This window comes from Porites lutea, chromosome 9 (assembly GCF_958299795.1).
Source record: "Porites lutea chromosome 9, jaPorLute2.1, whole genome shotgun sequence".
NCBI classification, from domain to species: Eukaryota; Metazoa; Cnidaria; class Anthozoa; order Scleractinia; family Poritidae; genus Porites; species Porites lutea.
Window position 1 is genome coordinate 10469733 of NC_133209.1, and position 72089 is coordinate 10541821.

At 39.6% G+C, this 72089-nt stretch overlaps 4 protein-coding genes across 4 annotated transcripts in view; all 4 read left to right on the forward strand.

Moving 5' to 3' along the window:
- The first annotated feature begins 2855 nt into the window (after positions 1-2855).
- LOC140948404 (uncharacterized) lies at positions 2856-5779 on the forward strand. The gene is made up of 3 exons (XM_073397640.1): positions 2856-3004; positions 3845-4219; positions 5384-5779. The coding sequence occupies exons 1-3, from the start codon at positions 2935-2937 to the stop codon at positions 5776-5778; spliced, it is 840 nt and encodes a 279-aa protein (XP_073253741.1). The 5' UTR covers positions 2856-2934; the 3' UTR covers position 5779.
- Positions 5780-10931: 5152 nt separating this feature from the next.
- Positions 10932-19988, forward strand: LOC140948880 (uncharacterized). The gene is made up of 8 exons (XM_073398147.1): positions 10932-11066; positions 13591-13965; positions 14246-14515; positions 15641-15997; positions 16460-16660; positions 17751-17763; positions 18055-18103; positions 18651-19988. The coding sequence occupies exons 1-8, from the start codon at positions 10982-10984 to the stop codon at positions 19893-19895; spliced, it is 2595 nt and encodes an 864-aa protein (XP_073254248.1). The 5' UTR covers positions 10932-10981; the 3' UTR covers positions 19896-19988.
- A 1855-nt stretch (positions 19989-21843) lies between these two features.
- On the forward strand, positions 21844-33882 carry LOC140948881 (tyrosine kinase receptor Cad96Ca-like). The gene is made up of 6 exons (XM_073398148.1): positions 21844-21916; positions 22454-22594; positions 22803-22993; positions 23197-23319; positions 27325-27395; positions 33735-33882. The coding sequence occupies exons 1-6, from the start codon at positions 21844-21846 to the stop codon at positions 33781-33783; spliced, it is 648 nt and encodes a 215-aa protein (XP_073254249.1). The 3' UTR covers positions 33784-33882.
- Positions 33883-55939: 22057 nt separating this feature from the next.
- Positions 55940-72089, forward strand: part of LOC140948882 (uncharacterized) — a 19036-nt gene continuing 2886 nt past the window's right edge. The window contains exons 1-5 of the mRNA XM_073398149.1: positions 55940-55997; positions 59759-60136; positions 65090-65167; positions 69703-69840; positions 70613-70763. Of these exons, the coding sequence (XP_073254250.1) occupies positions 55940-55997; positions 59759-60136; positions 65090-65167; positions 69703-69840; positions 70613-70763 (803 nt within the window). The remainder of the gene's footprint in view (positions 55998-59758; positions 60137-65089; positions 65168-69702; positions 69841-70612; positions 70764-72089) is intronic.

The following is a 72089-nucleotide window of genomic DNA, read 5'->3' on the forward strand; positions in this document are numbered from 1 at the left end:
GAAAGGCGTCAGTGAAAGCTTTACCAATTGGATTACGAATAGGTTAGGGACATTTGGCTACTCCCACTATTGAATTCATAACGTCTAGTAGAAACATGCAAATATGGAAGTGATCTTATTACGTTTGAACAACAAGGGAATGGGTCGGTGGTGCAGTATTTTACACGTCCTACGCCTGCCGCTTGAAGTGACTGTAGACAGTCACAAGTGAATAACATCTTCAAGTTCTCCTTGTTTCCTTTCCATGATGTATTTTGTTTTTTATTATTATTATTATTATTATTATTATTATTATTATTATTATTATTATTTTGTCATCTCGTTTTTGTGTATTTATACACTTTTGTATTATTGTTAAACATCATGAATTAAACAGTATTGTATTGTATTAAGAACGTTGTCAGAATTCGTAGATCTTCTGTCGCAATCGAACTGTGAAAGGATACTTCATGCCTTTATTGGTCTTTATTACAATTCCAAAGTCGATTATTGTACCCCTATTTCTTTGGGCTTCCTCATATACATCATCGTTTGATTCATCATCATTCGTTCTTCGTGTTTGTGGAATTTTTATGGCACTAGAGAATGGAATCCGTAATTTATTTTTCCTGTCAGTTTTTTTTTTTCGCACATTTTGCTATTTTGTCCCTTCCTGTTAACCCTGGCAGGCTCAAACGAAAACGGCCAGTTTTACCACCTATACAATAACCTATTTAATCTAAAATTTGAAGCAGGTTCTTATTTTCTAAAATCAAGTAGCCTTCATGTATGTATTGAAGAAGGACTTCAAAATTCATGTGATCAGTAACAGCTTTAATTTTTCTTATTTTAGTCATTTTAAATAAAACGTTCTTATTTTGTTATGCAAATTTTAAATATTAAGTGCTGGGAGCCCGAATACCTCTAAATTCTCTTCGCTACAATGCATTTTTTCTTTGGAAAAAGAACCTAAATAGCCTAGATTTGCACCATTTACCATTCATGTACGAACTTCTTCTTTAAGGCCGATACACACGAGGGGTTTTGCTCCCGGAGCATGCTCCAGGGGCACGCTCCGGGAGCAAAGCTCCTCCGTGTGTACCAACGATTTCATGGGTATACTTCATCCTCGGGAGCAGAATTTCCACCCCGCAAAATACTCCACAATATTTAACCGGTTAAATACTTGGGAGCAAGCCCCCGGGGAAAATAACGCTTCCTCGTGTGAACTGACACGTGCAAAATGATCCTGGAGCATGCTCCGGGAGCAAAACCCCTCGTGTGTATCGGCCTTTAGTCTCCGCGAGGGAAATAGCAGTTTGGGATGGAGCACTGGATATCGGGTATCAGTCTGCTTCTTGTCAGGAATGAACGTCATGAGTACTCTGGTTATAAAGCTGTGTTATTAACTGACATGCTTCTTGAGGCAATAAAAACTGTCAAGTAAGGCAATGTTCACGCTTTACCCAGTGGTGGATCCAGACCTTCAGATTAGGCGGGGGGGGTGGGGGAGGGGGCAGGTCATCCAGACCCTGAGATGAGGAGGGGGGCGGCCTTAAAAAATTTTTTTCCGCCCATCGGGCCTCAGTTTAGTCCAAAAATAAGGGGAAGCCGGCCCCCAGGCCCCTCCCCTGGATCCGCCGCTGATACCGGAAAGCTTTTGGTATCAAGAAAGGCTTTTGGGTATAGTATGAACACTATCATGTGTGACTCTACACTTTAGAGATGACGGCGTGAAAAAGCTTTGTTCCGTTACAGAAATGGCGCTGAAATCACTGTTCTTATGTGTGAACAGAAGCCAGGTGTGCGGTTTTCGTGACGGCGCAAAAGCCTTTTCACTATATCCGTACTGACCGTACATCTCCATGTTCGTCAAGTAATGGCAGGAAGCCTAGTGAGGCAATACACTGAGGTCAACGGATCAAGCTCATTAAAAGAAGTAAACACAAGCTTTCAACGCCACCTTTTTTAACAAAAAAAAAAAAAACTTCCAGCGAAAGGAACAAAAGAAAAAAACTATGCTATTTAAGACTCTTTATCTAGAACACCTTTTTTAAATGCCGACTAAATCTATCTTAATCTGTAATATTCCCGCCAAAACAAATGGTTGGTTTCCAAGCCTTCTCGGGTCAACAGGAAGGGGTTTTTAATTGACGAAAGTGGAAAGTGACAAAATACCAGAAAAGGAAGTTGTAGGTCCGTTTCTCCAGTAACAAAGGAAAACGAACTACGAATTTCGTTTTCCAGTGCAATGCAAACACGAAACAAAAAAGGAAAGTCATATCCGTTTTCGCGCCGATATATACGAAAACGGAATGCGAATTAAGAACCTAGAGAGAAGAGCGCAGCATATTTCTGTTAAAGGAACTCTCAAACAGATTTGCTTTTCAACGCGATGTTCCACAGGGTTCATGCTTTACGCTTAGTTATACTAGCAAGCTGTTTGAGGTCCTTCGTTCGCACCTCCCTTCTGCGTATGCCTATGCTGATGACACGCAGTTACATATGTCATTCAGACTACCGTGTATTAGGCGCTTTATGAGCCATAGCGAGGCGAACGGATCGGCAGCCTTTTTGTGCGAAGCGCGAGACAAGCGCGAATCACGAGTCGAGGGAAGGAGAAATATATAGCGCGTTACCAGTCTGTTGTTCTAGCTCCTCCCACCTTCACTAAATAAACGTCGTCTTCTGGCAATTGGTTAAATGGTGACGCGTTGTTCTGGCGAGATTCTGGCACATAGACATTAATAGCAAAACAGCAAAGAGAAAAGCGACTTCAGGTTTCCCACTTGTTTCATCAAGTCGCTTTTCTCTTTGCTATTTTCGTTATTAATGTCTATATTTTAATCCGGATTACCTTATGCAGGCCCTAACAGGTAGCCCAAACATCACAAGACCAGCGATCAATTCCCCAACCTCCACAGACGTCTGATCTTGTCCTGATTGTCATCGAATATGCGTTTCTCTCCAACAAAAAGTTTCCTTTTTTGGTTCTTATTTGTAACAAAAGAGATTTTAATCTCAGGTAAGGAGACACTTTCCGCCTCAGTTTCCAGAACTTTTTCCTGCTTCGAATATCATTATTTGTTAACTGTGCATTGTTTATATTGTCTTTAAGCTAAACTTTTGTTCCTTTACGTTCCTATGTGATGCCAATTTGAAGGCTTAAAGGAATTATAGCACTAAGAAAATGAATTATTTATTCCTTAATTCAATTTTAACAAGACAAAAGGCTACAAGTTGTGTCAACGAATATGCATTTCTCTACAGCAAACTGCGCATGTTCTGGTACTGTCACAATGTGTGTTATTGAGCTCCACAGAATAGGAGTTAAATTTTGAGTCATAAATTTCTATATGTTTCCTCTCTTTTCCTTCAAACTTTAAAAGCCATTTGTTAACAAGTTTTCCTTTTTGAGGATAAAACTTGTCTCTCAGGTTGCCATCTGTATCGACACGCACATACTTCAGTAGAGACTTGAAAAATGTCGAAGGTTAACAAAAACAAAACAAACCAAAATATCTTGTGACTGAAGGCTATGTTTTCTGCTTTATATGCCACTGCAAAATATTTTACCATAATTATTATGCTCCATGATTATCAAAGCTCCACAATAGCAGTATGTTGTTTGCTGAGTTTTTAAGAAAAAGAAGAGATTTGTATTAAAACAAGGTCAACCCCATCCACCGCATCCACTCAAAGGCTAGGATGCTGAGCCCGCAACTGTAAAATCTATTTGACGGGAAGTTAATTTTACATTTCCGTTAAATCCTTATGGATTCTGAGAAATTAAGAAAAAAAAAAGAATCTCGGAATAACTATACAGGGGTCTCTTCACGTTTCAGTTGATCTCATTATTCAACAGGGGATGGTCAGCGATTTGTTTCTACACCAGATAAACCCACTAAGGTTTTCATAGGCGGCAACGTTTCTTTGGTTTGGCGTTACTATAAGCCTTCCCATCTTACTCTCATCAAGGTAGCATTTGGCTACTGGAAAAGCCCGGGCTACGTTTATCCTAGAATGATAGCAGTGAACGGAACAACCAACACTCCAACAGTGACGGCAGGTTACGAGTCAGCAATTATTTGGGCGGGAAACCTTACAAATTCCCTCGCAGCGTTTGTTTTGCATGATATTCAGCCAACAGACAGAACTGTGGATTTTGGAATACATTTGGAGTTTGGATATCGATATAACCCATTAAGAGACTCAGTGCAGGTTAAAGTCGAACAAAAACGTAAGTAAAATATTGCATGCTAGCCTGCAAATACAGCCGCCTCTCATCCCCGCCGCCGCTTGGGACTCGCGTTTCGGCGTTTTGCGAGAGAGTGAAAAAACGTCGCCAGCTACAGTGAGCGATGACAGGCGGCTAAAAAATCTCAGGTCATAGTTGTACGTTTATGCGTCCTTGACTCTCTTAAAACGCACGTTATTAATTGTTATTAACGGGCCATTACTATCCTTCAGACCGAAACAGAAGCAGCAACGATCGAAATGCGAAACCTCGGCTGTTAAAAACGAACCGGGCCATTCAGAGCGGATCACCTGCCTTTGAAGTGTAAATAGTCGACCTCATCGACTGATGACGACTAAGCAGTAGTAAGGCCAGCAGTAGACACGTCGAGATCTACATTAAAAGTGACTAAATGTTGCGGCCTATGCAAGCTAGCCTGTTCCAGGTGATCACATTATAGGGGCGGCGCAAAGGGAACAAAGGAATGTAAGCAGGAAAAAAAATAGGCATTGTCATGAGTAGCGAGTCGGCGTTTTTAACAAAAACAAAACTATTTCGAAATGTCATGGTTTGGTGATGCTACAGTAAGAGATGTAGGTAAACAAATCAATCATGAATACTGTCCCAGAAAAAGAGAAACGAGAGAGGTCGGCCATAAAAACCGAATGAACATTCTTAATGTTAAGAGGAACAAAATTTAGGTGTTTCTAGTACGTGACAAGCGTCGAGGAAGATATTCTGTGTTTTCACTCACGTGCCCAGCATCTATGCAAATTTATTGGAACAAAAGAAAGCGTTTACATAAGAAAAGAGTTCAACTGCCACAGGATTGGTTTGGGACACCATGGCCATGGTGGACATGGCCGCCGTTTTATTGTTTCGGGACACAAATATGGCCGCCATGACGTCATGTGAAAACACACAATAGCAATGCTAGTTGGTTTCTGCTTAAACCATTAGACTCCTCGTTCTCGTAACTGTTGACCTACAGAAAAATCGAACTGATAATCTAATAACTGTCAAGTATAGGCAATGGAAAACTGTAATAATCTATTTGTTAAATGCATAATGATTATAATTAGGACTGAGTGAGAATACGTCACTCACTGATTACACCTACTTTGATTTTTTTTTAAATTTAATTTACGTGCTCTGTGTATCAAACAGGTGATCGCCAGAGATTTATTTCTACGCCAGATAAACCAACTAAAGTCTTCATCGGCGGTAATGTTTCTTTGGTTTGGCGGTACTATAAACCTGCCCATCTTGCTCTCATCTACGTAGCTTTTGGCTACTGGAAAAGCCCGGGTTACGTTTATCCAAGAATGATCATCATTAATGGGACAACCAACATCCCCCAAGTGACGGCAGGTTATGAGACAGCAATAAGCTGGGCGGGAAACCCAGAAACCTCTCTCGCAGCGTTTGTTGTGTATAATATTCAGCCAACCGACGCAAGTGTGGTTTTTGGAATACATTTGGAGTTTGGTTATAAGTATAATCCACTTACGGACTTAGTGCAGATCAAAGTGGAGAAAGATGGTTGGTACAATACTGTATGACAATGCAAAATGCATGCACTTATATATAATCAATATTTATACTGAGTTACTACTAGATGTGGGTACAATAACGTAATACCACTAATAATAAGGGCAAGTCAAAATACAAACTAGTATACCCTCAGCTACACTACACACCAAAGAGCAAAGATAGTGTACAATAATGGCAATACCATTGGATATTTGTCCTGGATTTTGGCGTTTTCTGTTTACTATACAGTAGAATACAAAGGTGATAACAAAAACGCATTACTCTTGAGAGCGAAATGGACAAGATAAGGATCGATCGCCAATTAAACACTCTGTGTACAGTACTCAATCTTGAAGTTGTGGAAGTTCTCGTTTTATCACATAAGTAGTCTAAAGCCAACAATTTAGCCCAGGGGCTAAAGGGGCCATTACTAAGGTAGAATAATTTCACTCATGGACGTATATATTAGCCCTTTGCAACTTATCAGTTTTCTCAGTTATCCGTTAACTGGTACGGTATTGTAATCATTGAAACCTCAAATTCGTGGCTAAAACAAATGCTTTGATTATAGATCTTGAAAAAAACAGTATGGAGGACAAAAAGGGTAAGTTATAATATGACATTTTTAGCATTGCCACGCTGGGCAATGGAGCCTGCGCCCTGTTCGAAGCGCTTTCGTGAACAAATCTCATTTATTTCGTTTCGTTTGATTATCTTCAGGTAAAGCAATTAACAATTATTGGACGAGGTTGAGCAAAATATCGTGATTTGTCTGTGGCGAGCAGATCAATTATTTGCCAAAGCCGAAGGCTGAGACAAATTATTGATCTGCGAGACTCTGACAGGTCACGATATTTTGCGATAACCGAGTTCAGTAATCGTTTTATCATTCGATCACCTCGGGAAGCGAAGCGATCTGCCATTTTCACGCAAGAGCGATCGCAAGAAGGAGAAGAGCACGGTTTCCTTTACGCATATGTAGAATATTATTTGCAGCCAAACACAGTTGGACGGCATTGCGCATGAGCAGACCATTATTTGTAGGCAGTTATTTGCAGGTCACGTGTTGGGCTCTCGGCCAATGAAAAGAAAGAAAAATTTGCTTCGAATAATAAATTCATTTATCTGTAAGTTTTGAACTGCGTCGCTTTACTGCGGTGACGACCGGTTCCATTTGTCCACATGCAGCCTTAAGATTCAAAGGTCACTGTTCACTCTTCTTGCCTTCTTGTATGAGCACGCTCAGCAACGGCTCTAATGTGCGCGTACAACTAAAAGCTGGAGTTTCACTATTGTACATCAGATGACTAAAGGGTTTTAATGTAGTTTGGATATAACAAAAATGGTGACGATTGGAGTTTTTTGTGGTGATTCGTCCTGAATTAAGTTAGTGCATTTTAAGGAGACTGTTGTCACATTTATATTGGTCTCAGACCTGTCTTTGCGTTGTTTCAGTTTACCGTGCAAGTGACGGAAATGACGTGACCAACTCCACCAACGATCGTGGCGTTATATCCCGTAAAGTGTCACTTAACTGAACCCGACTCAGTAGTGAGATGCCAAGCGGCAGTGAAGCTGGGGAGCTCAGTTATTTCGTCGCAAATTTGAAATGACTATGACTCATGTTTCAATTTAAAATCATAATTGTCACCAAATTTCGTCGCAGCTCTCGGAAGACCTCACGGTATTGATTGGGATGACAAGATACAAAAAAGTTAACAATGGAAAAGGCCTAGATACAAATATCTCGAAAAATCGCCTAAATATGTTTCCGGAAATTCCCGATTTTTCCCCTAAATATCTCGAATTTTTTTCTTTAAATATCTCGAAAACGTTCTAATCATCTTAAACATCTAATATCTGGCTTTATTTTATAAATATTACAGTAAAAACACAAAAAAATAGCCGGTCATCTCAAAAGGCAACACAAATTTAAGCCATTTTGTTGAACTTATAAATGGAGAATGTTGCTTAATCTGATTACAACAGGCCCATATGTGGAGATTTGTTTGAATTTCTGTCACTGAAATGCCCATGCCATAAGCATTGAAGTAGCTTAATAGAAAAAACATGATTTCAGTCCTTTTTTCGTAACAAAATTCTAAATATCACAATTTTTTCCTAAATATCTTAAAATCTTCTAAATATATTTTAAAATATCCGGATGTTTGTATCTAGGGCTACAATGGAACCTAACCCCGGAAAACAAAAGAACTGCAATTCCAATAGAGTTCAAGTGAAATTAGGGGTTCAGAAGAGCTGCAAGACGACTGAACTGTGTGAGCACTAGCACATGCTTTGCATGTTCCATGATGGTCTGCTTCTCCTTTTACTGTATCAATTTGTTAGCCCTTGAATGAAATGTATAGATTGAGATATAGTCTCTTGAAACAAGCGAATTTCCGAAGAGCAAAAACAATTATATATTGTTATGCTTCTAAGAACAAGGGATATAATGATTTGAGAACATCAACGAAACAAAAAATGTTAATCAGTGAAAAAGACTGTTCTTATTGACGTGTGTTTTCTGACCTGACTGGTTTTCTTGTGTTAAATCATTAATTAATAACTCATTCATTTAATTTTAAAATTTGTTTCAGAAACCGTGACAGCTACTTCTGCATTTACACTTAATTTTACACATTACCGGGTACACTTTATTAAACACTAATATACAAAGCCCCACCCGAAAATAATCTACTGTGTGGCACGAAATTTTTGCGGGTTCTAATTTTGCGATTTTTGCGATTTTTTCAGCGATCCGCAAAAATAAGTTCCCGCAAATAAAAATTACCGCAAGCAGTTTTCCCACGAAAATTTACTCCAGAGTTAACATTCTCTTACTAGCTTGAATTCGCTACACAAAAATGCAGTATACTACGAAATCGTGTCTGTTGAATCACAACTTGTCTCTTTCATTCAGAAACAAAACGGTATACAATGAAAGACTGTTGTTTAAAATTAAAATATGTATTTCTATTGCGCATACTCAATAAAAACGAAAATATTATCAATGTTGGGCACTGGGTACTTTCTGAAAACTGAAAAAATTAATTCCCAGCAAGAAAAACAAATCTGTCCTAATCACTTAAATTAGTTCCCGCAAAACACAACAAATCGCCAATCCGCAAAAATAAACTGCCGCTGACATTTCGTGCCACACGGTGACTAGTCGAGACGAACAACAGAAAACAACATGCAAGTTTTAGACTCTTATTTTAATTAAATAATGTTTAATGACGGTATATTGTATTTCAAAGATATTTGGCAATAACTGGTCTTCTATGTTCAATACGCTCAATGAAAGGACATTGGTTATTTTGTTGAAAAACCTCCTTAGTATGAAAAGCAAATTTTCAGGAGGGGTATTTCAAAGTTTTGTACCGGAACTAGCGAAAGAGAGGAGTTGTTCGTTAACCCGTTGCCGTCAGCTAATTTTTAGGGGAAAACCGCATTTTGGACCAAGACAGGACGTTTTGGACCAAATCTTCCCTTTTGAACCGTTTTCTGGCTAGGTAGCAATGGAGTGGAATGGCTAAAGATTTCCAATACTAAAGACAAAAATTTTTGCTAATTGGATCTAATATATTTTAAGCAGCTTTTTTTGTTTTTCGCGCTTGCGCAAAAGGCAAAATTTGGATTTTGTCGAATCAATTTCGATCTTTATTCTTCTCTTCTTTTCCCTTTGGCTTTGTTTTTAGAGCTTGTACTTTTGGCTGGCTTTCTTTTCAAGAAAGGGACAAATTTAATTATAGTTCAAAGAGTAGTACTGTAGGTAAAAAAAAAGGAAGGGAAGGGAAGTTTTTTTCCCCAAATGTTATATGTTTTTTGTCTGTAACTCTGTTAGGATTGGTCAAAATGTGCTAAATGAGGTGCTGGTGGAAAGATCTATCCTCACTGATACTGCTAATTACAGTGCTATACCTAAATAGCTTAAATGGAAAGCTTAATGGGTCCAGGAAGGATAATATGCATAGGTTCATAAGGACCAAAAAAACAACCAAAGCGGACTTCAGAGTTAAGCCTTTGGGAATAAGTTGCAAGATTCCGCATTCTTGTCTTTGTTAGTTTTTTTTTTTTTTTACTCTTCTGTTTACCTAGGCGGTGTCCAAGGATTATTTTTTTTAGGTAATTATTGGTATTTTGATATCAGGGCGTTGCCCTGCATGGCTGACCATATCAGGACCTGGTCGCACTTGCACTTCTTGTTTAACGTAAAATATCCTCGCAGCTGTCTACACCGTACATGTACGTTATCACTGGCTTCCCAAACTCGGTACATAAATTACCGAAAGATTTTGTAGTTTTTCTCATTACGATTGATTTATAGACCTCGTATGAGACATTCAATATATTTTTCACAAAGTGAACTTTTAGTTTCAAATGTAGAAACATAATAAATAGTCATTTACCAGAAGTTGCCGCTTTGTTGTGCATTTTACCCCTTTGGACTCAAAGGCAGTATTTTATGGGTTTGGGGACTCGTTATTCGAATGCCTCAAAATACACTTTGTCCGAAGCCAAACACCCCCAACTCCCCCACCCCTCAATTTTTTTATTTCTTTCAACTCTTGGGAATATGCAGTCCTCCCAGTAGAATTTGAAAACAATAGTTAACGCAAATATTGGGGGCAAACAGAGTGCTTTAGAAATAATTTTGCTAAAAACAAATCAGCTAAACAAATGGCCTTTCCTGAGGGAGGGTTTTGACAGTTGCATTATTGTCAAGGAAGTTTTTAGAATATGAGAGAAATTTGAAGTCACTTTCGGAAACACCCTCAGCAACCAAAAGGGGAACACGGATGACAACCCGGAACAGCTCATAGTAAGTCATTAACAAGTGAGTAAAACTGTCCCAAACAGAAAGCAGAAAGAATATTACATATACTAGAGATTAGTTTAATTACGTTTGTCATTTTACAGATCGCCAGGATTTTCGTTGTGCTTCGAGGGTATTCCAGATTGTTTGGATTAGCAATCTTCCAAAATCTTCGACATGTGCATGAGATTATGCCGAAAATAGGCACTTGGTTGATATCCTTGCAAATGTAACACTGGCACAATTGGTATTAATACTTTTCTTAAAAAGGTCAAGTGAGATTTTTTTCAGTCGCCTTTCTAAAACGCCCTTATCACCTGACAGTATAATACTACCTGTTTTTCTAAGAACTGCAGAGAGGCAGTTGACAAAAGCACTCCGAGTAAAGGTGCAACAAATCCCTTTATTTGTTAATGGTATCGAAGAATATGCACGTTTCTGCCGGGCGAGATATTTTCCTTCTATTTCTCCTTTTAACTAAGGAGCTTTTAACTTCAGGTAGGTCATGCTTCCTCTATAACCACTGCTCTACTATTGCTAAAAACATGGCTAATTAGCCAAGTTTATCTTATGGTGTAGGGTTTCATTATTGTCTTCTCGTCTGATCGAAATCTCTGTAAATTAGGTAGGATAGGGAATGTTACGGCCGCATATCTCGTCAAATTGTTTACTGTTTAGTTCTTTGTTTAGTTTTGCCCATTCCTGTCACATTCTTTTCAGCTGTCGCAATAGAGTACCAAAGTGTTACGTCATAGAAAATTAAATTTGCGAAATTATGGGATTTGTAGCATATTCTGAAAGAACAACATTCAAGAGGCCTGCTGGCCAAAAACCAACACTGTGGGGCAAATTGTTTCTGAGATATTAGCCAAGTTATGCTTTGATGACTCCATACAAGTCCTTCTAAATTTGACTTGAGTCTAAACGTTTAGACACAAGTCCGGCAAATTTAGGAGTTGTAAAATGTCCATTTATCAGTTGTTTAAAGTATTTCGGAAAGGAAAACGGAGCGAATATCCAAAAGCTTCTTATTACAATTCGTCGGTCTTCCAGTTTTGACGAAATTTCGCCAAGAGGACACCGAAATTTCCGGTTTGACTCAGCGAAAGTTCGTGGGTACCACAACGAAAATTCGTTGCGAATTTTCATCGAATTCTCACAAGAAAAAGGGACCGTGAATTCGAAAGTTCCGGCTTTCATTTCTTTTGCACGATACTGTATACACGTTTCAATTGAAATTGCTTCGGTGAAGAATGATGCATGATCCATGTTTGATAGCCCACGGGTGCGTTATGGGAGCAATTTTAGTAAATTACATGCCCACGACGAGCCTAGAAATCTAGGCAGTAAACGCCAGTGACCCTTTCCAGTGCTACGTCAGCAGAACGTTAATATAAAGCATTTCAAAACACTGAAATCTAAAGGTCTTTAGCAGTTGCCGCTTTTTAAGACGACAGTGATTTAAGTTTAAATTTGCCCAACCATTTGCGCCTTCTCAAAGGTTATCAACACCTGCCAACAAGTTTTTTAAAAGGTACATGGTCTCCATAATTCCAATGAACACTTCCCGCTACAAAAGGGACCATACTGCACTGAAGTCTATGAAACATGGATCATACATCATGGATCATGTTTCACGGGAGCAACCTTGATTGAAATAGGTATATATAAAGAAAGAAACCCACGAGACAAGGATGCCACTGAAGAGATCTTGTGGCATGGATAATGTGATGCTCGATTTTCTGCAACGATTTGTCCCTGGAAAGTACGGCCAACAAAATCAACCAAATAGGCACTTAATGTAAAGGAAAAGAGGCCAATGAAATCATAATATGTTGGACTAAAGCTAATCTATTTTGTATTCGATGCCTTTTAATCGTGTAGAGATTGCATTTTTATTTATACCTTTCGAACTATTTAGGCCAACCTCGTTCCACAGTCCTCCCCTACTCGGCGAAAAGACCCTGGGAACGAGGTTGCTATTGAGGCTGGAACGAGAGAAAATGTTACTGCACATGCCAGAAGTTGACCTCTGACCCGAATTTCACACAAGAGAATCTGTAAAGAGCGGAACGAACTCTTTAATGTATAGATTTAGCCAGGGCTAAAAGCGACGCTCTGGTTAATACACTTAAAAACAAAAAATCAAATCGTGTAATGCTGAACAGCGACGGCAATAACAACGGCATCAAAATTAATAGATCCAATTAGCAAATAGAACAATTTGCACGTTTCTAGCCGTTGTTTCAGGCACGACTACAATGCCGTTTTGCGCGACTAAAACGTGAAACTTCCCTAGTTACACATTAATATTATGGAAGAATTTTCGTATGTGCTCGCCAAAAATTTTGTTGCTTTTGTTCCTGTTTGCTTATATTTTTTCACTGCCGCTCATTTTCACCTTGCTGACCGCTCCTTGCTGACCACTACCGTTTCTTATTTTCTCACCGCCGCTATGAAATTTTCATGTCTTTCTTCCAACGAAACTGGCTCCGTTGTTTTCAATCACTCGCACGAGCCCTTTCTCTGTTACTCACGTGAGTGTATTTTAAAAAATATCGCCGAAAAAGACTCGACTTTGTTGTTGACCATGCGATTTCTTGCCAAATAAACCTAGAGTTACATATGGGTTGCCATACCTGTTGATTAAGTTATTTTTATTGGTGTGCCTGTGGTGCGGACAGGCAGGCGGTCGGGCGGACGGTCGCGTGACTACCAAAATTTCTCCGATGCATTGGTAACCAAATCTTTTTACCAATGGTGCTCAGCTGCGCGCGCTTCGTGGAAGCGCGCGCGATCAAGAGCTACGCTATTAAGTCTCCAGGCGGCTGAGCGAGCAAACAAAATCGCGAGAAGTCTTTGTGCCGTAAGCCAACTAATATAAAGATAAGACAAATGAAAAAAATAATGTCGCTACAATGTGATAGTTTTTTTAAGAATAAACAGATGATGTTCGTGCGTGTACATAATTGGTACTGTCCCTTCAGGGCTGTTTTAACTTTTTCTATTTTCTATCCAACAGCCGATCGTCAGAGATTTATTTCTACACCAGATAAGCCGACTAAGGCTTTCATCGGCAGCAACGTTTCTTTGGTTTGGCGTTACTATCAGCCAGCCCATATTAGTCTCATCAAAGTTGTATTTGGCTACTGGAAAAGCCCAGGCTACGTTTTTCCTAGAGTGATGACCATTAATGGCACAACCAACATTCCCGAAGTGATGACAGGTTATAAATATGACATAAGTTGGGCGGGAAACCTGACAGATTACCTTGCAGCGTTCGTTGTGTGTAATATTCAACCAGTCAACGTAAGATTGGAATTTGGGATACATTTAGAGTTCGGATACAGGCATAACCCGCTAAGGGACTCAGTGCGGATTAAGGTCGAGAAAAAACGTGAGTAATGATGACTTTAAGATCGGACAGTTCATTGTCTGACAATTATTTGACCTCAGTGTCACCTTGTATGCTTTAGAAATACAAAAGAAAAATAAATGATCCATTTCATACATCATTAACAAAACTCTCTCGTTATACCAGGGTTTCCAAATAAATTGCATTGTTAATCTCAGAGTCGGAAGCATTGTGAAATTTGAGGGCACAGGCATTTTAATTTTTTCATGGTAATTATGATATCAGTATCTGTTTGCTTTGTTTCCTTTTCTTTTTTCTTAAGCCGTTGCTGACTTCCCAAGAATCATGAACATTACTAAACCACCTCTCCTAAAACTAGGAACTAATCTAACTCTCAGTTGTGTTGCCAATGGGTTATCTCTACTGAATGTCACATGGCACAGGGGTGGAAAGGTCATGAGTTACCACCATGGTAACCGTACTTCAAAGGCGGTGTTTAAGTTGTACAACATAACAAGTGAAGACTGGGGAGAATACGTGTGCGTCGCCAGAAACTTAGACGGAGAGGATACCAAAACCGTTTTTCTCAGAAGTAAGTTGTTTTGTTTTGTTAGTATACATGTAAAATAATGGTCTCTACCTGAATTTTCAAAAACTAGATTAGCAGAATTTCCACAATTTCTCTCAAATTCCCTTATCTGACTTGGCTTTTTTTACTGTTTGTTTGTTACTCCCTTTTTTATCGTTGTTATTGATTTTAAACCCATTTACCCAGTTTGACGTTTAGCAGAGGGCACCAACTTATGTAGCATCGACGGGATATTCAATCCCACGTGTGGTCCCCATTTTGGAGGCGTATTCGCAACTATTATAAAAACCTGGCGCAAAGAAGGTCACCAAGGCAATTCATGGGGACGAGGATATTAATCATCAGCCTGGCAAGAGATCTGGGAGCTAAATTAAGACTGGTCAATTTTTGCGCTGCGAGGGCATGAACAAAATTTCGTATGTCCTAGAGATGCAACTTTCTGAATTATTTCATGCTTAAATTTAGCAATTTCCTTCTGGCACATAAACCTAACAACTAGATGTTTTTTTTTTTCAATGCATCCGATACTTTTGTCCATGTCCAATAATAAATCGTGACTACCCTTATCTAAAAGCAATAAAGGACAACTTTTTACTTTTCAACTGAGCTGTTTGTCTCTGTAAAAACCACTAGGAACACGAAGAAACCTTGCCTTATAAGAGTCCAAATCAAACAAGAAAGCAAATATAAACAAACGTTGATCCATGTAACGAAAGGGCTATCCCGCAGCAGGATTAAACAATTTCAAAATCTAAATAATTTAACTGATCATGAATTGCATAAAAAGGCAAAAAATATGGCATTGCATGACTTTTTAATTTAAAGAGTGAGCTTACAGAGTACGCCTTTTCACAATTTTTCTTTTACCTTTAAAGAATTCCGCTAAAAAGAAAACGGGAAAAAAAGAGTTAAAGCATTTTTTTGCCCCGAGGGTTTTCTTTGTACTTTTGTGTGGACTCTGGAAAGACTTCTAAAGTATATGACACTACTTCAATCTATACCGCTAATTTCGTCAGCAAATGTTCTATCGCAAGCTTTTCCGCATAAGAAATTTTCTCTATACACGTGCAACCACCTCACCAAAATAATATTTTATCGTCTGCGACTAATTTTCTCTTTCATGACCAGTTCTCCCTGCCAGCCCAGTGATTCTAAATGGAAACAAGATAGTGCGTAATGTCATCTTTTCCCTGCGGTGGTCGCCGGTCTACAGCGATGGTAACTTACTGATGTTGTATACGGTTTGGTTCCAAGTCTTCAAAGTAGTAAATAAAAGTATGACTACCAAGGAATTCTGGTTACGGGAAAACATTACTGGGTTTGTGTACGTCAAAGAACTAGCCGTTGATACGTGGTATATGTTCGCAGTAACAGCTTGGAACAAATGGGGCGAGAGTGAATTGGAGAAAGACAAAACATTGATCATATTGACGAATTTCACGGACGGATTCACACAGCAAACGGAGAGGACAACAAATCCACTTGGTATGAACGACTGTTAATTAATTAGAAAAAAGAGTAGTCCCTCTAAATAACTGATAAAATGAATTCCTATTCAACATGTTTTTCCTGACGAGAGTAGAATCGTTGAAGTCGCGACGAAGAATCGTTGAAGTCGAGGATAAGGTGAGTATTCAATTCAGTGAGTTTCATTGAGCCAAATCAAAGGCACCACGCTCTTTGCCCCACAACGCACAGAAAAATGATGGCGAACTGCCGAAATTCAAACAACTGTAACCTGGGAAAGGCGCGCAAAAGTTATTAAGAGGGATTAAAGTGGGGCTTAATTCTATTAACTATTTGCAATCACTTCCAAAGCGCAAAAATATTTCAACTTCAGCTGCCTTCAATACGATCTTAACAACTTAACTGAAATTTAATTCTAGTAGTATATAAATTCATTGGCTGATGTCTGCATGATGGCTTATTTCATCTATTTGTTTTCAGCTACAACAAAGCCACTGAACAGGATGTCAATACCACCAATCTCTAGGGGCAAAAAGGAAGATAAAAATAGAAAAAATTCCATCTCTGTGGAGACGTTTATTCCGCTCACCATCCCAGTTTCTCTAGTAGTATTATGTGCAGTTGGGTTGGTTTGTTATTTTAAGCGAAACAATTGTGTCCGCAAAAATCCAAGACGGAAAGGTGAGTAACTGACAGAGATGATTTCTTCCAACAGACTATTTTTGGTCCTTTCCTAATTTCTACAAGAGGTTTGCAGATTTCTTTGCAACTTTACCGTGTGACGCATGTCACCAATTTAGTTTGTAATGGAAACACCAATCAACAAAAAAATCTCCTCCTTTGGCTAAAACCACTGCTATTTGTTGACACGTGATATAAAGAAGAGAAGATAAAGAAAAAAATTATCAATTTTTAAGTGGCCATGTTAGGGCTGTCTAGTTCATTTTCTCATGCTAATTACATGACTGTCCTTATTCGCTATGGAACTTGACTCAAAAATGGGAGGTCGTGGTTCGATCCCCAGGGCCGGACCAATACCCAGGTTCTTAAACAACTGACAAATGTATAGGTACAAGCCTTTCCCAGCTATAATTGGCTACGTACAGGTAAAATGGCGGTCCTCAAATAGTATTTTCGTGCCTATTTAGCATTAGACTGTTTGCAGTCCGCCTTTTTCTCTTAAAATCCGTCTAGTTCTTAACTCAGCCAGCCCGATTGTAAACCACGACGTTATGTTACAATAAGGGATCGTTTATCGCGGCTCACGTTCTTGGGTTTCGCGTGCAGTAACTTTGCAAAAAAAAAATAAGAGCCTGCTCGCAGTCTAATATAGCACTCAAATAAAGAGCGTTTTACCATGGTTGATCGGCCAACTTTGTTCGACAACGTGCAAGTACAGAGGATGTACATGTATAGCTGCCATACTAATATGCGATAATTTCCATTTTGCTAATGCGGACTGTTCCTTATATATGTGAATACTTTGGTTATAAAATAAAATAAACTTGTTGAAGCTCACCGAATCCAAAAAATTGTCCCCGAATATCAAAATTTAAAGAACTTAAATTCTAGAATCAAAAAAATAAATGAATAAATAAAAAATTTAAAAAATTAAAAAAATTAAAAAAAATTCTAGAATCAAGTCTCACTTAAAAAGTTGCCATTGTTTAAACAAGGCACCTGTCCATAAGAAAAAAAAAACAAGTAAACAAAATAATCATCTAAAGAGTTCCACAATTTGACTGTCTTAATGTCTTTTTTATTATGACAGGGCGACAAGAATGGTATGTATTTGAAGTGGTGATTTCCTTTCTTTCTTGTGATACATATTATTATCTTCTTTCTTGCTATTGCTATTCCTTAACAACTTCAAAACCGTTCAGACACGTAGTAATCCTTTATGACAGAATTGCCCACACGTGGGCTACTATAATTTAGCACTGTTTTAAAATCTAGCCGATAACCATATAATTTTATTTGTTACAGTAACGATTCATGATATTTATTCCATTACTTATGTTTTCCACTTGGAAAAGCCGACAAATTCTAATGGCATCATATATAATTATTTGCAGGATGACAAGAGTATCTTTTGCATCTCATTTGGATCTCACTTCTGAGCCGGTATAGTGATTTCTTATTTTCCATCGAAATAGATGGAAAGATCTCACCCCTCAACCTTATACATTTTAGGATTTTCGTAATATGAATAAAAAAATTATATTTTAGTACATTACTTTTGCGTCTTCTACAAGCCAACTGAAGATTTTACACAATATAACCTGTATTAACCTGTTAACTGGTTTCAATACCGTGCACACCGTGCAAGAACTGGGGATTTTAACACGATTCAACTAGCATTCACAATACTATTCACATTTTCTTTCTACACAGAGCCTTTCCCCAACAGCAGAGTTAAAAATTAAGAGAGAGAAATAAGTTACTTAACGTCTCTGCTGATAGTACGGTAGATTTACGAAAAGGGGGCCTGCTCAACTGCTTTTTACACTGAGAAATTTTACATCTACACTTTACACACCGGAAACACTGTATATGGCGTTTCGCTCTCAGATTGTTGCTAGGTTTGAAAAAAACAAAATGGCACACCATACAACACCATATCACACCACAACCCTGAAATTGCGTAATTAGATATATGGGTTTCTTGTAGGCTCAAGACGCAGAGGATAGAGATCACTCAGTGATACTATCAGGGTCATCACGTTTTATCCAAGAATCAACATCAGCATCAGCAACAAACATGGAAGAGCCCTGCTTTCAACCCACCTCTGGAGAATCAATTTTGCTTACGCCTTTCATTTCTGGGCTGAGCTCTGGAACACATGCCCAGACGAGCCGAGAGCAGCCAGCTTCACTGAATATACTTTCTTCTGGCACAGGTGGTGAAATCAGTAATCGAGATGTTGTTTCTGTAATGAGCAGTGATACCCTTGAAGAACATAACATCAACATGGAGACTAACTGCATCGGCGCAGCAATCGAGAAAAGCCAGGGAAAATTCAGTTTTAGTCAACAAGTTTGGAATCCAAAGTTTCAACAAGTATTGGATTCCCAAGGTTACCTTCAGCCAGTGGATGGTGATAGTGTCACCAATTCCAGGACGAAGTTAACAAAAATGGCAAGAAAAGAAACCAAAACATCACAGTGCAAAGGCACAGTGGATATTTCTTTTTCTTCCATAGGAAGTGAGGTCACTAATCCAGATGTTACTTCTGTAATGAACAGTGATAGCCTTGAAGAACGTAACAACAACATGGTCACTAACCGCACTGGCGCCGCAATCGAAAAAAGCCAGAGAAAATTATATTTTAGTCAGCAAGTTGAAAATCCAACGTTTCAACAAATGTTAGATTCTCAAGGTTACCTTCAGCCAGTAGACGGCGATAGTGTGACCAATTCCAGGACGAAGTTAACAAAAATGGCAAGAAAAGAAACCAAAACATCACAATGCAAAGAGACCTCGATTGATGACCCTCCCTTACCATTTGCAAGTGGGATAGAAATAGGCTGTCGGCAAAGCGTAATTCCTCGAACTCGTAACCAATCATTTCCAATCGATCCTAAGAAAAAAGCTGCCCCTAGAGCGAGAGACTATCAGAATGAACGACTTCCAGTCACTACATATAAGAATGCAGTAATCCAAGGCTCCACGTATCATCCCACTCCCATTGGCGAGTCTCAATATGCACACATTTACTGCAACGCTAACTGGGAAATCCCACATGACCATCTTATGTTGAAAAAGAAAATTGGTGGTGGGTCGTTTGGTCAGGTGTGGAAAGGAAAGGTATTTGACATCACTGGTGCCGGAGAGCGGTCAGTTGTGGCTGTCAAGATGTTGAAAGGTAAGATTATTACAAGTATAATTAAGTGTTTAAGGGCCTGGAAGACCTAAAAAGACTTGTTCCGAGCCAGCCCACGGGCAAAAGTTTATATCAAGCAAACGTAAGAAACCTTTTCTACTGAAATGCTGATCTATGGAAATCAAAGTCCAAAAACATTCAAGATAACGTCATTATGTCACATGTAGTGCTTTATAAGGAACCGAACAGTCTCTGGAAATGGTCTATCCCTTTAGGGTTAACATCTTTATCATGAGGAGATATGCACCTAAAAACCCAGAAGTTGTCAGCAGAAAATTCTTATTTTTTGGTCGTCTTTGACATACTGTGTGATCTTGGCAGGCGCATATGTATTGAGCATGCGTACTTAGGGAGTAATGTGTAAAGGCTTGTTTTATTTACTTTCATAGGCAATATACAAACAAAGATAGCTGAAAATCTACTCATTAAAATTGGACGAAATTCAGTTGAAATGATGAAAATATCGCATTTCAGTCATGAAAGCCTCAAAAAAAACGTTGAACTACGACGTTTGGTGACAATTGTTTCAATTTGGTTAAGTTGTTTTCACATAATGGGATTTACTGACTGTAAGCTCTGTACAAATTAATAGGGAAATATAATGAATGCGGGATAAATATGTTTCGTGTGTGGCAGATTTGAGATTTACGCCTACAACGAGTATTAATACGATTCACAACACACTAAACTCTGTTTAGCCACCTTAAAGGGACACTTACTCTCAAAAAACAAATGCCTGCAATAAACATGTTAATAGAAGACATTTATGGTACACTTGACGTTGTGTTTGTTATTCAATGAGCTTGGTCAGTGGATGGGGTCGACAAGGAGCAATGTGACTGGAAAGGCTAGATTAACGTGACTATGACGTCAAAGTGGCACCCAACTCAGGATATCAAGCAAGGGATGTAACACGAGTATGGTAACGAGGTCAAAGAAGTCACGCATACGATAAAAACTTCGGAATACGTATTTAAATAAAATAAAATCTGATTTACAAGCGGGAACGTGGGAGGGTCCTAGTGACCACTCGTCTCAGACTGTTTTTACAAATTCAACAAACTCTCTATATGTCTCACTCATCTACGTTTGTATCCTTAGAGGTATGTGATAAAGGTCAGTTGATCCAGTACCCGTTTTTATGTACAGACAAACAGCTACTTTTTGTACTCTGGAAAGGTGAAGAGATGATAACGTTTTGCATCTCAGTTTTTTTGACAGCTCTAGATGACTTGAATTTGGTGCGTGTTCTTCAGCGGTTTCTTCACCTCATACTGGACGTTTTTCTTCATCACTTGGTCATTCAATAAGGCCTCTCTATCACTTTTGAGGCTGAAACATCGGACTTTGCAACCAATTTTGTCGCGCAAGGACTTTTACCTTTAGTTCCGATCCGAAAGCGAGTTCGACGATGTAGTCTCCAGCTTCAGGCTTTTTATCTTTAAAAATCTTTTTATCTTTGAAATCGCCGAAGACCTTGTCCGGTTCGCCAGGACGATTGATAAAAATAACGGATTCTTTGTCATTATAATACAGAAAGCGTCCTCCCAAGTTCGAAGGCTTCGTATGAGTGCAATCAGTCGCGACAGCTAGTGAAGCAAGTGACGAATATGTTCGGCAATACGCTATCGTTCCCCTTGCGCTGTTAGTAATACACTTCTACCCTCTCTTCAGTGAGTGGACTTACGTATCTGACGTCACGCTCGTCTGAGTCCAGGAACATGTGGAAAGCCATGTGGTCGACGATTTCTTTGACTTGGGTCTTGTTTAATCGTTGGCCAAACTTGTTCTGCATGGACCTGAACAGAATCTTGGCTGTTTGTCTAAGACACAGATTGTACTTCATATTTTGAGGGTCAAAACGAATGCCTTTCTTTGCGTGATATCATTAAATGTACTCGGCCTTTTCCCCTTCGATTCCCCTCCATCTGGCCTCTACCTTTATTTTGACCTGTCGATGTAATCTTCCGAGAGACCCGAATGAGGAAAGTGCCAGAGTTCATTGACGTGAAACATCTTGTAGCATTTGTGTACAGCCTTCTAGATTTCCGGGGTACATTTGCCTTGCACTCGTTTGTTTACCCAAGTGTTGCTGGGAGGTGATGTTCGGAGGTTACCGGGTGTAAATCAGGTTCTATTTTTCATTTAAATGAACTTTCTGAAGTTTCCACAGTATATACTACGTGATCCTGATTTAGTGCCACTGTGACGTCATGGTCACGTTACTCCCGCCTCACCAGTCACATTGCCCCTGTCGATCACGGCCATTGACCACGCCCGTAGAAGACACTGCACGTTACTACTGCTGTTTATACACCTGCGGTTTAGTTTTGTTCAATTAAGTTATGATATATAGCGTATGAGTGATTCCTACAAACTTAAAGGTGTATTTGAAACAATAAAAACATGAAACATTCAATGTTTGTGTTTTGTTACGAAGTACTCATGTATGTACTGAATTTATTATTGGCCACAGAAGATCAGAAGTAAATTGCTTCAGTTAAAATAGTTTGACCCACTTTTTAAACGTTTTGTAAGAAGTTAAAAAGGAGGTGGATTTTGTATTAATGGTCAGGTTTACCCCTTGTAGAAAATTTTTCCAAGTCAGACCTCAAGGACCTTCTCTCAGAGCTTGATTTGCTGAAGAAGCTTAAACCTCATCCTAACGTCATACGGTTGATGGGTTGTATGACCAAAGATGTGGCACTATGCAAAGGAAACAGGAAGTTCAGTAAGTGTAGCACTTCAAAAAAATGTGTCAGTCACGTCTAATTCCTTATTTTTAATTAACTAATTTTGAGCTTACTTGATCTGAGACTTTAACCCAATTTAGACCCGAATGTTGGTTTAATCAGTTATAAGAGCTGCAGATTTAAGTTTTCAGAAAAAAGTTAGGCCTCTGCGGCTGAGACTGTTGAAACACTGTTGGTGTTTTACAGGGCCACCTCTTGTTATCCTGGAGTTTGCTGCTAATGGCGATCTTCTAGGGTATCTTGTGAAAAGCAAGGGACAATATGATGATTACTATAATTTAAAGAGGAAGGAAGACGCTCATAAGATAACCAAACAATTGCTTCATCAATTCGCCGCCGATATTGCTCGAGGAATGGAATATATCGCCGCTAACCAGGTGTGTTGTATATAAAAAACGTATTTTCAAAACCGTCAAAAAGTCATTTCCATTTTCTTAAACTCACACCTAGATCAATGAGCCAAAATTCATGTTAACTGATTACACCCTAGCTTGTATATATATATATATATATATATATATATATATATATATATATATGTATGTATGTACGACTGTTTCTTCTTTTTTAATACTGACAGCTTATCCACCGAGATTTAGCAGCCCGCAACGTGTTAATCGGTGATGGCTTGCGATGTAAGATTACAGACTTTGGAATGGCCAGGGACCTGGGAAGAGGTGAAATTTACATCAAGAGATCAAATGTGAGTCTACCCATACGCGCTCCGCGAGGCTAATGGTTTGCAGGCTTATTTACAGCATTCACATAAATTCAAAGAAACGTTCACGCATATATATGTACTTTTTTGTGCGCATATATATGCGCGTTTGTAAGAAAATGGTCATATACTTGGGAATAAAAACCCCACAAAGCAGGAAAGAACGCAAGTATACGAGGCAAAAAACGCAAGTATATCGTGTAGCAGGAATGAGTGCAAGTCTACGTGGGAAAAAACCGCACGTATATCGTGTCATAATTTTGAAACAAATGGCGGACCATACATTTTCACTACAATGGTATTGACTTACAGTTTAGAATCCAGTGATTTGATATATTGTTGCTATTTTCCTGTTAAGGTCGCATTAAATTCTGTAAATGACATACCAACATAAACATAAATCTACCAAGAAAATGTTTGCTGATGATAAAAAGTTCATACCGTGAACATAAACTTGAAGAAATTATGGCAGATTGAGTCGATACGTTTGAAAAATCATTTGCGATCACAGCCTTCATAGTTATGCCAGTCATGACCACCTCAACACCAGAGAAATGATTTAACTCCATGACGAGGGTAAAAACATACCAGCTCATTTTCTTGGCCACGCGTTGATCTGGCCCGGCTGCTTCGGGGAGCATATTCTCGGTCTGTGTGGATTATATCCTTCGAGTTTGTCAAAGTCTGTGGGATTCGTTTCTCTATCAGGGAAAGCTTCATTGGTTTCTATATCTGCTGCTATCCTATTTCTACGATCCTGGCATGTTTATTTTCCGTTGGAGTTCGAATTTCGTGGAAAAAGTTGTGCTGAATGAGAGCATGTCGGCGAAAATGGCATCTCGTGTCTCCTACCTTGTATATTATTATTGTATATAGAGTGAATTTGAACAAATTACGGCAAATGATCACGAAACTTCGGTTGAGCAATAAGGACAACAACAATTAACTGCAGAGTAAGTTTCATTGATCTTTATTTAGTATTTCCTAGAAATTTTAGGATGGTGTTTTTACCCCATACAAACACTGTAATTTTACTGGAACCGTACTGTGGTACTAGCACAGAGCCTGGGTTACCTGTCATTGACCTTGGGAATGGTCATAGATTTCTAAATGATTGTAGACCGAAAAGACTCATAATCTTGCCACGCTGATTATGACAGTACTCATTATCTTAAAGAAAAACTTCAAGCTCCCTACCAGAATACTCTTTTCGCCGCAATTTATATTATCTCAGTTTTCAGGATGTCAAGGAAACAGGCTGTGTTTGAAGGTCTTCAAAGTAGCCTGCTTGATGTAAGACGTTTACATACCGGGCTTAAACAAGAAATTGGTTCACCTCTATCTCCCGTGGTCTTATCCATGTCTGTTAGGGATATATAAGTACATTAAATAAAATCGGACGACATGTTCAACTGACATTACATTGAAATCTAATTTTTGTCTGCTTGTATATTAAGACTTTCCTTAATCTATAAATCAGTCTAATACTCCATGTACATTTAAATAAACTATACTAGAGATTGCACATTTTCTAAAAAATGTATGGCAAATCTGTAAAGAGGGCAAGGATATAAAATGTTTTCATTGTGCATAAGTCGTGAGGCCCGTCAGTCCTTGCATCAAAAAGTCAACAGATTGTGCTCTAACTAGACTATAAAAATTATATGCCACAAGAGAAAATAAAGCTCTCTTGTATGCCACCTATGGAACATATCTTGCCTTGATGGCATGCGAAAAGATTTAACTGTGCAAATGATCACATTCGCTATTTTATACGTGCAGATTTATTTTTTTGCTTAGGTCTGGCTCAGACGGCGTACTTCACATGCGCCGAATTCCATGGTTTCAATAGGGTCAACCGTCAGTCGTTAAACGGCTTAAAATTTAACCGTCGACCGTCAAAAAAGGTAACAATTTTACCGTCAACCGCCAAAAATGCAGATTGATATTAACCGTCAAAAAGTTTAAGGCATTTCAAATCTTGCTCCTTTTTTAGTATTTCAGCTGATCTTCATAGACTTCTGGCTCCTGAAGAATCTCCAATTAAACTGAAAAAACCAGTTCCTATGTTCTCAAAACACTCCTTCTAGACATTACAAGACCTTAGAACTTGCTTATACAGCTGAAAATATTTCGAAATTGTATAAGTAACAAGGCCACAAGACAACCTCCAGAATTAATATATAACCACCCTTGTGGATATTTGCGGAATCGACTTTTGCCGATCGGCTTTAAAAAGTCATCAGACTGTTATTCATAGTCCTATGAAGACTGATACTGCTCCTTCAATCTCATCATTCCAACTGAGCTATCGGAGTTTGCTGCTCGCGAATTTTCAATTTGAAAGTAAAAACAATATTGAATTGACCCTCTGTGTTGTAAACTTAGACCTCAAATCTTGAATAATCAGAAAAACCATACTTCAAAATAAAATTCATTAACTGCGTATTAAAAAGTGCCCAGAAACTGAATCTAAAAGTAAGGAATCCTATAAAATTCGCCGACATTCACAGAAGTGTGTGTGTATTTATAATTGATGTGAGAAGCATTAAATTCAACCTGCATGCGTTGTCTCAGGATCCTGTTTTGAGCTAATGTTAATCAATGAAAGAACACACAACATGGACAGAGAAGTTATTTCTCGAAGAATTTTTATTCAAAGGCCCATAAATTAATCCTTAAAAGCAATTCGCGTAACACAAATTTGGCTCGTGGATCCTTTCACGCAAGTAAAATCGGCTGAGCACATGGCAAAAACTATTCAACACAAATCTCAAATCAGAGCGCTCAAGCCGATCTCAAACTACAAAACTATCGATCCTACTGAGATTTTATTTTCATGATGTATTAGAGCAGCTGAAAACTAATTTTCATACAAATTTTCGCTTCAGGGTTCTTGGTTTTGTGATAGAGTACGCTTGAATTTCTAAGCTTTTTCGTGACGTGGCATTAATACATGACAGCCGAGAGAGCTGTCATGTAGGTTAAAAAAGTGACGAATTCCGGGGAATTTTGCTATCTAAACAGTTCTTGGATTAGAAAATGTATTACTTCAATGTTAATGTGTTCCTCGAGGAATAAATTCACGCCTTCGGACCAAAACTCGGTAACAGATGTTTTTGTTCGTTTCCGTCCACCATGTTGGTGCCTATCTTGGTGGGCACCAGCATGGCGTCTCCATACAAATCTCTATAAATTGGCGTAAAACATTTCTTCGGATATCTCGTATACGGAATACTCTTCTGACCTGAATCTTGGCCAGGAACTTGTTATTTTTACTTCCTTTCATTTCCCAGATTCCGGACTTTACATGTTGAACGGTTTTGATTTTAATTTTGATCTATATTAAATGGCGTGACACTGAAAACCAGGAAAAATGTACCGGGAAATTCTCCAAAAACTTGCTGCTTGGTGGCGTTTCAAAACGCTCCAAGCGCTCCGATCTGCCGTAATGAAAATTTCGTGAATTTTAAATTCCTCGAAGGACAATTTTATAAAGAAAAGCCTTCCTTTGTCAACTTGAAGAAAACTAAGCATTCTTTTGAAGTTTCCTTTCCAATCTGTGTGTGTTTAGCGGTGCATTTTTAACCTTGAAATGCCAAACACCGCTCTTGTTTACCATCGTCATTGAGCTGTCTCACTTTTGTCTCAATTTTTAGGATTTTTGTCTAGGCCTCACATTTTCGCTTACACCACGTGACCCGAAACGCTTTGCCCGCGCGGAATCATGAGGCCTAAGGACTAGGCAAGGGGAAGTTACATTCTAAGTGCAAGTCACGAGATTGCAAATAATAAAAATTAAAGTATGGTGAAGACCTGGGCTGCAGTGGAAAACCACATGCCAATAACACTGCAGAAAGGAATAAAGATCGACATCTGATCCTGAGTCAGTTCGTCAGGTCGAAAACTAATTTGAGTCGGCCTAAAAGTTTGAATTCGATTCGGCTCATGTGTACGAGGTCGTCTGAACCGGGCCTTTTGTGCTTACAGGGTCTTATGCCTGTCAAATGGATGGCTGTGGAGTCGTTACTAAATCAAGTTTATACCACAGAAAGTGATGTGTAAGTGATTGAAAAACCTAAAGAGACTAAGTATCCTTTTAATTATTATTAAGGCCAGCAAGTGAGTGTTCCTTGACCACCTAGAATAAATATTAAAGGAGTATGGATTTCATGAATTCTTCCTCAGACTTACGAGCTTCTCGGTTGTGTAATGGAAAATAAACACATGTACTGAATGTACAAAAACAACTCGAAGTCCGGTTACGTTTGTACACCCCTACAATGTACTGGGTTTACGGCTTTCGTGCACACGGGAAAGATCACAGACGGATATTTTCGAAAAGGAAAGAAAACTTAGTAAACAGAAATATCGTTGTCATATTTAGACCCGTAAAATCCACAGATTTGTTTGCGAACATGCAGGGACTCCTATAATCATAGAGAATAACAGGCTAAGCCAGCGATGTTTTACTGTTGCTAAAAAATGCACTTTATTTACTTTACTTTTATTCGACTTTAAGCAGTGACGACGGGAAGCTTTAACGACGGCATTCGCTTTGAATTTACGTTACGAGTATGCGCAATCGTGAAGGCGTTCATGTGTAAAAGCCGTCGTGCTCCAGTCCATGACTTCAGTTGGCCTGTTTTGAAGTCGAGTTGTCGAGATGAGTCGATGTGAGTTGTATTGCATACAAAATATTTTTCGTCCCTACATTTACCGCTCCATCAACATTTAACTTCAGGCTATTCATCATAGTTTCCAACCTGATGTGTTTAACGCGAACCTTCAACTTCAGGTTGACCGATTTTTTCTTAACAAATCGAAACGCGCATCTTAAAACGAACGCGAGGTCATCAACGTAAGTTAAACTATTTTACATCCAGAAAACGGATTTGGTTTTGTTTCCACTGGTTTCCGTTGATTTAAGAATGAAAGTGTTAACAAATACTTGTGAGCTGTCACATATTCGGTGGTTTTTGAATATGAGGCTACACGGACGAGAATTCTGTCTTGACTTGTTCAAATCATTCAACAGCAAAAAATTCTTCGTCATTGATCAAATTTTTGCTGTGAGCAAAAAGTAACACATCTCTGACTTCTCTAAAGAAGGCATACCGTATAAAGCAGTCACTAGTCAGGGATCCAGGTTTTAGAATCAACAGTTGCACAGATAAATAGAAAAAGTCTAAGTCCCTAATCCGCCCGTGTCGCCGAGAAAAACTGTTTTGCATTTCGCGCCAAAATCAGGAGCGCCGTCCTAGTTTTCATCGATGCGTAACGTAACTCGACAGTGGGCAGACGGAGGTTATCGTTCCAGTCCCTTTCGGTCGGGAATGCCGTCGTGAAAGCCTCCCGTCGTAGTTGCGTAGAGTCTCTAATGTATTTAGCACGAAAGTGCTAACTGGGGTCACTATTTTTAAGTCTCCAATGGAGACATTAGGAGACGGGACCGCCATTTTAAGAGGCCCTGCGCCTAAGAAACGACCGATGATTTCCGGCTAAAAAATAACATCGGCCGATTTTTATCTCCCAAGTAGAGGTTACCGAATACTATTCAAAAATGAGTTTCTTTTGTTTCAGTACCGCTTTAAACCAAAAATATAGAGCCGCAAACTTTTTCCGTCTGATAGCCGCAAAATCAGGCCTAAAATAGGCCCTCGCAAAAAAACGGTTCAGAAATCACTATCGCAAAGCAAAATAATGAGAAAACTACACACTGATGAAGAAAAAGGCCTTTTAATGCAATATCATTCGATGAACATCGAAAAACAGCCGAAGTGAATAAAAAAGAAATTTTCAAATACTGCATACTAAATTAGCTGGAGCGCTGGAGGTGATTTTAAAATAATTATTTCTCAAAAGTCCAACGCTGTTCAAAGCAATCACAGTGATGAATCAGACATTGGAGGGATATACATTACGATTCTGGAAAAACATTTTTCGGCCAAAGTATATTGACGTTGTACAAAGCGTTCAAAGTTACTTTGTTTACCGTTATCTTGCTACTTCGGCGAAACACTTCTCTGTTGCCAATACGGCCGAAGATATCGTGGTAAACGCTACTTTAATCCTTGCTAGGCGCTCAGAGACCATCCTAAGTAGAAGTATATAGAATTAAAAGAGAAAGGAAAATGAAAGATACGCAGAAAAAGAAAATAACTCGAAATTACCATCTGCTAAGGAGAGTTGAACCTTGTAAATGTTGTCGCCTGACAGCGTTCATCTGCCAAAACTGGAGCGGAATCCTAACAAATGCGTGAAATATAAGTAAAAAAAACAATCTTTCTATCACCAGAAATCGTGAAGTGAAATAGTTTTATGTTGTTCCTTTTACTGATGATGAATTCAGCCTCACTCCAAGTGCTTTGAATGTGGGCTGAATGTATTTCGTTACATACATTCCAACGGACGTTACAGGTCAGCGCGTGTAGGGGTCAGCGGACCTAAATTGGAGAGCAACGCCAAGCTAGGGGGGCATTGGAGGGGGTACCCAATACCGCAATACCATAAGAAAATTGGCAAATACCGAAATACCGTGTCAAAAATCGACGAAATACTGATACCGCATTTATTTTCGGTCACGTTTACTTGAAGTTGTTTCCATCCCGCGTGTTTGTTTATCTCAAGCATTTATGCACCAGCAATCAACCTCAGCCATTGCGAGGAAACGTGAGACGACCTCGAATTGATCAGTACAACGATCGACAAGGATGCCCTACCAATTTCATCATAGATTATCTGTCAGAAATTGTGTAATGGTAATCATTTGCCATTAATCTAAAGTCTTAAAAATACTGACGTGCATTAGACAGGAGAGCGCAATGAACAGTATCGCAATACTGTAAAGGATCTTCTTTTACCAAATACCGTTAACCAAAAGGATGAAAAACCACATTAGGCATACCGCAGGGGTAAATGATACCGCAACACCGCACTTTAAAATCCGATTTACCGAAATACCGCTTGAAAAAAAGCTTAATACCGCAATACCGTAAGCCCCCATTTCCCCCTCCATGCTGTTGAAGAGGTGATAGAAAATTTGGGCTTAAAACATCCACATTATATTTGATGTTTACAGTCTTTGTCAATATCGTCATAGCAACAAGCTTTCATCTTTCAATTTTAGTATGTTGAAAGACATTTGCAGGTATTTCGAAATACTTTACAAATCTAGAGATCTAAAAAGAGACCTTTTAACCAAGGTTTCAGAACTTGTAAAGGAATGTGACTGAGTGCAGCAAAAATAATTTCATTCTGTAACTTTCCTGCGCAAGAGTTTGAGTGCATGTTATGCTGTCCAATGTTATATGACAAGTTGTGCGTAGTGCATTGGTTATTATCTAAATATAGTAAATATTATTGTGGAAACAAATTATGAAGCATTTTATAAAATGAACTTGCAAAATGAGTGAGGTACTTTCATCGATTTAAAAATCCTACCTGTCTCCTGTCTTTTTTTATGATGTCCTACCCGATATTTGGGTGACTCTATTCGAGGGAATGGCGGAGTACATGGAATATTGTAAAATATGGAATATACGGAATACTCTAAAACAAGGAATAGACAGAATATTCTGTACTTGATTTGAACTGGACTGACAAAAAAGCAGAGGCAAAGAATACTCGGTTGTTTTGAAATATAAAAGAAACAATTTTCGTACTGCCCGTAAGCCACACCATAGACCTTATGACGGTTTTGAAAGCCATCTTGACGAGTGAAGGGTCTTGTATCACGGGAATCTAATGTATGATAATTTTCATAAAACGGCTGTTCTAAAAAAAAGAAGAATTGTGAACTTAAGCTTGACAGGATTGTACTAAAAATTAATGGGAGTCGCACCTGTGCCTAAATTTGTCCGGTCGCTTGCTTTAGATTTTCCAGACATTTGTCCGCAATTTTTCCTGGGAAATTTTATTCAGCAAGAACGAGAAAAAATTACACACAACACTGTATATTTTCACGCGGTTGCTTAACCGTCAAGATGGCCTTTAAAACAGTGATTCGTTTTAGCGCCCTCCTTCCAATAAGCGGTACCCTTTTCGAATAAGCGCCCCCTTCAAATGTGTTTTGTTTAATAAGCGCTCCCATTCTAATATTAGGGACCTTAAGATCCGAGGACGGTGAAGGCAGTAAAAACGTCGCTGAAAAAGTGAATTCGCGTTTTTTCAATCTTCATCGCGATTACTCCTAGTCACTGACTTTGTCAAATGTAGGCAACCCCTCCTAAAGTTGAATTCCTAAGAACCATAACCAAGTTCAGAAAGAGAGTTGAAATCTCGTTGTAGCTTGTGTACTTCCTCTGTACATCATGAAATTAAGCATTTCCACGTCGTAGTCGTGCAGTGACGGCAAAGAAATGTACAAAAAAGCGTGATGCACGTGCAAAATTGTTGTTTTGCTAATTAAACCTTTGCTTTTGTGGCGTTACCATAGTACGGGTACGTATCAACCGAGATCAACCGACGGTTCATCTTCATTTAATAGCTCACAAACGAACGGTATTTCCACATTACAAAAACAGTGGTCTTTATGTCCATGTGAGTGCATAAAGTCTTCAAAGGAATGACCTCTTCTTCAAATTTTGTGGCGATTGCTCGGCTGGTCGTTCTGGCGAGGAAGGATCCAGGGACAACAAGTCCGTTTTCCAGTCTCCTTGATCCATTACCTTAATTGACTTGCACTTTGTTCTTACTGAGAGCTCTTTTAAGAAAAGTTACATATAAGAAAGGAAAGTTGCATCGGCAAATGCCCAACAAGTTTCAAGGTAAGTCCCTCACTTTAACTGAGCATTCACCGCCGAGAGTATTTGTTACTGTTTCAGTTTCAAAGATTGTTAGTTTTTAAATAAATATTAAAGGCTTTTTTTAACATTTGGTTGTTTCTCCAAAACGAAATAAGCGCCCTGTCCCAAATAAGCGTCCTCCCTTGAGCATGTTGAGGCATCAAAAGTAAATAAGCTGCTTAGGCGCTAAATCGAATCGTTACAGTAAGTTAATTTTTTTACTTGTCACGCGCTTAAAACATGGTTCGAGTTATTGAGGGTAAAATCATATAGAAATGATCTGAAGAGCAACAAAAATTAGTATCACTTCGAGTTAGCAAGAGGTTCGAGTCGGTAGCGTGGGTTCGAGTTATTGGTTTCAATAGACCGCTGGCCAGAAGCGTCGACTCGTGACCCCACAACGCTCAGATCACCCTGAGGCCAAAACGGTACGGGAATTTTTTCTTTTTAAGTCACCATCGCTTGTGAAAAAAATGACATTACATTATTTCACTAAACGCTTTCTGGCCGGGAAAAAGTTGTTTTCCTATTTGTGCATTCGTTTAGATTCCGCCGCAGTTTAGACAAATGACGTCAATGGCCGCTGTCACGCGACGACATTTTCCAGATTCAAGTTTCTTCAGCAGATGGTAATTTCGAGTTATTTGCGTATCTTTCATCTTCCTTTCTCTTTTAATTCTACGTCCTTCTTCTTAGGATGGTCTCTGAGCGCCTAGCAAGGATTAAAGTGGCGTTTACCACGCTATTCACGGCCGTATTGGCAACAGAGAAGTGTTTCGCCGAAGTAGCAAGATAACGGTAAACACAGTAACTTTGAACGCTTTGTACAACGTCAATATACTTTGGCCGAAAAATGTTTTTCCAGAATCGCGATGTATATCCCTCCAATGTCTGATTCATCACTGTGATTGCTTTGAACAGCGTTGGACTTTTGAGAAATAGTTATTTTAAAATCACCTCCAGCGCTCTATCTAATTTAGTATGCAATATTTGAAAATTTATTTTTTATTCACTTCGGCTGTTTTTCGATGTTCATCGAATGATATTGCATTAAAAGGCCTTTTTCTTCATCAGTATGTAGTTTTCTCATTATTTTGCTTTGCGATGGTGATTTCTGAACCGTTTTTTGTGAGGGCTTATTTTAGGCCTGATTTTGCTGCTATCAGACGGAAAAAGTTTGCGGCTCGATATTTTTGGTTTAAAGCGAAACTGAAACAAAAGAAACTCATTTTTGAATAGTATTCGGTAACCTCTACTTGGAGATAAAAATCGGCCGATTTTATTTTTTAGCCGGAAATCAAATCAAATCGGTCGTTTCTTAGGCGCAGGGCCTCTTAAGTGGCCATCCGAGCCACGCGAAGGCCCAGCCGCTTGCGGCGCAAAGGGAGTACTTCATTTCTCACTGGGTTAGACCTTGAGTAATGGTCCGGCCTCGGGAATCGAGCCCACGACCTCCCGCCGTATGCTGCAGTCAAGTGTTCTACCAACTGAGCTAATCCTGCGCGGTTAAAAGGATTTGGAGCAACAAAAATGCTTTTGCAATGCAATATCTATGAGGCAGTCTAACACTCTGATCCGCTTAATTATAACAGAAGTAGTTTTGTCAATTTATAGGTGGAGTTACGGGATCGTCCTGTATGAAATTTTCACTATCGGTAAGTAATAAAGCCTCTATAAAGTTTTTAAAGACTCCAACATGGAAAAAACAAGGAACTTTATTCTCTTTAATATTTACCTCTTTGGTAAGGCTTTTAAATTAATAACAGGCAAGAGAAAATATTTCAAGAAATATATGTTCATGTTAACAGTAATAAACAACTGAAAAGTTTCTTAGAGTCGACTCTAGTTTCAAAGTAGAGTCAACCAAGTTCTTTGGATCCCTAGCGCGCTAAAACGTGTGCAATAAAAACAGCAAAGAATATAATTATCCAAAATACTGCGTAAATCCTCTAATTAAAACCCCTTTCCCAAATAAGACCCCGTCTCTGATACACCCCCCCCCCCCCCCGCCTTTCAGGGGAAGAAAGTGAATAAGCTACCCCCTCACTTTTAATCCCCCCTCCCCTCCCCCTTATTTTAGATAATTTGGATTCTAATAAGAGCCCTTCAGTGTTTTCCTCATTCATGTTCGCGTACTGATATTTTTGTAGGAGGAAACCCCTATGAAGGCATGACTGGAGAAGAGGTGTTCAGTTTTGTGGCAAGTGGTCGCAGAATGCGCAAAACGACAGCTATGAGCCCCGGACTGTAAGTCGTCCGCTAGTTAAGGAATCCTTTCGTAATAACGTCATGACTAGTCAGATGCAGGCTCGATCTAAGTGAACTTATTATCAGTGATGAGTGGGCCACATGAAAAAAACGGATAAACGCATCCGGTGTTTGTTTTTCCCCATTGCTATATTTCAGTCTATATTGGTCATAGAGCGGGCTGATTTTTGGCGATTTTGTGACGAAATCGTTACAAGGTAGGTGCTGCAAGATAGATGAAAGCAACAACTTTGGCTAAAAGTCTCCTTTGGGCCTAACGAACAAAATTTAGGGCACGTGATTCCGTTATCGGGGGTAACTTACAGGTATGTTAGGTCTTGAACTATTAACGATGCTAACGCGTAGGCACGTGACCAGCTCACACTTTTTATGGTACTGCATACGTGCTTATAAATAGCAACAACTTTCTGTTATTATCTTTATCTAGTTATGAGCTTATGCTTCAGTGCTGGGACAAAGAACCATCCAAGCGACCTACGTTCAGCAACATTGTGGATTGGATGGAGACTTACATACGTTCATAGAAGTCATTTGAGTAGAAGATGACATGAGACACGTTTACCGGATACTATTCGATCGCTCGCTTTATCTTGTCTACTTGTTCTGAGGAAAATGACGGGATACTCGTAGTCTAATTTTAAATAAGTACCTATTGTCGGACATTATTATGTTTGGTAAATGTTGAAGTGATATTACAGTAATAATATTTGTTTTTAGTAAGACCTGAGGAGCGCATTAAAAATGTAGTTGATATTTTGGGGTATTCTTAAACATAATAGCCCAGCTGCCATTAATCCATATCAAATACAATGACCTAACCCTTAATTTTTCTTAGGCAAATATACGAATCCTGCATTTACATTTCTTGTGTATAAGGGTGCGTTTCATTGATCGTATTCCGGAATAATAAAATCTATGTAACGCAAAAGTTTTGGTTGTTTGTTGTTGATTTCTGCCATTATTAATTTTTAAATATAAAACATACTATATTTCAAACGAGACAAACTAACTTCCGAGTTAAGATTTCGAATTGGAATTTCGAGTTGGATTTTCGAGTTAGGTTGTAGAGTTGGTTTTTTCGAGATGGTTACTAGTAATCCAGCTGCAACGAATCGGCTAGTTTGAGGGTGCCAGTGGGGTTAGCAGTTAACTGATATTTAGCAAAAAAATCAGTAGTTAACTGATAATTGGCCAAAAAATTAGTAGTTAACTGATAAATGAAAAGTTAACAGTTAAGTGATATTTTATTAATTTTACTAAATACGTTCGTTGATGTTAACAAAAGCAACAAAGTTTTCCAAACACAAATGCTATTTTCTGACTTCTTTCTGTCCCGCTGATAACCCGGTGGCACATTAATTTGGCTTTCGTAGGATATGAAGAATTAAGCAGATCGAGGAGGCCATCCTCCGACAGCTGAATTCATTCTCTGAATTGCTTTATTATCCATTCAAAATAATTAAGAGTTTAAAAACATAGCTAAAACATGCTTACCTGCATTCGATAGTGTACGTTTAGGTTTGCCCAGCTCCGCAAATAATCTCCAAATAGCAAATGTCGCCATCCCGTCTTCTTGCTGTTTTTGCTGTTTTTAGCCATTATTTCGCCTAGTTCCTGCCGTAGTTCTTACTCTTGAAACGAGTGAAGTGTCCGCCATTTTAGTTTTCACAACGAAAACAACTCAACCTCGTCCCCAGGTCTTCTCGCTTAACGGTGCATTAACCTGTAGAGGGCTGCATTTTTGACGTCATTTTCTCGTTAAACACAAAATTCTTCCAAATTTGGTCATCAGTAACTGGTTATGGTGAATTATGCGTGTGCTTTTAGCCAATCAGAATTGGGGAAACATTTTGAATGAACAATAACTGATATTACTATAAAATCATGTAAAAGGCACCAGGGTAGTACCGGGCAAACAGAAATTAAGGGTCAGTCATAAAGCTGTTTGCAGACAGTTCAAAGCTTACCGAATAATTCGTCTTCCAATATTAACAAGATTTCTGCTTTCGGAAAAAGGAAATACTGTTTTCACGGACCCAAAAGATCGTCAAGTTAAACATTACTAACCAGAGAAAAAAGCTATGACTCTTAACATTGGATCTTGCCAAAAATAAATTGCTTTCTAATGTCTCAGAGAAATCAGCATCTTTCTTTCAAACATGGGATTTAATTTGTACTTACGAGAAATCATTTTTTAAACTAATGTTGCAGTTCTAACTATTGAGCTTAAAAGCTCGTGTTTAAACCCTTGGATTTCTTTTGACGTTATTGAAATACGCGAAAAAGGTATGTCTGCGTAAAAGTAACATTGAGGGACGTGAAAGAGGATGTCGACAAAGTCTGTTGCGAGGTACAAAAAACCTCTGACAACGCAGGTGGAAAACTTACAAGCCGTTTCTTACTACAACAGAAAAACATTTAGTGCTTTGAACTACGCTTAAGACTTTGGAACCACAGTGAACTGACTACAAATTCGAAGAGGGCTACACTCAGGCAAAGTCGAACTGTCCCGTTTCTAATACTTTCATGCCTTTGTCAGCACCCTCAACTATGTCTCTCCCATCGGTGCAGTGACAAAAGAAGATGAAGTCGTGATAAGGGACTGGATAGATAACTTTTGACCTGTTTGAAAGCGAACTATAAGTTGCAAGTCAACTCAAGATAAAGCGGAAACGGGACTATGTCATGCTATTTGCTATCTTTTTAAAAAGGCTAAAACTTTTTTTGCATCAAATGAATTCCAAAAATAATGGTTCAGTTTTGTGATTTAAGACCGTATAGTTTGATATTGATATTGTTTCCCGTCGTCTGTTGCAATGGATTGAAACTAAGGCCAACAACAAGATATATGACATACAGCAACCAGATGAATACATGACTGATTCAGATATGTAAGGTGACGAAGAAGGTGACTTTGAAGTAGGTTAAAGCAGGACATGCATGATCAGGTCGGGAAGATAAGTACGTGACTGGTGCGTCTGTATCTATGAGGTCGGTGTCATTTAATGGTTATACGACTTGATATATATTTTTTATTTGTACTTACAGCAACAATCATTTAATAGGAGCCTTTATAGCAATCGTTTACCCATTTTTTACTCCTTCGGTTAGATAATTGTTCTCTTCTAAGTCAGTGTTATGTCACCCAAGTATCACTTAAGAAATAAGGATTTTCATATACCCAGATTTATTACTGTTTAAGGGAAACATTCTATGAGGTGCTATGGACTATATATATATGGTGTAGAGTGGACAGCAAAGTCAATTTTCGTTAACGTACCGTCATTCTCAAATATAACAGTTTCACTTTTTTGAAGCTTTTCGTTTTCTTCTTGTTAAAAGAGAATGGAGAGGAGGGAAGGATAGTTTAACTAATCCTTTACGAGGCACAACAATGCAACGTTTTTGAGCAGGTTAAGCTCCAATGCCTATGATTTTGACAAGAGGGAAATGCGTCTTCATTGAAGGAAAAGTGTTCTTACCTTCGCAAAAAAAATTATAAAGGTTAACGGAACATTCATCGCATAAGAACTTTGGTTCCAGCATAAGTTTGTTTTAAGAAAACGAAATAGTATAATAGGGAAGCTACTTTTTAAGGGAAAGACGAACTCTGGGTAGCCAAAACAATGCGTATGTAAAAATGTCTTCTAAGAGTCTATGGAGTAATGGAAATTCCCCACGCAGAGTATAATTCACGCAACTCAGTCAGAAGGTTAACATGCAGCAAGTTGAAGTGTTACACAACGTTCATCCGAAGAGAAACATAGGTTCCGCAAAAAGAGGTGAGCCATCAGAAGCTAAGTCAGGCAAGCCCATTAATGTTGTACTTGTGTCAAGTACTTTCGCGCCTTCATTGACCACTGCAATTATTTTCAGACTTATAGGATCCCATGGTCGTTGAGAAAAAGAGGTCTTCATTTGCCAAAGGACGAGAAAAAACTGGTCAAGGTTCAGGGTTGTGCTCACAAAAGAAATGCAAGGAGGGAATATAAACGCCTTTAGACCACAGAGCGATTAATCTACTTATTCATCTTACCAAGAAATGAAGGGCTGCCGCAGAAAATACAAACTGAACAAAGAGATACACTAAACTAAACTGAACTCTGAGACTCGCTGCAAGAACAAGATAAAAAAAAAGAACAATCACACTGCGTTTGGTTTCTGGATTTCCCTCACTGCACATTTGGCCTTGTGTAATGAAAAGCGCAGAGCGTTGCGATCTAGCAAAACCCAAATAGACGGAGTCCTAAGCAGAATATTTATTCACTGACTTTGTAAAGTACAGAGTCATAATCCTAAGGGAGGTTGCGTATGTCGCGAGAAGAAAAATAAGAATCCCTGATTTCGATCACACATATTGTCCAAGGTTTGAACATATTTACCTCACAAAACTAGATTACAGAAAATGGGAATAGGTTAAACAGTTTGTACTGATAAAAAGGTATCGTCCGTTGCAAACATTTAGTCGCACGTATCTTGCAGCGTGGATTCAAATTAAGTAACTGACTGAAGGTGGAAAAAATATCAAATCGAATTGTTCACCATCACTCAGCTACTAAATTTGTATTCATGCTGCAAGTTAAAAAAATTACACGCCTGTAAAACTGCTAAAATCTTACTGCATTTCTGATATGGCGCCAAAAAAAAACAATTGCTAATATTTTAACCATGTTAACACAGAAGGACTGATAATTTCCATTTTAAATACTGTCATAGGAAAAAAATTAAAGCTTGGAAAACAGAATGTGAAGACAGACGAGTGGCTGGGTAACCTGTGCAAAGCTCTCAAGACGAAACACTGACCCACGTGTTTCTCACACTTTTAGTCGGCGTTTTTTTGAAACAAAACTACCTATAATACATTAACGATGTTCTATCGAAAATTCTCGATAAAAAAGAACACAATTATCAGATGTTTTGTCTGCATTTGAGATCTTCCTGAAATTGGGTGTTCTGTAGTGAAAATTGAAAATCTTTATCGCCAATTTTTCTCATGTTTCACCGAACCAATTTTGGCGGACTCTTAGTATGTTGTTAAATGCCCATCCAACAAAAAAATGGCGTTGAAAAAATTCTGTTGCAATTATTTTGATGCTAAAACACAATTTCACTAGACTTTATGCCTGTTTTGTTGTCTCATTGTCTCAATCCTAGCCAAATTCGCTGGTTTCGCAAAATATGTCATTTTCGACATGCCTCTTTTGTCATCTTGTTTTAATTTTTGCCAAACCTTAAATACATTTTTTCCAAATTTGTCATTTTCATAAAATCGCCATTTGTCAAGATGCCCCTTTTTGTTATCTCATTTGAATATTTGGCCAAACCCTTGATGAAGTTTTGGCACACTCGCCATTTTTGCCGAAATTTGCCTTGTTCTCCTAAATTTGCCATTTTCTTATTATAAACGCCATTTGTCACGATTCCCTCTTTGTCGCTTCAATTGAGGTTTTGCCAAACCTTTGATGGATTCTTGACCAATTCCTCGTTTACTCAAATTTGCCCGGCTTTTATTTTATGGGTTCGCAGTAATTGGCTTAAGCTGTTGCGGTGTCGCTGCCCAAATATTTAAGTTATTATTAGTGTATTGTTACGTTCTTATTACTAGTGTTTGTATATCTTCAGTGTTTTTTTTTTCGCTGTATTCTTCAGGGCAAAGCTAACAAAATAAAACAAATAAGCTCGAAAATCATTGCATCACTTCTGCTTCTTACTGGATTATTCTTCTCGCTACGAGGCTTGTGCTTTCATCCTTGTCCCAGGCTTTCTAGCTCTCCAACATATGAACATATGCGTTGACCGAGGAAAGTTTTCAACATATTTCGCACTCCTGTAAATTTCTCCAAAAACCCATCGGGGAAAACACTCCAAAACTGTTTCATACACAAGTCTTCCGCCGGATCAGCAAAACGAAACCAATAAAACTTATACTAAAGCCCTCCCCTAGTTGGGAAGTCAAATGGCGAAAACAAGATCACAACGCACTTTGATTGCAAGAAAAAAAAGCGCATTCTATTGGTTGATAGGTGAGAGAACCAAACTGCAACGGAGGACCCAACTGCAACGCTACGAAGTGGGCGTTAAAAAAAAAATTGCCCGTCGCGGGGCTGTTCTCGACTCGCCTAGCCACGGCCGTGTATTGTCCACTTCGTTGGCGATTTAGGACCTTCGAAAAGCCAAAAGGTAAAAATACTATGTTAGTAAAAAAAACGAACAAAAAAACACTGCAAGTAGCCCCGCCGGGCGGATCTGAACGTGCATCCCAGCTTCCTCCAGTGCAAAATGCAAAAAGTAAGGCCTCGTACCACTGGGCCATGCGACCACGAAAAAGTCTAATTGTTGCCCACGCAGGGTTCGGTTTTGGCCCAGACGGCCAAAACTCGAGGAGGCACCCTAGAAGTCCCGCGTATATAGGGAGGAAAATTTCGCCTTAACAGGAAAAATCTAGATTTTGGGGAACACGGCTCGCAAAGGATTGCCGAAAGTTCGCTGGGGTAGAATAAACACGCGAAGGATGCTGGGAGCAGAGTCTTTGCCACGCGACGAGGTTCTGAAGACCAAAGGTAAGTGCGTATAGCTTTCTAGATAGATTTAAGTTTATTTGTTGAAAAATCGCATCAATCTTGTTCGATCGAGAGTCAAAATTGTGGAAACTCGCATTGGCCATCGATCTCTTTGACCGAAAGACACAATCACACTTGTATTTGTCAGACACAAATCAAACCTAACTGGGCGCGAAAGACTCTCACCACAATCCCGGGAGAGGGGTGGGTTACTCCATTATAAGGCCTATACGGGGATGTGCCGCTGGACAGGGTATGTTTTTCGTCCTCTCTGTCCTAAACAGGGTATATAATTTCGCACGAGTCTGTCCTAAACAGTGTGCATGATTTGTGCGACTTTGTTCTGATTATAAACAGAGTGTTTCATGCTGCTTTGTCCTAAATACGGTAATAAAATTGAGGGTGTTGTCCTAAACACGGTATGTATTTTATGAATTTTTGTCTTAACAGGGTCAGGGTTTCAAACCCTCAGCGGCTCACCTATAGCCAAATATTGGTCGGTTCCCCCCCCCCCCCGGGACCACAATCCAAAAGTATATTCAGTGGTTAAGAAAAGAACAAAGAACTGGTTTAGTGACTCATGGGTTGTGATATTGGTATACAGTCAACTCTCTCTAAGACGGACACCTTTGGGACCGGCACTAAGTGTCCGTCTTAGGGACCAGTGATAATTTAAGTTGGAGGGGGGGAGGGGGTGGAGGAGAAATTGTTTTTTATCCCAAATTATTTCCAGACCCCTACTCAATAGCACCCATGTTTTTTAGGTATCCCCGCCCCCTTCAATCATGTTAAAAGTTTTAAGGGCCCCCCTTTCTTACATAATACCCAAATGGTAAGAAAAACAAATAACATTTTCTTTACTTTACCGAAGAAGATGTTTTTCGGTGTGAAAGAGCTATAGGTGCCTTGGAGAAAATGATGAATTCCTCTCAAGATATTACAAACAGACTGTCAGAGAAAAGGAAAAATTGTTATCTTTCCTCCAATGATTTAGTTCCAGGGGGAAAGAGCACAGTAAGGTATGTTGAAGTAAAGCTTCAAGCCTTAGAAGAAACAAAGGGAACACTTTTTCACATGCTGGACAATGTCAATACCGTACTTCTTGCCTTACGTAGAAGATAAAACCAAAATACTTACACTAAGGCTGAAGAAGTGAGACGGAAGAGAAGAATGAAAGAACAAAAAAGAAAGAACAAGACCAAGAAGCGGAAAGGATTGTCAAGGCAGGTTAAAGAGGTGTGTAAACTTTTGACTGGGAATGGAGAAACAGATATCACTCAAAAAGCCAGTATTCCTGTGATTGACAGTAATAACCTCAACAGAGAAGCACTTCACACTAAACTGAGAAAGAAATTTCACCTAGAGCCTCTCAAACAGCTTATAGAGCAAGGATATATCAGTGATTTTGTTATAATTGAGATAAGACAAGCCATCGAAAGGTTAGAGGCCGACATGACCGCTTCAAGGAAGAAAGAAGATAATCAGCCAAAGCTTACTGCTTTTTATATGAGCAGTACATGCTCTAATAGCAAAAAACTTGACAGTGACACAGACAGTGAGTCCACATCAACCTCATGTACAAATAATGATTCGGATAGTGAGATTGCATAACATGACTTTATGCATGTAATCATTTGTTAAAATGCCGATGAAATTGTTTCAGTGTTACACAATAATGGGTGTTGTGTTGATGCACCTACTATTTGAGCATTAAATCTTTTTGTCAAAATGCTGATTAAATTGTTTTAGTATTACACAATACAAGGACTTTGTGTAAAACTGAATCAAAATCAGGTCCTTTAATACTCAAGCATCATGCTGCTCAGTAAGGATGCTACTTAAAAGAAACTTGAAGACCCCCCCGTCCCCCAAGGTCATCCCTTGGCATTTTAAGGCCCCCTGATATTCCATCCAACAAAAAAATTGAAGCCCCCCTAATTTCTCCTCCACCGCCGCCCCCCCCCGCCCCCTCCCCCTCCAACTTAAATTATGACTGGTTCCTTAGAGAGGTGTCCGTCTTATAGAGAGTCAAATAAAGGGAGTAAAGAAAGGCAGGGACCAACTCTAAAGGTCCGTTTTACAGAGGTGTCCGTCTTATAGAGGTGTCCGTTAAGAGAGTCGACTGTGTTTTCAGAGTTCTAGAGGTCCAGAGGTCGCTTCGAAAAGTCCTCTTTTGTGTAGCGTGTCAGGCGTCAGCTAGCCTGCGTTGCAAGCGTTTCCGTTTAGTTTCGTAGTAAAGAAAGACCGAGGAACGGCCGCGCAAGAAATGAAATTAGAGCGAAACAATGACAGAGGGGGGAGGGAGAGGACACCCCGACCTCTTCCCCGCTCTTTTGCTTGAGCCATTATTCGCGCGTTCCTCGTTCCTCGCCCGGGAGGGGGGGGGGGTACTGCCATATATGGGCTATATAGGTATGTGCCTCTGTGAAGGGTATGGTTTTCAAGCAGTTTACTCTAGAATAGGGTATATAAATCAGAGCGTTTGGGTCTAGAATAGGGTATCATTTTTCAGGAAACTGATCAGTTGGTTGAAGATTTTATCTAGACTAGGGAAACAGCTACTATAGGATAGGGGGGATTTGGGGAGTTTCCCTATACTAGTTTCTCTAGTATAGGGTAGCAAAATTTAGCTGAACTAGCTCTGGTATAGGTTAAGGGTTCCAGGGTCCCAGCGGCACATCCCTACCCAGAAATTCCTAAAGTACCCCCCCCCCCCCTCTTTGGGTTCCTCGTTCTTTTCTCCTAAACTGCACGGAAACGCTTGCTACGCAGGCTAGCTGTCAGCGTAAACAAAGCTTATGTGACGTTTTGAGTTGTTGTTCATACGGCAATAGTCGCAATACCTCAGTTGAAAGCTAAGCTTAAAAAGAATTACCAAAAGGCGGTTTTAACTGGGCAGCCCATTTTCTGGGGGAAGGGGTAGCTGCACAACCAGGCTTGTTGCTTACTATTACGCGACCTAGCGGGTGGGTAGAAAACGAAGACCTAAGAGCTAAGACCCAAAACCGAAGACCCCCTCAAAATCACTTACAAATGTCTAGAAACGGGTATCTCGACCTTAGATCTGTAAGAAACAACAATATCTTCAATTATACAAAATTTCGACCAGGGTCTTCGTTTTCTACATAATCCCCCCGGTGTGTAGAAAACGAAGACCCCCTTCAAAATCACTCGGAAACGACTGGAAACTGCTTTTAACGACTTCTAGACACTAAAGGAGTGTAAGAAACAACACGGCTCCTGACGATTTCCAGTTATACAAAATTTTGACCAGGGTCTTTGTTTTCTACACAATCTCCCGGTATGTAGAAAACGAAGACCCCCCTCAAAATCACTTGGAAACGGCTGGAAACTGTTTTTAACGACTTCTAGACACTAAAGGAGTGTAAGAAACAACACGGCTCCTGACGATTTCAAATTACACAGAATTTCGATCAAGGTCTTCACCGAGTTTTCTGCGGAATCATCCTTTGCTGTTAAGTGTTCGAAGTCATGTTTTCCGTGATCGCCATCAAAATGCCCCATTCCATTACATTAAATAACCATGTCACTTGGACATGTTAATCATGCTCAGCCTTGTTTCTATCAGCGTCAACATTTTTACCTGAAAAATACGAGTCTTCATTCTCTGCGCGCAGTCACGTCTTTATTACTGACGACAGAAACGTTTCCGAGATGTTTATATTACGGCCAGTTTGCGCGTAAACCAGAAAACACATTTTGTGTGAATATTCTTTGTTCTTTGAGCCAAGTATTTTGTACGTTAAATTATATTACAACTTCACTCAATAATAACTTTGTACCGGAAAAAAACGGCAACCCATGTAAGTACCTGTTGTCTTGCAGACTCTTAATGGAAATCACACACACTCCAGTCACTTATTTCAGTGTCCTTCGGAAAATGCCTGCACAGAAGAGAAACGCTTCCCCAATAAAATTCTAGACTATTCGGAGCTCTTGAGTTATACTCTAAACATCACACAGGGGGAATGTGAGAAACTGCAACGAGTGCCGCAAGCGCAAGGGAGCGTTGTCCCAGGGAAAAGAAAGGTCTTCTTCTCCTCATTAAACCCGCTTTTGTATGGTCTCCTAATTATAAGTGTCTGTATTAACGGGGTTGACTGTACCACGAGTTTAATGAGTATTATAATGATGAATTCTACAAAGTAAAACTAAAATGAAACAGAAACACTTTCCATACAAAAGTCAATATGTATTTAATTAGGAAAATATTACATAGATTGTAAGATATGGATTTCGGATTTGTTCTGGCATTAAATAATCACGTCACTCGGGAGATCTTAATGTTGTCATGGGTTTAATGCCCAGCCTTGTTTCTATAAACGTCAACATTTTCATCTGAAAAATACGAGTCTTCAAGTCGCTGCTTATAGTCACGTCTTTATTACTGACGATAGAAACCTCAAGCAACCACAACAAGAACGTCAACGAGAACGTTAACAAAACATGAACCAACAATGTTGATAACAATCACTCATTCAGTTATCTACAGTGGAACCTCGATTTAACGAACCTCTATATAACAAACGATTTTCTTCAGCCCGGCAAATATTATAGTAAAATGTATGGAACAGAACCTCGATTTAACGAAATCCTCCTTATCATTACAACGAACACAATCCAGAATCCTAATCGTAAGCTATACCTCGATATAACGAATAAATGTGAACATAAATGATAAAGAAGAAAGCCAAACAGACCAACAAAGATAAAATTTATGCGTATAGCAGCTTTAAGCAGTTTTGTTTGCCTTTTCTTGAGTTTCTAGTGCCGTATAGCTCGATATTACACCACGTATAATTACAGTACTGTAATTGTTCAGATCCGGGAATATTGGGTTTTGTAAATTAATCATTAACTATACCTCTGTAAAACGACCATTTTGGTTGATTTCCGAAAATTCGTTAAATCGAGGTTTTCGATTTAATTTTTAACAAACAAACAGATAGCGTATTAATTCGAGTAAACGACGCCTTCGAATAAACGCCGCACCTATTGAAAAGAATGAGGCTAATAAGAAAAAGCTCGGTACAACTTGATAATTCACACCATCCATACATTTACGATCCTATCTCAGCAAAATGAGGGAGACATTGGTGATCCTTTAAATTACATAATATTTACAAACGATTTACACTAACTGTTGTCAATGATTTTTAAAAAAAAACGATTTCGAAATAAAAGGCTCCCTCGAATAAACGCCGCATTGGAAATGCGGAGAAACCAGAGTTTCGTTCAGGGCACTGTTCCAGATCGGAGGGATATATTTTTTCATACCAACAAGAAAGTATAATTTCTCGTGAAACGTTTTTCTTTGCCTGTGGAAGTTAAAATTTCAAACAAGAAAGGAGTTACATTATGGCCACTCACAAAAAATTTTCTGACTGTTTGAATTATACGACAGCGTCTTGAAACTCGCTCCTGAGATACTTCCTGTGCGATTCACTCAAAGAATCAGCGACATGGGACGGAATTTCAACATAATCCCAATTGAAATAGGGGAATCTCTTAATGATGCATTTCTTTGCAGTATGACAAAAGCGATTGGTCTCCTTCTTTGACGCTTTCGCTTTCGACCAATCGCCATCAACAGGATACAACCAGCGTTCTTTGTGGGCAAACACCATGTTGAATGGGATGACTTGCTTGCGTTGACAGAACTCGATTTCGCATGATTTGCACGTCCTGGCTTCCTGTGTCAGAAACATCAAAACAAACTGATTTTCATTATGATGGATTTCAGTGAATGTCTGCCCTGCTTGATTACTTGGTTCTACTCCACTGCTACAATATCTTTCCGGCCTATACGAGTTTTTATTTCTAGCTCCTTTCTTTCCTGCGGTATTCTTGTTGACATCGTACTCTGCAAGGGCCGTGCGGCTTCCTTTCTTTGATTTCTTCTTGAGGAAATTAAAGTGGGTGGAGAGAATGGATTGACGTGCAGCCACAGCAATAGAGTGTTTACATATGTTGTCATGTCGATACCTGCCACAAACACATCCTACGTGATCACTGTAAACGGTCACCAGAACACTTCCATTCCTAGCACTTGGACTAGCTACTTCAAACTTTAGGTTTTCTTTCGTGGCCAGTGAGGCTTTGGGCTGAATGGCTGTTGGGTGGTTGACTAAGTTTAGTACCTCTCGCTTTATTGCTATGGAGTTGTCTGCAGAGTAACCGAAGTGATCTGAAAGGATGCCAGCAACGTCTACTTCAAGGTCCCTAAATTCGAAGCGATCCTCGCTCATGTTGTCACTTGGCCAGGGGACATCTTGTTGTTAAAATATGTCTTCCATGGACAGTTTTTGGATATTTCCAATGTACGTATTCCTCGTTTGAGGTGACCAATCAAACCACACATCTGCTGGAACCTGTAAATATTTGCTGTGGTCAGCCAGGACATACTCGTCGCTTACTCCAGCCACTGCGGACTGAAACTCTTCAACTTGATGATCATGTATGGCTTCAAACACGTGCCGGGTAAATTGCAGTTTAGTTAAATGAGTAGCACCGCTTTCCCTGGTAAAGGTGTTCTTTGCTGCCTTCATAATGTTGTTCATCGATTCCGAACAGTTGGTGTAGCACCTTTGTGGTTTTCCGTTTTCCCCATCCATCAGACCAGCCTTTCTCCTTACATCGTCTACCATATGTCTCCTTATCATCTTTTTATTGTCATTCAGGTAAGACCAATACTTGGGGGCGTAATGCTCGTCTTTACCAAGGGTCAGTCGTTCTTGTTCCTCTACTTCATTTTGTGCGGATCTCAAACGTTTACGCAGGTCCTTGCCGTCTACTGCGTCAATGATCCCTTCCTCTTTCCCACGAACTCCAAACGTCTTCGCCAAAAAGTACTTCTGATCTTTTTCACTTTTTATGCCTAAGTCCCTCAATTTATTCTTGCAATTGTTCTCGAAGTGTTTGAAGCATCGGAGACTTTGCGAATGCTTCAACTGTTCTTGAAATGCATTTTGGAGGGCTGTTTCTCCGTCGGTAATAAAGCCTTTTGCATTAGTCAGACTACTGCATTTTCTGACGCACGTGGTGGCCAACATCTAATAGGTTGTCTCAGACTTACTGTGATGGATCATTGTTGGACCTAGGAAGATCGGATTTCCTCCTGTTCGCTTAGATTTGAGTAGATGGTTTTTGAACACCACGGGGGTTACTTCAAACTTGCCCAGACTGAATGTTGGGTCGACACTAAAAGGGTGACTCAAAATGTCAGAACTTGTGAACCTTTCTAATTCAGAGCACATGGAAGATGTCCCCAGAACCCACAGATCTTCAGGGACATCGGAATGGTGAAGTACAAGATCTTCCTTGTCGCGGGCATATTTTAAGAGATCATCGACATCATCATTACCTCGCTCACGGGCTTTCGACTTGGCATCGTAAACTTGATGTCTGCCGCGCGGTAGGTCGCATAGGGATATTGAGCCACAGATTCCACCTGATTAACACTGAAATTACCATCGGACGGCTTAGAGGAAAGAGCGCGCATCAGGTTCTCTCTTCCTTTCCAAGAAAAGACATAATCTCCTGTGACAAACTCTTCTGATAACTCGTACTCATCAATTGGAACGCCAATGTTCTTTATGAGCTTGTAGGCTGATTGTGCATCATAGAATTCTTCCACCTTCCTGAGTGGGTTAATAAGGCGAGGGGATTCCGTAATTACCCGTTCTGCTACATCGCAAATGCATTGCCACACCCCACTGTTTCTTCCTTTTTGGTCCTGGTGCAGACAGTGTATTTTATCTGCAATTTGAACACTAAGGAAAGCGCAAGCGTTGCTGCCATCATTATCAGGGTGGAATAATTTGGGAAAGTTGGCATCATTTGCTGCAATTTTGGCCACATTACAGTCAAAAGCCTCCTATGATGACGCTTGGCTAACTTTTAAATGGATATCCATGGAGGACTCAGAAGGTACTTGGTTGATCATCTGGACCACTTGATCGATCTTTGGCCTGTTTTCTAGACTGAACTGAATACATTCCATGTAAATTCGATGTATATTATACCCGTCAGTGGCGTGTTTGTGCTGGTACTTGAGGGGCTCGATAGGAAGCTTTTTATCGGCCAAGATGGCCTCTAGACGTTGAAGACGCGTTTTCCCTTTATCCATGGCGCGCTCGATTTCCTTGTGATATGGGTACTTCACAGAAGGATTGAGTAAAACAAATAGGCCCATTCCCAGTGCCCATACATCTGCCCTTTTCATATCTTCAATAGTGGCGACTGACAAACGTGTCTTGCCAACCAGAAAATCCGGGGCCTGATATAAAGGGGTGCCACGGTTTACACGGAGAGTCTGAGAATTTAGAATCGACTTTGTCTGCAGCTCATTCGACCGACTTTCACCGAAGTCTGCCAATTTACATACAATGGGGCACTCGATCCACACTTTTCCGATTTCTTCCTTTGACAGTTGGCAATAATGTTGGTTGCTGACTAAAACATTTGCCGGCTTTAAATCCCGGTGTGCAACATTTTTATGGTGAAGGTATTGCAGACCAGTTGCAATGTCTTTGCATATACCCAAAAAAATACGTGGGTCGTCAAAGCCTGCACAATCATAATCGTTGAGTGTGGCAAGAAAGCCAGATAGGGAGCTCACCCTTGAGTTCATTCCAAAGGGCATAAAGTCGAAGTAAGCATATTCCAGGATTAGGGCTACTGGTGTCGTGCAAATTCCCTTAAAGTTGACAATATTTGGATGCTGCAAATCTCGGAGAATCCTCGCTTCCTTCACAAAATTTTTCTTGTCTTCGAGGTCCTCACCAAGCGCCTTTTTTACGACAACTTTCTCCGGCGAATTCCCGCTACCACATGGGTAATAATCTGCTGTGAAAACAGCGCCAAAACCGCCTTTCCCGATTTCCTCTTTGTTAAAAAACTTTTGAAAATCAAACGGCGGTAAGTCAGGGACATCGATGGCTTTGGGCTTTAGTAACGGCAACGCAAACGCCATAATCAGGACAGAATACCATGTAATACATAAAAAGGAACAGCGAAATCTCGCCGAGTCTGCAGGCAATGCGGTAACAGAAACAAGATATCTTTTACAGCCGCGGCGACCTAGTCAACATGGATCGAAATACACCAATTATTGTCCGCAGACGTGACCTTTTGAACTCACTTGACAAAGGCTATGTTTCCTCGTGAGATGCACGTAAGAGTGATTGACCGGCACAGAAACTGTATTCGTCATCCTTTTGGCTTAATTTAAAGCGGGCAATGTTTGGAAAGAAATTAATACGACGACTGGTCAAAAACGAAATAAAATGTTGTGACAAACGAAATCGCTGTCTCCCGTGCGTTCGGGACAGAAAACATTGTCACATAATAAGATCTGATAAATTTTTCCTTCTAAAAAGGTCCTGTTCGCACCACGTAAATTCAATTACTTGCTTTGTTTCAGTCAAGGATTAACCAACAGACGTGACATAAATCGGAAGTGTCGCATCACAGGAAAAAAAATGTAGCTTTATAGGGGTTATGTAGAAAACGAATCGAAGACCCCGGTCAAAGACCCTGGTCAAAATTTTGTATAACTGAAAATCTTGTTGTTTCTTACACTTCTTTAGTGTCTAGAAGTCGTTAAAAGTAGTTTCCAGCCGTCTCCTGCGCAGCAGGCGTCGAAAGGGGTAGGGGTAGGGGTTCCCTTTTCCCTTTCTCCCTCCTCCTCCCCCCTCCCCCCTCCCCCCTCCCCCCTCCCCTTTTTACGCCTGCCACGCAGGCTATAAAAACCCTACACTTCAGGGCGGCACATACCTATACTGCTTATAAGGGAGTACCCCCCTCCCCAGGTCCTAACCCCTTTCAGGATTGTTAGAGACCGAGACCAGGTCTAAAAATGGGTGTAGAAAATAGCGATTTTGACGTCAGGCTCATGATTCAGAGAACCGAGCAGCACACCTCCACCAAGAATTTCTGGGGAGTATTTATAACTTAAACCCACGTGTCTTGCTATTTAGTAGCCTGTGAACAGGCCTTTGATCGAGCGGGGTGGGGAGAGGGAAAATCTCCTTTCCCTTTCCTCGCTATTTTTTTCCCCAAACAGAGAGCCTGTTCACGGGCTAGCTATTTAGCGATCTTTTGGCCTTATTTTCCCTTCCCTAGTCGTATTAGTTTTGAAGTCCGCAGTCCACAGTCCACGTTTTATAGGTTCTTTATACCTAGTCCGTATTTTCCAGTCCTCTTTTTTTACCTAATCCATATTTTTTATGCCCAGTCCTTGGTCCGCAGTCCGCAGTCCATGTTTTATACTGACCGCTGAAAAAAGTCAAAGTGACATAAAACATGGTTTCGTCTTCTGAGCCCAGTGTAAACCAAACCCCGAAACCAAACGCTATTCTTCTATAAAGCATTTCAGGATCGCTTGACTTTTCTTGATTGACATTTGATAGTTTGGTTTAGCTGGATTTTTTCGATTTGCCAAATACTGAGAATATAGGACTGCCAGTCACTGACGGGTTACTGGCCATATAGCCACTGCCTAAACAGATAAACTCTCTTTGTAATACGCTTTGAAAACAGAAAAAGGGCATTCCAACAAGAGAAACAGAGAACCGACCAAACTAACTCTTTCCATTAATGACCACATTTTCGATGATATAAATTCGCACTAGACACATGTACGCAATGCGGAACAATGTTTCTGAGTTGTGTTCGTCTCGTCAGCTTTAAGTAGTGTCTGCTAAAATGATCCGTTGAAAGATATGTCGGATAAAGTTTCATAGGAGGTCACGAAAGGAGATTCGCATTTCAGCTCAAGTATGGTTTCAAGCTGTCAACGGTCTTATCTATGCTTGGCTGAATATAAACAATGGGTTTCTGGTTAGATATGGGGGACAAACAAATGCTCTATTTTAGGCAATGTTTTGTTACGATACGTTCTGATTTATATTTAAATACACCCGCAAAGTTTCCGGTTCCGAGTGAAAAAGATTGCACCCGGCTCCCGGGCTCTGCGAAATGTTTTCATCATTTATGGCGGTGGTTGCTTTTCATGCAAAACCATTTAGTGCCAATCTACAATTTTTTCTGGTTTTGTCACAGGGAGAAGAGGAATCATGCTTCACCTTGGTGCCATTCGTGCCTGACTGCCTGGTCGGGTTATGCCAAAAATAGGATCGACATCAGTTGCATCGTCAGCTCAGAAATGTGCTGTATAAGCAGATGGTAAAGCCTTATCACACATTAGCAGGTTTCTGCTCAAATAGAACGTGAACAACATGCACGTTATCGTCATCGCTCTTCTGGGATTTGCCTTTTTTCACCCAACAAGTCAAGGTACAAAAAATTAATTTACTCTCGCCTAACGTAGAAACACTATAACTTTTTGGCCTTAATGGTAACGGCCTGGGGCCCGTTTCTTGGAAGTCCGGATAACCTCTCGAAGGTCAACAATCTCTCGTCATCAAAGCATGATGAACTAGAACTCAGCAACATACCCTATCGCTTTCTTTTCAGCTGATATACCTTAGGCCTGTTTCAAACGTCGTGCTACTGCCGTGCTAAGCTGGCTCGACTGTAGCTCGACTGCAGCACGACACTAGCACGACTTGGTTTCGACGTCGAATTTAATTCAGTCGAATAGAACGGCTGTTGCCGAAAACAAAACACAAAACTAAAGAAAGGGTTTAGCAAACTTTTAAATATCTTCTAATGTATTTATAATTTATGTTCGGCACAGCAGTAGCACGACTTGGTTTCAAACGTCGCGCTACTGCCGTGCTGAAGTCGAAGTCGAATCTAAACGCGGGGGCTCGGTATAAAAAGGTTCCCCCCCCCCCCCCCCCCCAGCTCAATCAAATTAATATTTAAGATTTGAAACATGTCGACGGTTGGCTTTGCGATGTGAGAATCCACTTAACTCCGATTCTTGTAAAAAATCAAAATATGTCTTGTAAAAAATAAATATTAACTCACGCAACGTTGTTATAAAGTGTAATTTATGATTTTTAGGCGAAAGAGTTTATAAAAATATCGACTGGCTAATCCGGTCCTGTGATATCGATCGTCGCTCGCAGTACGGCTTAGAGTCAATGAGCCAAAATCTTTACTGATTTTCGCTTGGTTCTTAACTTCCTTATACCTTTCTAAAACATCTGTTGCAAAGTACTTTAGTTAATAGAACGAGTGTGTTGTGATAAGAGCGTTTCTCGACCCAGAAATGTGAACATTCGGGAACATATGTTCTAGCACATGAATCAAACGGCGCCGTCGTTTGAACAACAAATGAAGCCAACGGGAATAAAAACAGAGACAGAAAAAGATACTGGTTATGGAGTAGCCCCAGTTCAGCTAAGATCATCCTTGTTAACAGCTGTAGATAATTATTTCGGACTCTATGGAATGTAATTGAAAAAGAAATTATAATCTGTCATAATCGAGTGAGACTCGATCTACCTAACAAACAAGAGGAAATTCACATGCAATACACTGCAGTAGAACGGTTGTTTTATTTGCATCACAGTACCTCTGGGAGTATAATGTAGAACAAGAGAGAGTTGTATTATTATCAAAATCTTCCTAAGGAAGGTCTCCTTTTATAGGGTTTAGTTCGGCACGGCAGTAGCACGACGTTTAGCGTTAAAAGTTTATACAGTGGTACCCTTCAATACGGTCACCAATGCAGTGCCAATGGGCCAAAAACATTTGCCCATATTACCGGGGCTGGCTCCGAATTTCATGACTTGAGGCCCGTAATGACAAATACAGTCGTACACGTCGCATTCACCGTACTTTTCTCTCACAACGAGCAACTTGCTCGCTTAGCGTAGAGTCACCAGGTGTCTGAATTTACATCTTGGTTTTCTGTTAATCTTTACAGCAGTTCTTGTTTCTTGTCACATTTACCTAACGAATACAACTCGACTAACTGTAACTAACCTTCACTTACTTGTGCTAAACACTGACCACTTATATATGTATAAGTAAAACGTTTGTACGTTCAGGCTTGCTGACCATGCGAATTACAAACGCTTTTCCGAATGATTTAAGCGAATTTCCTGTTGATAACCAAAGTGGAAATTACCCTGGCTCCAGAGCTCCGTTCTTAAAATACCTAATATGAAATAAACCGTGTTGACGCGGCTTCGCCTCGAAACATCAGTATCGAAAAGAAAAAAAAATATCCTCTGGAACCCAGGGTTAGTGCAAATAAACAAACCTATAAGAAAAGCAATGAAAACCTGACAGCTTAACTCACGAGGCACTATCTAAAATGCCAAACAGGAAGTCTGATGTACCGTGCGCTACGAAATTTTTGCAGGAGTTTTTTTTGGCGGATTGGCGTTTTTTTGTGTTTTGGGGGAACTAATTTTTGCGATTAGGGCAGATTGGTTTTTCTTGCTGGGAATTAATTTTTGCGACTTCCAGAAAGTACCCATTACCCAGCATTGACAATATTTTCGTTTTTATTTTGTACGTGCAATAGACATACATATTTTCAAACAAACCAGTATTTCGTTGTATACCGTTGTGTTTCTGTATGAAAGAGACAAGTTGTGACTAAACAAACACGATTTCTTAGACTTCTCAAATTGTTAAATTGTAAATTGCTTGTTTACCCACGAAGCACATAGGAGTTTATATGAACTCGTTTAAAAGTGTCCGTGCGTTCCAGATTGAATTGGAATTTGGAAGTGTTGGTTTTTGAGGAGAGGGAAAAACCGGAGTACCCGGAGAAAAACCGCTCGGAGCAAAGGAGAGAACCAACAACAAACTCAACCCACATATGGCCACATTGGTGGGAGGCGAGCGTTCTCACCACTGCGCCACTCTTGCTCCCCAATACACCCTTGCTGTATTTTTGTGTAGAGCGAATTTTTCTCAGAGAATAATTACTCTGGAGTAAATGTTTGCGGTAATCTTTCTTCGCGGGAACTTATTTTTGGCGGATCGCTGGAAAAATCGCAAAAATCGCAGGAATTAGATCCCGCAAAAATTTCGTGCCACACGGTAGGTAACAATCAAGGTCAACGATTGTCCCAAAACGTGCCCACTTCAAGGACTGACACTCAAATTTAATAAATGACATTCATGTTGAAAAACTACTTAAAAAGGTAATAGAATTTGACAAGAGCCATATAGCCATTATGGCTCTTGAATTTGAAAACCTTTCGACACAAATACGAATTAACCTTGTTCTATAAACCGATCATAACAAAACTCTAGGCAAGAATGACACGTCAAGCGCAAACATGAAATAACTTAAAAATAACCTACAAAATACTTCACCACATTAAAAAAACCGAAATGTAAAATTTTCCTTCGGTACATGAAACTCTTAGAAGAAGGGAAATACCATTGGCTGAAAAATGACGTTCCGGAAATCAAAGTTGATTGATAACTGGCGTAGCTGGCTTGCCCTAAATATTCACGGGAAATTTAGAAACACGATGCTCTTATCGCCAAAACCCCTTGTTATGTCGGCGATCGCTGAACTCACTCCGAAAAAGAAGATCGGCAGAGGAAGAAAATTGCTTTCTCCTTCTGTGAGAGATAACTGTCATTCGTGTGTCAAATTTGGTTCTCTCTGGTAGCCTCCCACGCAGACGTTCTTAGGGGGTTCGTCACGCGTTCCTTCCTGTTCCTGTCTGCGTGGGAGGTTATCTGTCTGGGGAATCATGTTGGAACCGAAAACTTGTTTCAGCCGTCAAAGCACGCGGGAGTTTGATGTGATTCTCACAAAGTGTGAAAAAGTTGGATTGCCAGTAGAATATTGCGAGCCTTGGATAAGTCGGACCGAGTTTGTAGTACTTGTGGAAGGAAAATCGGAACCCTTCATCAGTTGTATTTGTTTGTGTCAAGTGCCTTGTTTAGTTCTGAAAACGAGAAGAGTGAAAGTGAAGAGAGATCCAAGCGCCCGTTTCAAGCGCTGCCTTCCAACGTCGGTTTCTTTGCCCGATTGAATTCGACTGGGTAGAATTATTCAAAAACATGTACATGACAGCGTAGATGACGAAGAATAAGCAGTTGACCGTCAGGAAGGACAATAGAAAGAGTTTTAGAGAAGGTACGTTTTTTATTGGGGAGGGGGGGCGGGGTATTTTAGAATTTTTTGCGAAAAAAGTGGTGGCCCTCCCACTTCCTGCTTCAGAAATACCCAAACAAAAACATCTGACCCTCCCCCACCCCCCTAACTATCCAAGACAAAAATAACCGGAACTGAAAATAACAAACTGGAAGTGTTACTCATATAACCGCGTTCATCTGCGTACAAAGTAGTTAATTGCGTGGCGTGTGATTGTACGGTGAAAACTTGAAAATGGGCAAGGATGTACGAGGAATAGAAAGAGGGAAATGTGCTTGTGGTGAAGGCGAGGATTTCATGAGGTCAGATGGAGCAACTTGTGGCTATTGTGGCTGTTTGCCTACTCGCCATTCTAAAAAGAATGCCCGCTTACTCCTCTGACTCTGTTGGTGGCACATCGGCTGCGGGAACAAGTGAAAGGCGAATATACTGAATTCTCAAATAGTATTCAGCCAAAATTCTACCTGTCCTTTTGGACCACTTGTACCTACAAGGAACGCTTTCGCCGCTGTTTCGTGACTGTTTCGCCAGTGGGAAGTTCGCGAGGCTTTGTCAGAAAGCAATAGATCACAGAACCCCGCGCGGAAACATCAAAATATGGGCGAAAGTGGACAAGGGTCGAGAGAGACAATTATGTTAGTTGGGAGAAGATAGTTTTTTAATATATAAATTTGTCGACACCTGTAAATAATTTAGATTAATCTCGACTGGTAGCTTTGGTTGTATATACAAAATAGAAGAGACATGCAGTAATTCTTTTCTTGCCAAAAACACTGTGACCCTCCCCCGGTTGAGAATAGAACAGGTCTGACCCTCCCCATTTTGTAAAAAATTTGCTAAGCACCCTCCCCTCCGAAGCCCCGGCCCACACCCTTCCCCCGCCCTTCCAATAAAAAACGTACCTTCCCTTAGTTTTACCAGCTTTTCTGGACACAGGCCTGCCCAGAGGGAACGGGCAAGAACGGAACTCATAGGTCCCATGCAAGGTGCCATCCCTACCCAATCCCACAATCCGTAGAGGTTGGCCACAACACGGGGGTCTACGTAGCCCGCGTGGCATATGAGATATTTTTTATTACAAGATAATGCTTGACAAATATAATGATCCTTTTAATAACTTCGATATCAAAATAGAACCTACAAACCACTTAGCCTTCCACGCAGACGTTCTTAGAGGTTCTTCACGGGTTCCTGCCCCAAGAACGTCTGCTGACTTGAGCGAAAAAAACGTAGACCAATCACAGCAGACTTCCAGATCTGGGAAGTGCACTTTGGACCTTTAGAAATTTCGGGCTTGACTAAGTATAACTCCAGAAAAAAACAAAAACCTATCCCTACCATACACGACAAGTCCATTAAAAGTAGAGTTTTTAATTTGACTGAAGGGAGTTAATTTTTGCGACGTTTTATTTTGCGGAGTTTTTTTTCTGCGGGAACTAATTTTTGCGGATCGAGGTCAATCCGCAAAATTCGCAAAAATTAGAACCCACAAAATTTTCATGCTACACAGTATATGATTTTGCCTTTAAAAAACGATTAATTGATCATACCTTAAACAAAATAATAGTGATTTGGTTTTTCAAACCCGCACCATTTTCTTAAAATGAGTAAGTTTGTAGCTTGTCACGTGACCAAAATGTGATTTTTAAAATTATGAATAACCTCTTTCTGAACACAAATTTTGCACTTAAACTTCAAGGAAAGTGTTGAAAAGATGGTATGGTGACGTTTACAGCACACCTGAGCGTAACTATCAAGCGTTTAACAAGACATAAGCAAAAAGTAGTTTTAGCCGCCATGTTGGAGGGCAAGAGTATGCCCTCCAGCATGGAGGCCAACCTCGTCCCCAGGGCGCTTTTCTCTTGCTTTGGAGGTGGAGGTGGGCCACCCTGCAAAGCCAGAGAAAAGCGCCCTGGGGAGGACGTTGCATGGCGGCCAATACAAATCACATTACTTTGTTGAAAAATCAAAGTGCCATATAATATCCCGTGCCATATAATGCGTTTCCTCTCATATTTTGGGTGTAAGATAATTTTTATGTGCTCTGTCAGTTTTTGGCATCAGTAAGATTCCAACTCATTGTTTAAAGGAAGCATTTGTCACGTGATCTCTTAGTGCAAGTGGCCTATTCGCGGTTACGTTAAAAGAGAAAAAGGAAAAATGCTTTTTAGCTACCAGAGAGACATCGTGATTGCTGTGAAACTAAGTGAGAGTGGATCGTGAATAAAACTAGTTACATCTAACTACTCGTGACTTGTGGAGAACACTGTTGGGAGGCAGGCGTTGAAAGGGGAAGGTGAAACTCCCTCGCGCGCGGTCTCGCGCCCTCAATTCCTTTTTCCCCTTCCCTTTCAAACGCCTGCCACGCGGGCTAGGGTCTACGTGTCGTCCCCTACTCTTTTCGAATAGTAGTGTGGGTTCTTTTACACCCAACATGAACCTTATTCAAGCCTTAAAAGAGTCGGTTATTTTCCACTGTACACCTTTCGCAAATCGTGGTGAAATATAGAGCTACGGGGCTTTTGAAATCGCTTTGCATAGCTCATCAGTCAGACGTACCCTGTGCAGATTCACCTGATCGGGATTCGGGATTCACCTGATCACCACAGTGTCCGTAATTAAGAGGTTCGGTTTATATGAATTTACTTTCTGGGGCCGAGATTTAGTGTCCGTCGTCCGTATTAGAGAGAGTCCGTATTATGGAGGGGTTTTTTTGTAAGAAAATATTTGAGAATTTTGACGGGACATTGGAAACTGTCCGTAATATAGAGGTGTCTGTGCCGAGAGGTTCGACTGTATAGTGTTGGTGATTGCGACGGGGAGCTTAGTCTTCTGAATGTGGAAGACTGTTCAAATATAAACGAAACGAGAATCAAAGTATTGAGTTCTCATCCGAGCGGACACGTTGAAGTTCGATGTCCAGTGGATAAAAAAAAACACATAAGTGGTCAAAAAACATTGTTTTGATGCGATTTTCAAAAAATAATAAATAACTTCTACGCGCCCTCAGCTGTCTAAACTTGATAGGCGGTTGTCACTTTTCTAATCTGCGGCACGTTTGCGGTGACAGTTTTCACGCTTTGCGGTATGCTGGGGTGGAAATGAAAATTTATGAGCGATCGTTTCGAGATAGTTGCAAGCTCTCCTTTATCTCCCCCGCTCCCCGCTTTCGCGTCTCTTCTCGCGTGCTGCTCGCGCGTCTACTTTTCACGATATCCCCCAAATGGAGAGCTTGATCTTGATCGCAGGCTATAAATCATCTGGTCTCCCAGGCAGGCGTTTTTAGAGAAGCTCGTAAAACGCCTGCGTGGAAGGCTATAAATCATCACAAGTAAACATAACTGAGCTCATAAGCTCAGATTACTAGGTAAGTAAAATTGAAATATCACAGGCATTTTGATTTTCTAAATTTTTGACGAGGGGCCGTATTGGGGTGAGATTATAAGAGTTTCTACTATTTGGGATTTTAAAATGTGGCCGGTGGCCGTATTAATGGCTGACCGTATTAACGGGGTTTTTTTGTAAGGAAATGTATAGCCGTTTAGCTGAACCGAAAACACTGGCCATACTAACGAGGTGGCTGTAAGGCGGGGTTCCACTGTATTTACAATTCCATTTCCTTTCTTACTTTGTTACGTCATGGTTATCCTTGGTCGTGATTTAAGAAATAGGATAATGAATAGCAATCTTGAAGACCAAGTTGCTATGAAGCTTAGGTCGAATTTCTTTATGTATTATTTTAGGAAATGCAGTGTGTGAGCCAGCCCGTGTTTCAGGAAACTACACCAGCTTTGAGATACGTATAAATAACAGCATTGTTCAGAAGTATTCTGTGACAGGTGCTTCACTGGAGGATACCAGAGTCCATCCCCCAAGCAGGATTATTGGTATCAAATTGGGAAAAACCGTATATAATGATTCTTGTACGGAGGGGAATCCTCTATGCGTCCAACACTTGAAGAGATGTAGCTTTACCCGAGATCAAGACGGGCTGAATTGGCGGCTGATGGTTACCTTTTTTCAAGCCTCAGGAGTATCAAGTCGAGAGTGGAATTTTACATGGTTCTTGGAGACAAAACGCAACTATGACGGCAGGATATGTGTACTAGAATTCCCGTCGTGTAAGTCATCAAATGAAAATAGCAAAAAGAATATTCACACCGTAATTTTAGGGAGTTATCATAACTCCAAAAATAGAGTAAAAATCTTAGGTACAAGATAACCCCTTTTTTGGGGTTACTTTAACTCCTAATTTAACGCCAAATTTGGGGTCATTTTTACTCCTGAAAAAGAGATCTTTTTACTCCCAGTCTGGAGTAAAATAACTCCGAAAATGGGGTTATTTTTACTCCTTACGTGGATTGGTTTTACTCTTTTTGGAGTTAATTTAACTCTGAAAGTGGAGTAAAAATTTTAGGTACAGGATAACTCCTTTTTGGGGTAATTTTAACTCCTCAATATCTGGGGTCATTTTTACTCCTGGAAAAGAGTTCTTTAAACTCCTTTTTGGAGTTAAAATAACTCCACGTAGTAGGAGTTAATAAACCCCACTAGGGGAGTTATTATAACTCGTTGAAAATTACTGTGCAGTAATGTTATTCATTCAACATAATTCGCCGTTTCTGAATGGCTCCAATCCATCGCCTTATTCTTCATAGCCAGCTAACCCTGACCATATTTGGAAGATGTAGACAATCCGGCCAACCAACAAAATGGAACATACCCCTATACAGCCCTAATAGGACAATCACATGACTTTTGGAGGGCATATAGTTTATTTGTGCACGTGGCCAGAGTAGCATCATTTTTGTGCCCGAGCGGAGCGAGGTTGCAAATAATGCTACGAGGGACACAAATGACCCGACAAAAGTCATGTGATTGTCATTATTATCAACACACAAGTCCAAATCGTACAAATTTATTTGATAAGGTAAAGATTGTTTTACATGAAATAATGTTGCGGGCTTGCAAATTTCATTTATAGCCCGCACTTGCCGTTTGCCTCGCGAAAAGGAGCGTTTTAAGCCCCGTTCACACGGCAGAAAATTTTTAGCTCGGATGAAAGTGGTACGCGTACCCAAAAAAGTAGTACTGATTACTCACTTCAGAGGCACCCAACGATAATATAGTTCAAAACCACTTAAACATAGCATTGTTAAACGCATTTTAGTATTTAAACGGTAGATATAGTCATATTTTTATCCCTCCAAAATTTTTCATCTGTTCGGATTTCCTAGCTGAAAGTCTAGTGATCCGAAAATTATAGGGATCAAAACTTACTTAAATTTCAGCCAGAAAAAAGGCTCCCGAAAATTCTAGGTGACCTTTCTAGGGTAAAAATCCGTTAAAAATGGGCAATTATACCATTTTTTTAGATGTTCGAAAATCCTAGGAGAGGCAGACAAGCAAGAAATTTTACAACAAATGTTACGAAAATTTTAGATCTCAAATCGTCTTCCGAACAGATATTTTCTGAAAACTGACGTTGGGTGCCCCTGTCACTTTACACGTCGCTTTTCCTACCGTGCTAAACGATGTGAAATTATGATTTGGAACGGGTAAAAGGCTCAACATCTCTGCTCGGTTCTTGCCTAGTGGATGTGCTGCTTCCTCTGTTAAAACATGGCGGACTAAAGTTCTTAGAATTTCTTCTCTATTTGTCCCACAGCTGCATGTAGTCTACACACAATGAACAAATGTGTGGTCATGGAACTACCGGTGTGGTTATTGAACTAAGGGACTGGTCAAAAAGTATAGGGGGGGTGGGCCGGAGCAGAGAGGGGGTGGGTCATGAGGTTTTGAGCCTTGTGCAAGGGGTGGGTCGTGCAATTTTCAGCTACCCTTAGAGGGTGGGTCACCCTATTTTTTACTAACTACTAACGAGACAGTTGACTACACTTGTTATATAAAACACAGCCAGCTGGAATTATGGCTAAAATACGCACAAACCTGTTGTGCGAGAAAATACAAAGGTTGACAGGCCGCACATCTATACGGGCGTGGAACCCCCTGTCAACCTTTTTTTTTTTCGGCTCTAACGAGCATGTCCTTTAACGATTTTCCGTTTTTGTAAGGAAATGATTGGTGGTTCTTTTAAAATTTATTGAAGTTATAGTTGGTTTTGTATAAGATTCCATTTTTTCATTCAAGCTTCCTTTATAGTAGACACTGAGGCCGGTATTGTGTCACGAATGGCAATATTTCTTTTTCCTCCTTGTTGTTTTGTTTTAGGAGTTTAGACTCCCTTTTGTGAATTCTATTTCTGATAGTAGGTTCTTCTATCAAAGATAGGGGGCACCCAACGAGAATATAGTTCAAAACCACTTAAACATAGCATTGTTAAACGTATTTTAGTATTTAAACAGTAGATATAGGCATATTTTTATCCCCTAAAAATTTTTCATCTGTTCGGATTTCCTAGCTGAAAGTCTAGTGATACGAAAGTTATAGGGATCAAAACTTACCTTTTCGAAAATTTCAGCCATGAAAAAGGCTCCCGAAAATTCTAGGTAACCTTAGGGTAAAAATCCGTTAAAAATGGGCAATTATACCATTTTTTTAGATGTTCGAAAATCCTTGGAGGGGCAGACAAGCAAGAAGTTTTACAAAAAATGTTCCGAAAATTCTAGATCTCAAATCGTCTTTCGAACAGATATTTTCCGAAAATTGACGTTGGGTGCCACTGAAAGATTGTGAGTAGCCTCCGTCCGTCAAGCGTTTTTTTTAAAATTTGAATTATTTTTCTCAATGGTTGTTTCTGAGGAGTTTTTTTGGTAGGATTCTTAAGGCTTCTCCTTTGACAAATTCTTTTTTAACATTTGGAGAGTGACACGAGGTGAAATGTGTGTGCAAGAAGCTTTTCGTTTGTTTAGAATGTGTCTTTGCATCAAGGGTAGATTTTTCCTTGATTCTTGTGCCTTTGTATACAACCGTGTCTAAAAACGCAGTCTCAGTGTCAAATGTTTCGGCCGTGAATTCAATAGTTAGGTGATGTAAGGTTGCTTGTTCAATGAAGGCTTCGATGTCTGGTTTACTCATGTCCCATAGGGAAAAGATATTGTGTATGTGGAATTTCCAAACTGTTGTTCTAAAGACAGTTTTGCTTAGAGTTGTTGTTTCAATATATGTCATGAAAATATTGGCAAAGGAATCAAAACTGCTGTCTTTGTGCCCATGGCAGTTCCATGGTTTTGTAGGTATTGCTTTCCACTGAAGTGGAAGAAATTTTCGTTGAGGATTAATCTAAGCATTTCCGGCAAGTAATGTGTAGGAATGGGTTGTCTTTGCTGAAATTTTCATATGCTTTGTGACAGATAATTTCAATATACCCTCGTTTTGCTGTATATTTGTGTCAAGACTCATAAAGTCCATTGAAACAAGAAATGTTCGGTTTTTCACATTCGTCTTTTCAGTGAAAGGTATGATTTCTGTGATTTTGATATTGCTTGTAGCAGTGTATCAACAAATTTTGTCAAGCACAGAACAAGGTTTTATTGGATTATTAAGAGGAAACCGAACATCCATGTTTTAACTAGGGGCTGGGTCATGCAATTTCCAACCTTGCTTTAGGGGTGGGTCAGTCATTTTTGTGCCGCCGAAGGGAGGGGGTGGGTCATGCGTTTTTTATCAACCACATTTCCAAATGCTCCGGCCCACCGCCCCCCCCCCCCCCCCCCCTTTACTTTTTGACCAGTCCCTAACGAAAAAGTATTTATCTCCTAGTTAATGCTACACGTTTCCATCTTAAAAAATTCTAACCTATTGCGGCTATTTCCACCGGAGCTGCATCAGTTGTTTGTCTACGCTCAATGAACTAACGCGTGGTTATTAAAATACAGGTGTGGTCATTGAACTACTGTGGTATTTATCGAACTGTTGCGTGGTTATTGAACTTACTAAAAAGTTCATTTGCACATGTTCTCCCAAATTGGTGCTGACCGAAGGCACGAAGGCGTATCAGAGAAACGTTAGTTCGGCACGGCTGATCGTTTACACTACACACTTTATCCGAGTTGGGCGCTTTTCAGGATCGCGTACCAATTTTATCCGTGCTCGGACTACCTCGCGACAAGGTCCGAGCGCGGGTGAATTTTTTGTTAGGGACGCATGGGGTAAAGTCGTTTACACGACTAAATCTATCCGTGCTGAACCAAGTTTTTTGGTAGGCGTGCTTTTTCTAACCGAGCCGCGGTCAAAATTTTCTGCCGTGTAAATGGGGCTTTAGAGAGGGCACTTTGTCATTTGGCCGCGTAAATGATAATAAAAAAATGACCACCTCCTTTTCAGGCAGCGACGCGGCAGCCTTGCTGTTTGTGCATACAGTGGACTCAGACAAATGTCAATGACAGAGTTCACGGCTATATACATATGAAATAGCTGAATTTCTGAACGAAGAAATGCAAGAATACGCAAAAAATATTACTCAGGCGATAGATGTCATCTACTTTTTGAGTATCTGCGGGAAAAAAAACATTGCGTTTAAATCCTGAAACCGTGCCAAGAAACAGGCAAATGTTTTGAAGAAAGTCTACGAAGAGGTAAGGAAGCTCGGAGGCTGTTATCCACATAACATCCTCTTCGATCTTCATAATTCTTCACATCATACTCAGCGTCATTTAATAATTCTTAATTATATTTAATATCTAGCCGATTTTTTGAAAACCAACCTTAACGAAATTTGAAGTCATTTGAGTGAAAAAACGTCAAAAGGCAGCGAAAGAAAAGGAAACGAGAAAAAGAAAGAGCGAGGAGAAGGAAAGGAGGAGAAGAAAAAAAAAGTAATGGTTGCACTCTTAGTTTTTATAATAGCTGCTTTGGAGATAGTCTTTGGCGGAAAAAAAAACTGTTCGATATCAAAACTCCGGCTAGATCTATATCATAATATATTTAATGAGTCGAAATAAAAGTGGTTTATTCGTCTAAAAAGGTAATTTGTTACGTACGTGAGACTTTCAAACGAACAGGACAGCTGCAATAACTCTTAATCAATAACGTATTTGCTAAACTTTTATAAATAAGCATTTTTTGACTATAACCAACTTGTGTTTGTGGGGCATCTTTTTTTTTCTTTACAGCAAAACCAACCCGTACTACACCCAAATCACAGATTGGAACTTTCGCTTCAGATCAAAGAAAGGCTCCTTCTACCCAAAGTAGGTGATTATTTGAAATAAAGTACCCAGTCAACAATATACTGACTAATGATTTATTTGCCTTCGATACTTAACCAACAACGACCATGGTCGAAGGCAAAGCGCGCACCATGCTGTTGCTAAATAAAAACAAACAAGAGACAACGCCCTGACTGTGTGGCATACCTTTTATTGGGTAGAGAGGGTCGGGTTTAGGTCTTGTTGTTCAAAAAGAGTTGGGTACGTAAAAACCTGATTTTGTGGGTCTGCTTTTCCTGTAGGTTCAGTGGGGTCGGGTTAGCTGTATGTACTACCTTGTGGGGTTATCATTATAGTCAAGCGTTAATGGTACTGTCAGGCTTAAGTTTGAGAAATTCACAAGTTCAAATTCTAAATAAAATAAATATTAAAAATCCAAAAGGGAGCTATTGTAAATATATATATCAGTTATCATGACTGAGGTGAGCCACAGTGACACTATTTTGCTTATTTCTAGAGAGGACAAAACATGACAAATGAAAGGAGGCCAGGGTGCAAAGAAAGTCATTTTTACAGCTTGCCATTCGGGCAAGCTGAAGCTAAAATTTACTAGCACAAACGTCATTTCAACTAGCCCCTTGATTAACAGACTTGATTTCATAGTTCTTCTGTAATTTGAGTTCCTCAAAAAACTTCACTAAAATTCACAGAATTCGCTAGCCCGATAGCAAAACCCACCAGCCCCAGGTTATCGGACACGACTATCTTTGCATGCTGGAGGCACTGATCGACGAAAGTCCACCTGGCCTTAACCTTTTAGGGTGGAGTAGGGCATTATGAGAGTTAAGTGTCTTACCCAAAAAGGCAATGCATGACCGACCATGCATGACCGTGAATCGAACACGGACCACTCGATCCAAAGTACAGTCAACTCTCGCCTTGCGGACACCTCGCTATTATGGACACCCCGCTAATGCGGACAGTTGCTGAATCCCTGGCGAAAACTACAGACATTTGACTGAAACAAACCTAACTAAACCTCTCTCGGTCCCGACAGTACAATTTTATTGTTCTAACTCTCGCTATAACGGACATCAATCAGCATCTTTCGACATTTTGGCAGAATTATCTCAGAATATAATTTATTTCTTCCTCTTCTTCTCTTCCTGTCTGCCACTTTGGTTGAAAAGTGAGCAATCCGATTCCCGTTTAACATGATCCTTCTATGAAACTATCGTACTTACTTAAAAAAACAGTCATGATGTACTTAATCAATTCGATTTTCTAGTACTGTACTTTATGGTTTTTGTGTACTAAAATTTTTTCCGTGACTGTTGTCAGTGTTGTGGTGAATGAAAGGGAGATGCAAGTTTTATTCTGTTACGATTTGTCTTGTTTGTAAATAAAGTTCTGACGCTCTTTATATGCGAAAACTGCACTGCAAAATTTTGCCTAAATCAAAAATCAATTTACCTAAATCAAATCGTCATTTTGGCTCTTTTTTAAAATCGACTGGATCTAAATTTCGTTTTACATTAATGCACGAAATAGAAGTTTTTCTAATTCTTGATAATCTCGATGGTAAAAAGTCGTTTGTTGTAGATAAACGTCACCCTTTTTGGCCTTCAGATTTTTCAGATGTTATTTTTGATATATATAAACGACTTTACTCAATCTTCTGATTTCTTCTCCGTGAGACTATTTGCAGACGATACTTCTTTAACAGCTTCAGCTAAAAATATAGGTGAACTCTTATCAAAGATAAATAAAGAACTACCTAATATTTTTGACTAGCTATGTGCAAATAAATTAACCTTAAATCTAAGAAAAACTAAATATCTTATCTTTCAACCTCGTCAGAAAGTAGATTATAATTTATTACCTCTGCTATCAATAGCTGGCCAATGCTTAGAGCAAGTATCCAAAATTAAATACTTCGGTGATTATATTGACAGCCACCTATCCTGGCATGACCATATCGACTATGTTTGTGATGAAGTCAGTAAGAGTATTAATATTATGACAAAGATAAAAAGTTGTCTAGGAAATCAATGTTTAACTAGTATTTACTATTCCATTGTTTACCCATATCTCATATAATTATGGTTGCTTATTGTGGGGAAATAATTATGATAATCCATTATCACTCATATCACACCTCATTATGTTCATCTAGGTTTATTAAAATTTCGTGATATTGTTAAAATTTACAATTGTTTGTTTTTATATGATTATGTCTCTGATGATAAGCCGTGTAATTTTCCATTATTTCTTGTATCTGAGCAACATAATTATTTTACACAAAGTGCATCTGCTCAGCAGTTACACATTCCCCACTCAAGAATAAATATTCGAAAGTTTTGCCCAACCTTCATTGGAAGATACTATTGGAAGGATCTCCCCCTTTCTATTTGCAATAAATCATCGAAAATCCGGTTCAAAAAGGCACTTAAAAAATATTATCTTGCTCAATATTGACTTGTGTGCGTGTGTGTGGGCGTGCGTGCGTGCGTGTTTCTGTTTTAATGAATGACAAAACTATATAGAATAAAGTCAATCTTGTTAAAGGGCCATAATTAGTTTTCTACAATGTGCCCTTCTCCATTCTAATTTTCTCTTTTTTTATCATGTACACGTAGTTTAAAGAACCTTGTACTAACTGATATTGTACAACTAATGTATTCTCCATAGGATGGAGTAAAAAATGAAATAGAAAAATACAAATATGTACAATAATTATAAATAAATGCAATTCCTATAATATCAAGAAATGTTTTCTCGCACCCCTTTATAACGGACTCTCGCTATTACAGACATTAAACCACTGTCCCGAGGGTGTCCGCAATAACGAGATTGGCTAATGTACCTCCCACCCGTGACATCTGTAACTGCTATAAGTTGATCTAGACTAGTTTTACAAATAATTAAGCATTTAGCGCCTATTTATATGAGCATTCGTTTTTACAACTTATGAGTTGGTTATTTAGTTTTAGAATTTTTTACTTCGGCGGAGCGCGAAGTAAAGGATTCGCGACGCTCAGGAATGTATCAAAGTTACCATTTTTTGACAAGATTGGCCAAGCAAAGTCTGTAGGTTTTCGGTTTTATTCGGCTATTTGACGAAGTGAGAGCCGAATTAGTTCGAGATATCTCGAGATCACTTCGAAAATAAAAAAAAAATAGTTATGAAATTATGCACTAGTTTCGGGACAAGATTGGGCGTGCAAGTTCGCGACTTTTCGGTTTGTTTCGGCAGTTTCACGAAATGAAACCGGACTACTTTGTGATATCTTCAGATCACTTCGAGTTTAGTCTTTAATTTACTCGAGGAATAAATAGAGGATATTACGTGGCCGCGCAGAGACACGAAATTTTTCTTCGAGTGTTGAAAAACATTTCACGAGTGAGCCCTTCTTTCGAACTGCTTTATGATGAATTTAAAGTTACAAAATGCTGCACAAAGACATTTTGTCTTTGTTGTAAAATAATGCTTTCATGCGTTGCGTGACTTTCTGGAACGTCCTCTACTTTTTTGGATTATTCATGAATAATTAATTAGGGCATGTTTACATTTCAGCATGAGTCAGCAGATTTGCATCAGTTACTGAAATCATAAAATATGTCGAAAAGCTACTACTATTCGCCCGTTTAGTATTTTGTAGAACCTTATGTCAAACGGTATACAAGTTCCAAGCGAGGTCTTTTGACGAACTAAGTTTTTTTCCCACGAGCTGGACTGCTGTGTTTAGTCAAGTGTGACGAAGGTCGATTTTCAAGTTCTGTGTTTACAAGTTGGCGGAAGCCGTAAGATATCTGAAGTTCAAGTGAGAGTTTGTTATTATTGGTAGGGGCTGTTTAGTTGTACTTAAGTTCAAGTCAAATTTGTGTTGTGGATGCTGTGTTTTAAAGCTCTGAAAAGGCTATGTTCCTTTGGTACTCCCTTGTGTTAATCCGACATTCCTGCGTGCTGATAGTCAGTGGGTAATTATCCTCAAAGCATTCGAACTCGTAACAGCCAATTCCATGCTCAACGTTATTGACTCCTTACCCATGCCTTACATATCTTTAATCAGTACATGAGACTTCTATGCTGTTTTAGAAGCCTGTTGTGACTAAGAAAAATAGAGAATTCTTTTTTCACTGTTTGTTTTGTTAGACTTGTTATTCACCGCCAGTAACCTCATATTTGACTTAGGTCTAAACGTTTAGACCCAAGTCAAATTTAGAAGGATTTGTATGGAGTCATCTGAGCATAACTTGGCTAATATCTCAGAGACAATTTGTCCCGAAATGCTAGTTTTTGGCAAGTAGGCCTCTTGGATGTTGCTCTTTTCAGAATATCCTGACAAATCCCATAATTTCACAGATTACTCTTACCATATTTCATTTCTTACTATTCCTCCGCATTTACAATTAATCAGTTCCACAACCCCGACGCCGAAGTGTACGCTCCGTAGCGTCTTGTTTCTTTTACTATGACAATGACCGGATTGACCTCAATGACGCCATATAAATCATATTAGACAGTTTAAAATTTCCCGATTTAATGTTGATAATCAATTTGGTCTCCGATGTAGCGTCCACTGCTATTGTAAGAACTTCTGTACCAATGGAAAGAACATTGCAGCCAGGCATTACGGAAACAACCTCCAACCTCCAAACGCCTAAGGAAACAACATCGTCTGCTTCTCCAAAGATAACTGAAAACAGTAAAGGTACGTTTGGGTTCAGCTTCTCCACTGCGTACTCCCAGTCCTCCTCTTCCACATACAGTGATACCGCGAAGTTTTACCATTTGGCAAAAGTTTGGAAATGAAGAGATTTGATAACGAAAAGGGTACTGGCTACGGCGAGAGCTTGATATAGTTGCATAGCATTAATCCTTAGAAAGTTTCCCAAATCTCTCCCTTAAATTACTCAGACCGCGTTCTTCTCAATCATGGTAATATTTAAAGAATGTTTAAATTATAGCCAGCTTTAATAAGGCCATCCCCCTTTTTTTCCGCTTAACGTCGAGATTTTTCCTCTGATATTGGGTCGGTCGGTCCGATTAAAAAAAAAGCGTAAAAAAAAACATCACAAGAAGTCTTGGAATAGTAGGCCCTGGTACCCGGGACGACGTTAAAAGTTAGCATTCACATATTTGGATTAACAAAATGCACAATATACTGTAAAAAATGTTCCTGTTTTTCTCTATGCTGTCGCTATGCTCATTTTTCAGATTAAAAGAATCATTTCAAGTGAAAAATGGTTTAACTACGTCGTCTTTTTTTTCTTTGAAAATGCTAAGAATTTGGGTCGGTCGGGCGACGCTAAACGAAGGAAAAAAAGACGATGGCCTAATAGCAGAAGGTTTGAATGCAAATGGGCCACATTATCTTTGGCTGCAAATTAAAGGACTTGTCAAATAGACACGATCATGATTTATGCAAGAACCAAATATTTTGACTTAAGACTTAGGGTCAGTAATTTTTTTTCTCCTCGCAGGCAGTGGACCTGATACCACCAATATCGTCACAATTGTAGGACCCATTGTTTTCGTGCTGGCTTGTGTCGGTGTACTAGTAACTTTCATAGTAGTGCGGAAACGCCGCCGTGGGAAAATGTCCATTAATGAAGATGACACCACGTGCACCAAGTAGGTGTCTTTTTAACTCCTCAGAGTTTATTTCGTGCGTTTGTTTCCTTTTAGAGTTTTCACCTTTTTAGTTAATCGCCGCAATGAGATCAATGATTTTGCAGCCGAAATATTACTCGTTTATGCTCTGTTTCGGCACAAAAGCTTACTAAATACCGTAGAATAAGTATCCGTCGTTTTGGAAAGCCAAATGCACAATGCAACTCATTTCGTCTTGGAGCCTGCTATGCCATACCCTGCGAGCAGAGGTAGTATCTAAGAAGTCGTTCGCTCGCTTGTCAGTCGTATAGTTGGCTTGTCTCGGGGCGTAAACAAACCAGCTACGCGACTGACAGCGACGCGAGCGACTTCTTCAATGCTAAAAGCCATACCAAAAAGAAACCTCTGCTCGTAGGGTAGCCATGCCAACACAGATAAAAGAGGTACATAACGGAAAAATAAACTTTTGTCGCGCTGTCTGACTCTCTGGATCACATTCATATGTGCTTAATAAATGGTTTTTACTTCATACGACTGTAGTTTTCTCTTACAAAATCATGGTTTTCATATACCACCGAGAAGAAAAGAAATCAACGTATTGGTTTGCGTCTTGGAAGTCATCAAATCGTGCGCTGTGATTAGCCCTTGACAATAGCTCATTTTCTGTTGCCCTCGAGCAGTCCGGAATCCTACAATCTTGATTCCCATTCCAGCTCACGGCTATGTTCACAAAAACACCAATCTGGAAAAAAAAAAACAATTTATTTCAGCTTCGTCACTGCAACAGTTTTACTAACGGAAAATGACAATGAAAAAGTTTATAATAAATTCTCTACGAAGGAAAAGTATATATATGAAGATTTTTTATATTTATGTAAGAGCCAAAAAAGCTAGGTTTGGTCCTGATCATGACTAGCCTTGCCACGGTTTTGAAAGTCATGACGAGTAGGCAACCGCGTGAGAAATTACCGTGTTTGTATGAAAATCTAACATCGAATAATTTGCGTAAAACGGCTGTTCTGAAAAAATATGAATTGTAAACTAAAGCTACAGAGCAAAGGATTTGACTAACAAATTTTTGGCGCAGTAACTGTGCTTAAATTTCTCCACACGCTCACTTTAGATTTTAAATATATTTGTCTGCAATTTTTCCCGGGAATTTTTAATCGGCAGGAAGAGAAATTTTTACAGCCAAATGTATAGAACATTCTAAAAGTGATGCTAGCGCATCTAGCTGCATGTAACCCCCTCAATTTTTATTCAGTAGAATCGTGTTTAAGTTTTTTTCCGTTCATACAGTTGTCCTGACCCGTGTAAACGGGATCTTAGGCCTGCGGCCTCGGTCAG

Excerpts from the sequence above, each read along its gene's own strand:
- LOC140948404 (XM_073397640.1), top strand. The coding sequence starts at position 2,935 with ATGCGTTTCTCTCCAACAAAAAGTTTCCTTTTTTGGTTCTTATTTGTA. Across the intron at positions 3,005-3,844 it reads AAAAGAGATTTTAATCTCAG|GGGATGGTCAGCGATTTGTT; the intron begins GTAAGGAGACAC and ends ATTATTCAACAG. Across the intron at positions 4,220-5,383 it reads GGTTAAAGTCGAACAAAAAC|GTGATCGCCAGAGATTTATT; the intron begins GTAAGTAAAATA and ends TGTATCAAACAG.
- LOC140948880 (XM_073398147.1), top strand. The coding sequence starts at position 10,982 with ATGGTATCGAAGAATATGCACGTTTCTGCCGGGCGAGATATTTTCCTT. Across the intron at positions 11,067-13,590 it reads TAAGGAGCTTTTAACTTCAG|CCGATCGTCAGAGATTTATT; the intron begins GTAGGTCATGCT and ends TCTATCCAACAG. Across the intron at positions 14,516-15,640 it reads CAAAACCGTTTTTCTCAGAA|TTCTCCCTGCCAGCCCAGTG; the intron begins GTAAGTTGTTTT and ends TTTCATGACCAG.
- LOC140948881 (XM_073398148.1), top strand. The coding sequence starts at position 21,844 with ATGAGGAAAGTGCCAGAGTTCATTGACGTGAAACATCTTGTAGCATTT. Across the intron at positions 22,994-23,196 it reads AATATATCGCCGCTAACCAG|CTTATCCACCGAGATTTAGC; the intron begins GTGTGTTGTATA and ends TAATACTGACAG. Across the intron at positions 27,396-33,734 it reads TATACCACAGAAAGTGATGT|GTGGAGTTACGGGATCGTCC; the intron begins GTAAGTGATTGA and ends GTCAATTTATAG.